This window comes from Myotis nattereri, assembly GCF_964212035.1.
Source record: "Myotis nattereri genome assembly, chromosome: 14".
Lineage (NCBI taxonomy): Eukaryota > Metazoa > Chordata > Mammalia > Chiroptera > Vespertilionidae > Myotis > Myotis nattereri.
Genome location: NC_138089.1, coordinates 32,129,950 through 32,187,139, shown reverse-complemented (window position 1 = coordinate 32,187,139; position 57,190 = coordinate 32,129,950). Strand labels below are relative to the sequence as shown.

The 57,190-nt window shown below is 50.8% G+C and overlaps 2 protein-coding genes across 4 annotated transcripts in view; one reads left to right on the top strand and one right to left on the bottom strand.

Annotated features, from left to right (window-relative positions):
* Positions 1-2,965, bottom strand: part of NME9 (NME/NM23 family member 9) — a 19,438-nt gene extending 16,473 nt beyond the window's left edge. The window contains exons 1-2 of the mRNA XM_081105912.1: positions 2,874-2,965; positions 2,525-2,561 (exon numbers count right to left, since the gene is read on the bottom strand). Coding sequence (XP_080962038.1) covers positions 2,525-2,557 — 33 coding nt within the window. The 5' untranslated portion in view covers positions 2,558-2,561; positions 2,874-2,965. The remainder of the gene's footprint in view (positions 1-2,524; positions 2,562-2,873) is intronic.
* A 13,272-nt stretch (positions 2,966-16,237) lies between these two features.
* MRAS (muscle RAS oncogene homolog) lies at positions 16,238-55,390 on the top strand. 3 transcript variants are annotated; one of them, XM_081106157.1, is made up of 6 exons: positions 16,238-16,589; positions 41,035-41,245; positions 49,711-49,864; positions 51,126-51,225; positions 53,578-53,657; positions 54,876-55,390. In XM_081106157.1, the coding sequence occupies exons 2-6, from the start codon at positions 41,053-41,055 to the stop codon at positions 54,973-54,975; spliced, it is 627 nt and encodes a 208-aa protein (XP_080962283.1). In that variant the 5' UTR covers positions 16,238-16,589; positions 41,035-41,052; the 3' UTR covers positions 54,976-55,390. The 3 variants fall into 3 exon arrangements, with proteins under 3 accessions (XP_080962283.1, XP_080962282.1, XP_080962284.1); XM_081106156.1 differs by lacking the exon at positions 16,238-16,589 and adding an exon at positions 16,841-16,989; XM_081106158.1 differs by lacking the exon at positions 16,238-16,589 and adding an exon at positions 17,625-18,435.
* The last annotated feature ends 1,800 nt before the right edge of the window (positions 55,391-57,190 follow it).

Sequence of the window (57,190 nt, the reverse complement as noted above, 5' to 3'; positions counted from 1 at the left end):
ATGCAGACTCCAGTAGGGAACCAATGGGGAGTGTGTGGCACCCTTTGGCTCCACTGTCTCTGGATGTCCTGTTATTTCTGTTTCTATTTAGAAGGAACCCTAAATAGTCTTAGCCAGAGAGGGAACAGGGTTCCTGGGTTGGCAGATCTAGACACATGAAAAGATAATCATATGAGACAAAAATCTTAGAGCCATCACAAACAGCATTCAGACTAGCCTGGAAGTGTCTAAAGAAGTTTTATGGTGGTTTTTTGTTTTTGTTTTTGTTTTTTAAAAATATATTTTTATTGATTTCTGAGAAGAAGGGAGAGGGAGAGAGAGATAAAAACATCAACGATGAGAGAGAATCATTGATCAGCTGCCTCCTGCACACCCACACTGAGGATCGAGCCTACAATCTGGGCATGTGCCCGCAACCAGAATCAAACCTGGGACACTTGAGTCCATAGGCCGAAACTCTATCCACTGAGCCAAACTGGCTAGAACTATGTAAAGAAATTTTGTCACAACCATTCTCTCTTCAGGTTATGGATTTTCCCTCTCGTTTACATAAAGGATATAGAGGCACAGAGAAACTGAGAAAATCATTTTTGCAGCATAAGTGCTAGGGCCAGGGGCTTAGAATTTATTTACAGACAGAACATGCGCAGCTGGCAAGATTCATGACTCTAGACCAGCCATGGGCAAACTACGGCCCGCGGGCCGGATCCGGCCCGTTTGAAATGAATAAAACCAAAAAAAAAAAAAAAAAAGAAAAGAAAAGACCGTACCCTTTTATGTAATAATGTTTACTTTGAATTTATATTAGTTCATACAAACACTCCATGCATGCTTTTGTTCCGGCCTGCCGGTCCAGTTTAAGAACCCATTGTGGCCCTCGAGTCAAAAAGTTTGCCCACCCCTGCTCTAGACTGCTAGAACATAAAGGCTGGAAGGCCATAAGGGATAACTCCCCTAATACCCCTCTTCTACAGATAGGCAGTTATGTGGTTTGTCCAAAATCTCAGAGTTATGTGGTTTGTCCAAAATCTCTTGAGTCTAAGACTCAAGAACTATATAAACTTTTCAGGCTTCTGGCCCTCGCCGGTTTGGCTCAATGGATAGAGCGAAGGCCTGCGGACTGAAGGATCCTGGGTTTGAATCCCCGTCAAGGGTACGTATCTTGTTTGTAGGCTCAATCCCCAGCCCTGATTCCCAGCCCTGGTTGGGGCACCTGCAGGAGGCCACCAGTCAATGTGTCTCTCTCACATCGGTGTTTCTCTCATTCTACCTCTCCCCCTTCCACTCTTTTCAAAAATTCAGTGGAAAAAATATCCTCCGGGATTAACAAAACAAACCAAAGCCTTTTCAGGCTTCCAGTCTAAAGCTCCTCCCTCCCCCACCCCCCATGCACTACCCTTAGACTGACAATGCTTTCTCCCTTAAAAAAAAAAAAAATCACTAAGCTTTCGAAATTCACATGTGAAGTGTGGGTGCCACAGAGAACAATGAAAGTGAAGTTATGTGTCTCAAGATCCTGCCTTTCTACTCTCCAAGGGGTGCCTGTGGCCTGAACATTTATCCTGATGGGCGGAGCTGACTCAGACATTTTAAAGTTTGCCTTAAATTGTACCCATATTACAGATCATCCAGATGGTCTCCTATGACAAAGCACTCCCCTGGACTCCACAGCCCATGCCTGCATGTTTACCACAGCCTAGAATCCCCCGCGACTTATTGTCCAGGGCCAGGAAGAAACAGCAGGCTCGGCTTATGGATTCACTTATCTTAGGCGCAAATGAAGTGAAGCACTTTCTAAGACAAATGCACGCACACAGCACGTAAAATATCAAAACGTACTTGTTGAGTAAGCAACTGATTGAATAGATCAGTCGTGGGACAACTGGGTCTCCAGAGAGCACACAGTTACAAACTCAAAAGCATCTATATCATAGCCTCGCAGCAGGTTGCAATTCTATTTCAACAATAAATAGGTCACATCAAATTATATTGATCAGCCGAAACCGGTTTGGCTCAGTGGATAGAGCGTCGGCCTGCGGACTGAAGGGTTCCGGGTTCGACTCCGGTCAAGGGCATGTACATGGGTTGCGGGCATATCCCCAGTAGGAGATGTGCAGGAGGCAGCTGATCGATGTTTCTCTCTCATCGATGTTTCTAACTCTCTATCTCTCTCCCTTCCTCTCTGTAAAAAATAATATATATATATTTTTTAAAAATTATATTGATCAATATTTCTTGGTTGTTTAGTTTCATTTTAAAAACTATAAAAGTGTTATCGAGTGTCAAGGCGGTATAGCACTGTAAGCAAGCATAAGAGCTTAAACCCAATGTTATACTTGTTTGTATTTAAAAGTGCACAAAAAATTGCCATCACTACGAGACCGAGATCTATACCCAGGTTTGGGAACTGCCTGTCAAATACCGCTGGCAAAGAGGATCACTTGTGTACTGCTCTTCCCGGCCACAGCACCCTCATCCTCCAACCCCAACCAAGTGCTGGAAGTCAGGGCCCCTTGAGGCTTACCTGCAGGGCGATTTCCTTCTTCTTGCTGCCCATGGCTCTGCAAAGACAGAAGCCCTGTTACGCTCTCTTCCCGGCACAGCCGCAGCGCACGCAGATCAGCGAGCCTACCTTAGACCGTCCCGCCCCCACCCCGCACCCGTCTAAGGTGAACATAAACAGCAGCAAATAAGCGCACTGATGCAAATGAACACCCCACAGTGGAAGCGGATCCTGCAGCCCGCGGGGGTCATGGCTTGCAGGGCTGGGGTGCAGGCATTTACTGCGAAGCCCACAGAGGAGCACCAGGCGATGGCATCTGAGCAGCTAAAGAATTCAGGTGAAAACGTCCACAGAATCCTGTTTTTCCTACTGGTAAGTGTATTCCTGGGGAACTGAACCACCGCGAATGATCTTCAACAGGTACACAGCCTTCAACGTGCAGCAAGAGTTTACAAGCCAGTCGTCAGTGACTCAGCCACGGTCGTCATGGCAACACAGACCAACACCAAGTTAGCCAGGCAATAAACATGCCGCATGTAAGCCACGCCCACTCCGGACCCAGCAGAAGGGCCGGTGGGCTCCCTGCCGTCAGAATTGGACGAAAGAAACACTCTCATTGGCTGAGGTGTTTGTCAGTTTCTGGGGGGTTTGGACCCACCCAGCAGAGACCCTGCGCCTCGGTATTATATTACACAGTTGCGTCCGGAATCCCTGCATCTCTCCTGCCCCGCCAGGGCTGGTCTGCAACTTTTTTCCTTTTTCTTTTACCGTTGCTTAATGCATGCCAGACATTAAGGGTGACTTCAGTTTTTATGGGGTTCCCTTTAAGACAGAGAATACAAAATTACAAATTCAAAATTAGGTATAAAAGTAAACTGAAACAAATAGAAAGCAGTTACAAACATGGTGCAAAATAGTCTATACAAATTAAATGACAGAGATTGTCAGTGGATAAAAACTATTCCTAACTGTGTGCTGTGAGAAATCCACTTTAAATATAGAGACGCAGATCGGTTGAAAGTAAAGAGGTGGAGAAAGCTATGCCATGATAGCACTAATCAAAAGAATGCTGGAATAGCTAAATGACTGCAGGCAAGGCAGAAAATGTATCAGGGATAAAGAGAAGGCATTACATTATATTAAAGGGGTCAGTTCTCCAAGAAGACATGACAATACTTAACAGAGCATCAAAATACATGGAATAAAACCTGATAGAACAGCAAGGAGAGGTAGATAAACCCGCTATTATAGTTGAAGACTTCACACCACTATTTTAGTGATGAATAGATCCAGCAGGCAGATAATGAGCAAGGATATAGTTGAATTGAATAACAGCATCAATACATTTGATCGAATTCACATTTAAGCGATACTTCATTCAACAACAGCCTAGTACAGATTCTTCTCAAGTCACATGGAACATTCACCAAGTCAGACCACAATGTAGGCCATAAAACATACCTTCCCAGATTTAAAAGAATAAAAATAATACAGAGTGTGTTCTCAGACTGCAATAGAATTAAACTAGAAATCAACAATAGCTGATGAAAGAAACTGAAAATACTTAAAGAATCAATATTGTTAAGATGTCAATTCCTCCCATTGTGATTATAGATTAAACATAATTTCAGTCAAAATCTCAGCAAGCTCTTTTGTGGAAATCAACAAATGGCTTCTAGAGTTTATATGAAAAGGTAAGAGATGCAGAATAGCCAACACGATACTGAGGAAGGATAACAAAATTGGAAAACTCACTCTACTGGACTTCAAGACTTGCTTTAAAGCTACAATAAGCAAAGCAGCATGATGTTAGTGAAAGAATCGATACATGGATCAATGGAACAGAATAGAGAGTCCAGAAACAGGCCTATACCAATGTAGTTAACTCATCTTTGACAAAGGGACAAAGAAAAGTCAACCCAGAAAGGAAAGTCTTTTTAAAAATGGTGCTGGAGCCCAGCTGGTGCGGCTCATGTGACTTCAACCCATGAACCAAGAGATCACAGTTCAATTCCAGGTCAGGGCACATGCCCAGGTTGTGAGCTCAACCCCCAGTAGGGGGCATGCAGGAGGCAGCCGATCTATGATTCTCATCATTGATGTTTCTATCTCTCCTTCTCCCTTCCTATCTCTGAAATCAATACAAAACATATTTTTAAATGATGCTGGAATAATTAGACATCCTTTTGCAAAAGAAAAATGAATCTGGATCTTTTGGGCAAAGCTATCCAATCTTTTCACAAAAATTAACTAAAAATGGATCATAGACATAAGTGTAAAATGCCAAAATATAAAAGTTCTAGGGAAAAACATAGGAGAAAATCTAGGTGGTCCTTGGATTTGGCAATGCCTTTTTAGAGACAACACCAAAAGCATGATCCATGAAAGAAAAAACAACTGTAAGTTGGACTTTATTAAAATAGAAAAACTCATGATCTGCAAAAGACTTAAGAGAATGAAAAGACAAGCCACAGCCTGGGAGCAAATATTTGTAAAGCACATATCTGATAAAGGACTTCTATCCAAAATATACAAAACTCGACAGTAAGAAAACAAACAACCCAATTTAAAAATGGTCAAAAGATCAGAACACATACTTCACCAAAGAAGATATACAGACATAAAGCAAACAAATGAAAAAGATGCTCAACCTCATTTGTCATTAGGGAATTACATAATGGGATACTGCTACACACCTGTTAGAATGTCTGCTATCTCAAACTGACAATGTTAAATGCTGTTGAAGCACAGAGCAGCCCTGGCCAGGTAGCTCAGTTGGTTAGAGCATTGTCCTGACATGCCAAGGTTGTGGGTTCCATCCCTGGTCAGGGTACATACAAGAGTCAACCAATAAGTGCATCAATGGGTGGAGCAACAAATCAAAGTATGTCTCTCTCTCTCTCTCTCTCTCTCTCTCTCTCAAGTCAATAAATAAAATTTTTAAAAAGATACAGAGCAGCAGACATTATTTATTGTTGGTGGGAATGTAAAACGATACAGCCGCTTTGGAAGACAGTTGGGCAGTTTCTTACAAAGCAAAACATAGTCTTACCATATGTTCCGGCAGTCATGGCCCTACATCTTAACCCAGCTGATCTGAAAACTTATGGGTACACAAAAATCTCCGTGTAAATGTTTAGAGAAGCTCTATTCGTAATCGCCAAAAATTGGAAGTAATCAAGATGTCCTTCAATGAGTAATCCAACGGTGGCACATCCATACAAAGATCTCTGGGACTCAGCATTGCAAACTGGGTCTGCTAGCTGCAAGTGGTGTTTGTTGCCACAAGGTGGTGGTTACTCAAGCTTTGAATGGTTTATAAAATTCAAACCAGAAACTAAATTCCTGCAAGCACACTGAAGGCTGGAAACTTTTTATTCTTTTTGAAAGGGTTAGATTTCTTGCCACATGATCTCTACTATAAAATGTAGCCACATCTTTGCCGGACTAAACCACAGAAACAAATTTAGGGGAGCCACGTGTCCCCAATTCACACCTGTTGTCCTGTGTACTTATTAATAGTGATCCTTTTGCCGAAACCGGTTTGGCTCAGTGGATGGAGCGTCGGCCTGCGGACTGAAGGGTCCCAGGTTCAATTCCGGTCAAGGGCATGTTCCTGGGTTGCGGGCACATCCCCAGTAGGAGATGTGCAGGAGGCGGCTGATGGATGTTTCTCTCTCATCGATGTTTCTAACTATCTCTCTCCCTTCCTCTCTGTAAAAAATCAATAAAATATATTTTAAAAAATAGTAATTCTTTTTACTTTCAAAAGTGTAGAGTTTAGACAATACAGAACCTCTTCAAATTTCCCCAAATGGATCACCTTAGGTCACCCCAGCTTTTTATATCTCGATTTAATGAAATTTCCACCTTTTACATATTTTATGATATGGGTCAGTGATTAGATAGCTTTGCCCTAGCTGGTTTGGCTCAGTGGATAGAGCATAGTCCTGCGGACTGAAAGGTCCTGGGTTCAATTCCACTTAAGTCCACATGCCTGGTTGCAGGCTCAGTCCCCAGTGTGGAGTGTGCAGGAGGCAGCCAATCAACGTTGGTATTTCTCTCTCTCTCCCTCTCCCTTCCTCTTTGAAATCAATAAAAAAATATATATTTAAGAAAACACACACACACACACACACACACACAGCCAGACCGGGTTGGCTCAGTGGATGGAGCGTCGGCCTGCGGACTGAGGGGTCCCAGGTTCAATTCCGATCAGGGGCATGTGCCTTGGTTGTGGGCACATCCCCAGTGGGGGATGTGCAGGAGGCTGCTGGTCAATGTTTCTCTCTCATCGATGTTTCTGACTCTCTATCCCTCTCCCTTCCTCTCTGTAAAAAATCAATAAAATATATTTAAAAAAAAAAAAAACACACACACACACACACACACAAAACAAAGACATCGCTTTAATTAGACCTGCCCTAAGAGAAGTCCTTTTTTTGGTTAGTTTTGCTTTGTTTAATGCAGAAAGTTCTAACGTTAAGGGTTACTACACCATTTCAGGGAAAGATGGGAAAAACAAAACCTTTTTCCTCCTCCTGCAAGTCACATTCATTGCCACAAGGGGGCGATTTGCTCAAGGGAAACCCTTCTGAGACCCAGGAAGCTTTTCTTTTTGCTCTGCGCAGTCTTTATTTTAGTTTTGTGCTTTGTTTTTAGGAAGAATGCGCCAGGAATGCTTTCGTCTCCCCCTCCTAATGTCCTTTTGTTATTGTCTCTTACATATACCCACTCGCTCACCTCATGGTGGAGGAGGGAGCCCCATGTGTGGGAGCCGCCCTCCTGTCTCCCTGGCTCCCCAGCTGCCTCTTCATGCTCCACCCAGAGCCCTGGAGCGCGGGTTCCCACTCTGAGCACTGGAACCTGTGCCCTGGGAGTGGGGGAGTTGGGGGGAACCACTGAGGTTTCTTGCGAGAAGCTGGATGTCTTGGCGCCACGTGCCATCATCGTGCATCTGGGATGGGCTCTAGGCATCCAGGCATTATCTACGTGGGGGATGGACCAAGTGTCTCTCACTGCCGAGTCCTGGTGGGTTCTGGGTGCCTCAACTAGTTGGGACCCCAGAATCTTAACCTGGTTTTGCCAGGCAGGCTTGGGTGGGATGGTTCTAGAAGGATGAGCTGGGCCAGCCCCTCACTGCAGATTCTATTAACCAATGTCACCCCAATACATTTAATTTTTAAAATGTTAATACCCTGGCTACTACCATTGCTGTGAGTAATAACCTATTCTTCATCTCCGACCCAGGAGTTTCACACCCTCTGCCAGCATCCATCAAACTGTGGGAAGATAACTTGTTAGCTTGCAAGTGGGATGACATCTCAGACCTTCACAGCTCCTGATACCTCTAGAGAGGCGATGAGCTTTGTCCCTTGATTGTTTAGGCTCCTCTGGGAGATTGGAGAGCAGGACCTATTTCCCTTCTAAATTCCCATTTAGAACACAACTCCTGCCCTAACCAGTTTGGCTCAGTGGATAGAGCATCAGCCTGCGGACTCAAGCGTCCCAGGTTCAATCCCGGTCAAGGGCATGTATCTTGTTTGCGGGCACATCCCCAGTGGGGAATGTGCAGGAGGCAGCTAATCGATGTTTCTCTCTCATCGATGTTTCTAACTCTCTATCCCTCTCCCTTCCTCTCTGTAAAAAATCAATAAAATATATTAAAAAAAAAAAGAACACAACTCCTTGCCCATCTATTTGGTCCAACAAAAGAAGCTTTTGAGACAGACCTGGATCCCAGTCAACCCACGAAGACCTCATCACCAAAGACTCCCCGCCACCAGTGTGTCCCCGAAGCTTCTCGAATGACCGCCCCCGAAGACTGAAGGCGTAATGCTAAATGGCTTTCTGAATTCCCGAACATTGCTAATATTTATCTCGAAGATGTATGTGCTTTTTGGGATACTACATGCCATATCCATATTTGCTTTAATGTAAACATAATATTTTAAAAGTTAAGCCATCGGGGATTTAAAAACTGTTTCCTATCTTGTTTGTCAATAGGATGACGGCATTGGATTTCAGAATATTGAGCTACATTGAAATGAGCAAGCTCTGCATTTTAGCCTCAAACCCAGGCAATTTTTCTTTCTCTGATTTTGTTACTACCATATTCCAAATGCCAAGACTCGGGCAAACATGTAGCTGCGAATGGCAATCACTCTCCCACTGTTCTGCAGGCTGGGGCTGGGTGTTATCGAGGAGATGTGCTCCGGGTGTTGGCTGCAGAGTGTCACTGCGGGAGTCCCCGTGGAGAGGCCGGGTCACGCTGCTCACCGGCAGGCAATGGCTGTGGGCAACGCTCTGCTTCTTATCAGCTCCAGAAAACATTCATTGAAGCCTTTTTTTTTTCAATGAAGAAAGATGTCCAGTCCTTAAAAATTATTTTTAACCCTATTTTCTGCAATGTAATATGATGTGCCTACATGAGTTTTTTTTTGTTTTTGGAATTCACCAAGTTCCTTGAATTTATTTCTTTGACCAGTTTTGGAAACATTTTTCTGCCATTTTCTCTTAGAATATCATTTCTGTCCCAGTCTCTCTCTCTCCTCTCCTTCTGGGACTGCAGTGATAGGATATGAATGCCAAACATTTGAATATATCCGCATGTCTTTTATACCATTATCTCTTTTTCTATTGATCATTTTTCTGTGCTTTAGTTTCGATATATTCTCAATCTGCTTTCCAGTACATTGACCCTGTGCTCAGCTGTGTTTAATCTGCTATTACACTTATCCAATGAGTCCCTGGTTTCAGTTGTTATACTTTTTATGTTCTAGAATGCTCATTTTATTTTATTTGTAGATTCGACTTATTTGGTGACATTTTCTCTTCTTTCATCTATTTTATCTTTTATTTTATTCAACATATTAATGTAGATGGGATAATCTGAATTTTTAAGTATATCACATGCAGTGTAACACAGATAAGTCTGCTCATCATTAAAGCGTAGCTTGATGAATTTTCACATTTGCATATATCCATGTAACCACCACCTAGGTCAAGATACATAACGTTTCCAAGCACTTCTTTCCCACTTGGTTTTCACCCCCAGTCCCCCGGCCGACACACACACACACACACACACACACACACACACAAGAGATAGTCACTATCCTGACTTCTATCATCATCAGTTAATTTTCCTTTTTTTTGTTGTTTTGTTAATCCACACCCAAGAATATTTGTTTGTTTTTTTAGAGAGAGAGAGAAACATCAATGTGACAGAGACACCTTGACAGGTTGGCTCCTGCACGCACCCTGATCAGGGAGATGAAGATCAAGCCGGCAACCGAAGTATGGGGCCTTGATCGGGAATCGAACCTGAGACCCTCAGTCTGTGGCCGACACTCTAACCACCGAGCCAAACCAGCCAGGGCTAATTTTACTTTTTACTGGACTTCATAAATGTCTTTTTCACCTGGTTCCTTTCACTTTATATGATGTCCATGAGATTCATTTGTGTTATTTATGTATCAGTACTTCATTGTTATTTATTGCAGTATATATTTCATTATATAATTAACCCAAAATTTATTTAGTCATACTTCAGTTAATAAACATTTAGGTTGTCTCCAGTTTTTGGCTATTGTGACTAAAGCTGCTATAAATATTCTTATAAATGTTTATTGGTGAACGTATTTACTAATTTCTCTTAGATATATACCTAGAAGTAGAAATGTTGAATCAGAGGTAGGTGTATATTTAGCTTTAGTAGATTCTACTAAATAGTTTTTCAAAGCCAGTTATCAATGTATTGCCTCTCAGCTCCAAATCCAACCTTAAGTGCCTGCTCTGTGTTAATGGAGCTGGACCCTGCAAGTATGTCCCCTCTGTCATCTGGCGTAATGTTAAGCTTCGTCTTAGAGGCACTACAGCCTCTGCAGGAGAAAGGCTTCTCTTCCTGGCTCTGGTGTGCTCACTTGGCAGGTTCCTGCAGCGCCTGGCTCCTGCGCCTGCAGCCACACAGAGACACACAGCTCATCTTTGTGGGCAGCTTCCTCCAATACCCCAGAGGTCGGTTTTCCAGTGCATCACTCCTGTGGGAAGTTTTCCAGCCACTTCCACAGTGTGGCTCCTTTCCATGGAGGCTTCCCTCAGCACCCAAGAGGAATGCCTTCCAGTGAATTCCATCTGCATGGAATGTCAGCGGACTTCCTCATCCAGTGAGCCATGGTTGCCCCGGCTCCAACAAGGTCTGGATCTTAGCTTGGTGGAAGAAGGTGAGGGTCAGGACCTCATACAGGTTTATTCCTTCCTTGGGTGCTCTGCCGTAGGCCTTGAGGATGCTCTCTATATCGGCTTTAACTATATTCTTTAAAAATTATCTTTTCCCCTTAATAGGTAGCCCCCTCTTACACTTATTAATTCTGTACATTACAAATTCCTTGTCCAAATCACTGTGGATACACCAGCCTACACCTCTACCAGCAATGTATGAGAGCTCCAGTTCCTCTACCATCAGTTGTTTAAAGTCTTGCCTACTAACTCCGACATCTGAATGATCTGTATATCTGCTCCTATTGTCTATTTTTTCTCTTGCTTGTCCATTTTATTTTCATATCTTTTCATCTGCCTAGTTATTTTTTATTATATGCAGACATTGCATATAAGAGGTATGGAGACTTCAGATGATGTAATTTGCCAGCCAAAGTGTTCCTTCTTTCTTCTCTTAAGACAGGAGTGAGGGATGATCATCTCAATTCGGCGAAGAACTGAGCTGGGTTGAGGCTGAATTTTAATTTTTGCGAGACAATCTATCCCTGGTTTACCCCCACCACTCCCATGTGCATTTTAATCGAGAACCTTCAGGTAACTCTGTATCTTCATCCATGAAAGACGGTGGAAATTCAGAGCTGCCCTTCAGAGGTTCCCAGTCTAGCTTTCCTGGCTCTGTTGCCATGGAGATGAAAAATCTGGCAAATATCATGAGGGAGGAGCTGGCCTTGTATTTGAGGCGACCCTTTCTTCTTGGGGAGCCTTTGTGTTTTAAGCATGATGGGACTATGGAAGATTTCATTCTGCTTACTAGAAGCACTCTCAGGTCCAGAACTCAGCAAATGCCAGGTGGAGAAAACTGGTTGTATTTTTAAGGGCACCTGTGTTCTAATTTGTCATTCTAGTACCATATGGCCACTAAAAGCTTTGCTGGTTTCTCTTTCTTCCATTAGAGGTCTTCCTTCTGGGCAAAGCTTGATCATTGGCCAGAACCCCAAACTGGCAAATGTCCTGGGGGAGGGGAGAGAAACAGCTGGAGAACCTCGTCCCATTTCATTGCAGTTGGAGCTCTGGCCTGCCAGAACCTACTACATCCTGCCTGGAAGAGAAACTTTCCTCGGCTTTTGAAAATAAAAAATCTTTTCTTTTTTAAACTTTCATCTCTCGCATGTATTTCAAAGTCTTAGAGTTGACTTTTCTTTCTTAACAAATTTTGGCTGCAATGTCACTACCTTGAAGTTCTGTGTTGTCAAAATACAAATCCATGTTTTTCAGACTGTAGGTCACAACCTATGAAATCAATTTAGTAGGTCTTGCTAGCAATTTTTAGTGAAAAATAATAGAAAAGATCCGAGTGCATCACACATAGTCAAGATAGGTATCATTTTATAAAATTTTTATTTCACTTGTGTGTGAATGCGTGTGTTCTGGTTTGCGATGTAAGCCTATTTTTTCCTATGAGTTGTAGTCGAAAATGTTTAAACGTCACTGGATTTTAGTTTAAACAGAGGGAGAGCCATGGAGGAGAAAAACAAATGATCAGAAACAAATATATTAGTTGAGTATGGACAACTTTTTGGAGAAGTTTGGCCATGAGTGAGAAGTAGATTGATTGAAAACTGCTCTTCTGGCTCCAGAAAGCAAGAGGGAGCTCATGTGAGAGGCGAACCATAAGCATCAGGACAATAAGCATCAGAGAAGGAAAGCTAGGCGTAGCTTCGAATGCGCCAAGTGAGGGGGAGGTCAGGTGGGGGTCACAGAGAGAGCTAAAGATGAGAAATGACTGAACCTGTATCAGTAAAGGCCATGGAAACCCTGAGAGCCCAGCTGGCTCAGTGGTTGAGTGTCAACCTATGAACCAGGAGGTCACGGTTCGATTCCCAGTCAGGGCATATGCCCGGGTTGTGGGCTCAACCCCCAGTATGGGGTGTGCAGGAGGCAGCCAATCAATGATTCTTTCTCATCATTGATGTTTCCATCTCTCTCTTTCCCCCTCTCCTTTCCTCTCTGAAATCATTAAAAATAAAAAATAAAAAGAAAACCTTGAGAAGAGACAAAGTAGTTCTTGGTGCCATATCATGGGCAGCCCAGGGAAGAAAGGCCTTGAACTTGGCCCAGAAGAAAGGTCAGCAGATGGTATGAACACATACTAGTATGTGGGTGGGGTGAGGCCCTTCTGCTAACCCATAGTTGGTGCTTCAGGGTCAGAAAAGATCTAATGTCAGCCACAGGCCGGAGAGACTGGGATGGAATGAGTGCTGGTGTCCTCTTCACCTTTCCCTGCTTTCTCAACACCACACACACACCACTGACCTGCCCACCAGGACATAGTAGACTGTCGCTCGGTTTACGGGCTGGGATTGGGCTTGGGCTTACGTCTACAACCAGGGTGGGACCCAGCCGGTATGGCTCCGTGGTTGAGCAGCGACCTATGAACCAGGAAGTCACAGTTCGATTCCTGGTCAGGGTACATGCCCAGTTGTGGGCTTGATCCCCGGTAGGGGATGTGCAACAGGCAGCAGATCAATGATTCTCTCTCACCATTGATGTTTCAATCTCTCTCTCTCCCTCTCCCTTCTTCTCTAAAATCAATAAAAATATATGAAAACAGGGTGGCTAAGACCTGCATGAGTTGCTGGGAGGTGTGCAGGCCCATCACTCTGACCATGTCTGGAACACCATGAATGCCCAGGAGCCCAGAGCTGCCTTTACCCCCAGGACCACACTGGGGCAGGGAGTTCTGGAGGAAGATTGTGCCACAATGACCTGGCTGGCTCCTGGCCCTGAAGCCCCCCCTTCCCCCGCCCCATCCCTCCAGGTTTCCCACGGAACCCCCAAGCACCAGCTTGGGTCTGCTCTCAGGCATGGCACTCAGCAAGCCTCCTGACAGGGAGGCAAACCCAGGACACATCACAGTGGATGAGGCACATTCACTCATGTCATTGAGCAGGAAAGTTCTACTCTGGGTCAGGCCAGCGGCTCTGATGTTTGCCCGATTCCAGGTGCCGGCTCTAGGCCTGTGGCCGGCCTTGGACCTCAGGACCTGGAACTTGGGCCTGAGTCCTGCCTGGGTTTCTGGCCAGGAGTCTGGCCTTCTACCAGGCCCCAAACACACCTGCTCTGCCATGCAGATCTGCAGGAATTTTTGGAAAGACTTCAGCTCACGCATGCCTCAGCATATAAGGTTTTCTGTCTCTCAGCAGTCTAGCTGATGGTTATTTGTCTTTCCGTCCCTGGTTCAATCATCCTCTCTCACAGAAAGCCTGCCCTGGCACTCACCACCTCCCTGCATTGGCTTAGGCACTCGTCTTCTGGGAGCCTGTGGCCCCCCTGGTGCCTCTCTCTTCCACACCCTTGTGCCTCAGTGGCACTCTGAGTTTGCTCGGAGGTAGGTCCTGACACACAGTAGGTGCTACACAGCACCTGATACACAATAGGTGCTCTGGTAGTGTTTACTGGGTGAGTGAACTCTCAAACCAGGCCTCGCTTTTCTGCTCAGTGACCCTGTTCTCTGAAGCTTCTATTTGCCAGCAACAGAGCCATGTTGTGTTTTAGGGTCTAAAGAGCAGAGGAGGCAGCCCAGATGGGACAGGTGCCCTGTTGTAAGACCCCAGCCACAGCCTGCAGGGTTTAACTCACCCTCAGAGTCTCAGATACCGGTGCGTGATTACTACTGGTAGCTGTTTAAATTCCATTTCCGAAGAGACAGTTTATTGAAGATTTGGATATGAATGTGGTATAAAGGCAAATCTTTTAAACACTCTTGTGCAGACGTCTCAGCTCAAGCTGGGGGCACCAGTCTGGCCACTGTGCCAGTCAGGGCCCAGGAGGGACTGACAGACAACCAAAACCCACAGACCCTCGACCCCCGCCCCCCACCCCCCAGGCCTGTGGTAAACGGAAGGGGAAGAAAGGGCAGGCTCTGGGGCAAGACCCAGCCAGCCAAGATGAACATCTGTCCCTCGAGCCCCCTTCGCGACCAGTTCTGCTACTCCGTACCAAGGTAACAACTCTTGATGGCACCCAGTCCACTCCCCCTGCCACAGGGTCTAGGGGCCCATGGGGCCTTCAGAGCAACAGGTGGAAGTGGGGACGCGGGGGGCACAGTGGCTGTCATCCGAATGGCTGCATGGCTCCTGGAATGCCACTGAAAACCGGCATCAAATTGGGAGCCCCAGTGTGGCACGGAGGACTCAGGGAGGTGAGATCCCTTCAGGCCTGGGGTGGAGGGCAAAGCTCTCAAAATGATAAGGGGTTGGGTTCCCTGGGTGTGTAATGTTGGTTCTAAGGCATCATCAAGGTCCACCGACAAAAAGAGCGTCCTCAGAAATGACACTGATAATCCAAACTACACTGAGATTCCATTTCGCCCCCCTCCCCTAGCATGGCTATAATAAAAATGACAGACAGTAGCAAGTGTTGATGAGGATGTGGAGAGGCTGAAACTCTCGCACATTGTTGGTGGGAATGTCCAACAGTGCAGCCACTCTGGAAAACAGTTGGGGGAGTCCTCAACATGTTAAACGTAGTTAGCACATGACCCGCAATTCTCCTAAGTGTATATCCAAAGTGAAAACATGTTCATACAAAGACTTGTACAGGAATGTTTATAGCAGCTTTATTCATAACTAGAGGCCCGGTGCACAAATTCGTGCACCAGTGGGGCCCCTCGGCCTGGCCTGCGGGATTGGGCCAAAACCAGCTCTCCAACATCCCCCGAGGGGTCCCAGATTGCAAGAGGGCGCAGGCCAGGCTGAGTGACCCCACCGGTGCACGGGTTGGGGCTGGGGAGGGACACCGAGGTTGGCCAGCCAGGGAGAGATGGCAGGAGGGCTCCAGGGCGTGTCTGGCCCATCTCGCTCAGTCCAGGATCAGCCAGATCCCAACAGCAAGCTAAACTACTGGTTGGAGTGTCTGCCCCCTGGTGGTCAGTGCACGTCATAGCGAGCAGTTGAGCATCCTTAGCATATCATTAGCATATTACACTTTGATTTGTTGAATGGCTGACTGGACACTTAGCATATTAGGCTTTTATTATATAGGAATACCCCCAAAGCACACGCAAGCTAACTGTCCATCAGCTGATGAGTGGGTAAACAAAAGGTGGTGTACACATGGGATGGAATACTGTTCCGTCATGAAATGGAATGACGTGCTCCTACATGCTGCAACGTAGATAAACCTTGAAAGCATTGTGCAACGTGTAAGAAGCTGGTCACAAAAGACCACATGTTGTATGATTCAACATACGAAATGTCCTGAACTGGCAAATTGAAAACTTAGGTTAGTGATTTCCAGGGAGTGTGGGAGGTGGGGGTGGGGGGTGAGGCGTCAGGGGGGCCGGAAAGGAGGAGTGACTGCAAATGGGCACAGTTCCTTGGGGGGGGGGGGGTATGAAAATGTTCTGGAAATTGATCATGGTGAGGGTTGCGCAACTTTTGGGAATGCACTACAAACCACTAAATCGAATAAAGGGTGGAATTTTATGGTATGCGAATTGTACCTTTATTTTTAAAAGAGGGAAAATGACGCCCGTGGAGGAGTTAGCGGAACCGAAACAATGAAACGGAGCGTGAGTGTCGCCTGTCCCAGCCGCGTCCCAGGGAACGAACTTTGAGCCCAGGCATGGTGCAGCCGGAGGGAAAGGCGGCCCTGGAGGCAGGATCCAGAAGACACACGCCCTGGGGTTCTCGGGGAGCCGGCGAGGGTGGCGATCCCGGTCGCCCAGGACCCGGGCGGCTCAGAAGTTGGCCGAGCGGAGCGGAGATTTAAAGGTCGGAGCGCAGAGGCCCTTAAAGGGGCCGGACGAATTCCCATTCTGCGTCCGCCTTAAAGCCTGCTCCGCGGCACCGCGCGTCGGACCCGGGTAAGTGCGCGGGGCCGCGGGGGAGGCGGCAGCGCCGGCCTGTGCTGTGGTCAGGCTCGCGCGCCCTGCCGGGGCCGGGGGAGTCCGCACAGGAGGTTGGCACTTCGCGGGCCGCGCGGGCGGGCGCCGGGGCGCAGGCGGGCACGGCGGGGTCGCCGCTGGGGGCCCGGCTCCCCCCGCGCCCGCCGCGCTCTATTTTTAGCAGCGCTGTTGCAATATAAGGAATGCGCCGCGCGGCAGGCGCTCGGGGCGCACTCGGGCGGCGCGGTCGCTTTAAGGAGGCGCCGGGGCGGGGACGGGCCAGAGCCGCCGGCGGGCCGGCGGGCCAGCAGCCGTCAGTCCGGCTGGAGCATGAGGGAGGCGACCTGAGGCCGGAGCCCCGCCAGGGCTGGAGCGTGCGGTGAGTGGTCGGGGCAGGCGGGGCCCCGAGCGGAGGAGAGGGGAAGGGGCCCGGCCGCGCGGCCCCCGGTCCGGGCGGGCGCTTTGTTCCGGGGCTGGAGGTGTGGCCGCCCCCGGCCGGGCCGCGCGCTCCTAGCTGCGTGCGCTCCGGGGCTGACGCCGAGTGGCTTTGGGCCGCCACCCCAGGCTCCCGAATAACGGTGTGCGGTCGTGAAATCGGCCACGAGTGAGACTCCAGTGGGGAGGGCCTGCCCGCCGCCCCCAAAGCCTCTGTTGTGCTAACCGCACTTGGGTTCCTTGTTTGCCCCGGCGAGACCCCGCGGGGTGGTGGGTAGCGGGGCTGGGGTGGGGTGGGGTGGGGCTGGGGAGGGGTGGGGGGGCGCTTTCTCCCCTTCTAAAATGGCGTTGACGGGCGCTGGGATCCGCGGGAAGAGTTGTCAGATCCAGCTGAATAACAAACAGCACCTTCTTCATCAACAAGCCTTCCCTGCGCGCGGGGCTCTGCTCACGGGCCGGGCTGGGCTCATTCATTGACCAGACCTGGCCGGGGCGCCCACCGTGTGTGTGTGTGTGTGTGTGTGTGTGTGTGTGTGTGTGTGTATGGGGGGGGGGGGCACAGTGCCAGCTGCTGCTCGCGGGGAAGGGCTGGGAGCAATGAGCCACAGCTCAGCGTGGTCGGTCCTGGGCCCCCGGGAAGCTTAGGGTTTCTGGGAGCAGATAGTGTGGAAGGTCCGCGAGGGCCTCCTAGAGGAGTTGGTGCCTGGCAGGAGCCAGGGCACGGGACGCCCAGTTAGCCTGTGGCCGGACCCGAGGTCTGTGCTGGCGGCGTCTGGAGAGGTGGACAAGAGCCACTGTCATCATGGCCCTGATCACAGAGCTCAGGGCTGGAATGGTTCCTGCCGCTCCAGGACCCAGCTCTGCCCCTGGACCTGACGGAGAGGGTGACGGACAAGGCTCAGACTTGTGGCCGCATAAGCGTGAGTGACCTTCCTGGCAGCGGGAGTAATGAGGAGATCTGCCTGGGAAAACCCTGAGGCGCTGCTGACAGAGCAGCCATCAGGGCACACGGCAGCCCAGACAGGGACGTGCCTGCTCATCATCTGAGGAGACTCCTTCCGAAAGGTTTTATTATCACCCCCATACGCGGGGGGTGAACTGGGGCCGAAAGGCCCATCACATGCCCGCCATCCTGTCTGGGATCCGGCTTCAGAGCCGGCAGCGGGGAGGGTCCGGCTGCCCTGGGCTGGAAGGCTCCAGGCGCAGCCTGGGTTACACTTTTGCTCTGTGGCCATCCCCTGGTGAGCTGGCGTGTGGGGTGGTGAGCTGTTCGTGTTTAATAACCGACACGTGTCAGGGGCTTCGCTGTGAACAATGCACTTTCACGGAGACAGTTCTTAGACTTGCTCCTGCTCTTCTGAAGGAAGAAACTCGAGCTGGCTCACATTTTGTAAGTCTCCTAATTTCCTGTAAATTGCATGTCCCTGCTGACGGGGGTGGAATATGTTTCAGGCCACAGCGTTCACCCATGGCCTGTCCTCGCGGCCCAGCGGCCAGTCAGCCGGAGTCTCCGTCTGTGCTTGACGGTGTCGTTTGTCCTTTCCCTGCCAGGGCAGGAGGTGTGGGGCTTTGATGCTCTGGGGTTTTCAAAGCGGCAGGGTCTGCCAGCCTCTTTCTGGGGAGTGGGGAGGGGGGGGCCGGGGCCCCTGCGGAGCTCTGTGAGGCAATCCACAGCCTCCCGGAGTTGCCAGCTTTGCTCCGGCATAAGGCAGTTTGTATTTTTCCACGACTCCTGTTTTCATCTACATAAGACATTTTTGTGACGGGCATAACTTTTATTTTATTATTGGCTCTAGCCGCAGATGTTTCATGCCTTCCGCGATCTGATCTGCCTATAAAGTGACAAGTGTGTGATCCCTGGGGTTGCTTCCCGGGCGCCAGTGATCCTGGAACCAGGGGGACCTGCTGGGCTCCGATGGACTGAACCAGCTCCGGGGCGGCTGGCTCTGACATCAGTCAGAATCACATGTTGGCCAGCCTGCTAGATCGAGTGCGCTCTCAGGGAAGTGCGACCTCCATTTTATATCCCACATCTGGTGTAATCATTGTTCTACCCAGGAAATGCCCCCAGATGGAGGGTGCCTCCCTGCAAGTGATTGAAAACATACCTGCTCAGGGGCGCACGGGAACCAAGTGGGCGCACCTTCCCGTGCAAAGCTGGAATGTCCTCAGGTGTCCGCAGGGTGTGCACAGAGTTCCGGGCCCAGGGCAGGCACAGTTACCTTTGTCTGGGGAGGAGAAAGAGGAAGGCGCTGGGGGAGTACCCTGTGCTCTGAGGCATCTGGCAGGTGCCCATTCTCTAGACTCAACCTTCCTAATGCCGCGACCCTTTAATACAGTTCTTCATGTTGTGGTGACCCCCCAACCATAAAATTATTCTCGTTGCTACTTCATAACTGTAATGTTGCTACTGTTACGAATCGCGATGTAAATATCTGATACGCAGGATGTATTTAGGCGACCCCTGTGAAAGGGTCGTTCAACCCCCAAAGAGGTCGCGACCCACAGGTTGAGAACTGCTGCTCTAGGGGCTGCGCTTTGAGAGGAATTCTGTTAGTGGGCGCTGAGGCCTTGCCAACCCTCGTCGTCTTGGGTGATGTCACTGGGCCCTCTGGTACTGGGTCAGAGGGGATGCTTTGGGCTGCAAATAATAAACCCCAAGTACTGGTGGATTAAGCAGACTTTAGATCTCCCAAAGATGCTCTCAGCTCACGTGAGGTCTATCGACAGGGATTGGGATGGTTGTTAGTGCCACTTCCAGCAAGTTCTTGCATGGAACAGGCAGCCAAGTAGGCTGAGGGTCTGAGGTACAGAGCAGTGGATTTTACTTTCTTGGGCCACAGCCTCTTGAACATGCCAGGGAGAAAGAAGCCCAGAGAAAAGTTGCTCAGATGTACAAAGTTGGGCATACAGTTCAGAGGCTTCATGGATCTTCTGAAAACGAGGGCTGGGTCCCAGCTAGAGCCCCCGGTCTAAGCCATGTTACTTCGGTGCTGTTTACTTAGGACTTACCGTGTCCCTCTGCCTTCCGGCCAGGCCAGCGTGCCTTCGTGTTAGAGGCAGTGACCAGAATGGAAACAGAGTGGACGGTTGTCAGTTCTCAGTCTGAGTTGAAGTCTATGCAGTCCGCCAGCGGGTCTGTCTTGCGGAACTGACCATAGAGCCAGCAGTGCTGCCGCCGCCTCATGCGTCAGACAGCCATGGTTGCACTCCTTGGTACCTGCCACGCATTCCCTGTGTCCGTCTCCAGTCTTCTGGGTAGCATTCCTGCTGCCTGTGATGTGGTTGTCCTGCCTGTTCTCAGAGACTCCTCCCCCTGGCCCTCCTTGGCCTGGCCCCCACCACTGAGCCCCTAGGCCAGGGGTGGGCAAACTTTTTGACTTGAGGGCCGCAATGGGCTCTTAAACTGGACCGGAGGGCCGGAACAAAAGCATGGATGGAGTGTTTGTGTGAACTAATATAAATTCAAAGTAAACATCATTACATAAAAGGGTACGGTCTTTTTTTTTTTTTTTTTTTTTTAGTTTTATTCATTTCAAACTGCCGGATCAGTCCTGCAGGCCGTAGTTTGCCCACGGCTGCCCTAGGCCCTTTTAACCTGTTAGCATGACCCGAGGCAGCCTTCTGCAGCCATCTCTCTTGCAGGGGTCCTAACGTAGCCATGTCCTTTAGTACTCATTGTCCTTCAGTATTCTTGGTGGCTTACTCAGTGAGGCCTGCGGATGGCCAGTGGCCAAATGACAGTGTGGGTCATTACCGGTTGTTGACGTGACATCCTGGGTCTCATCAAAAGAGCCTGGCATGTGTCTATCTAAATTGACACCTAATGTTTTGCTAATGAGGTTTTGGGGAGCACTGGGGAAGATTTTGGGGAGCACCAGGAAAGGATTTGGCTGTGCAGCATGCAGGAGGGTGGGGTGGGGAGTTGGGAGCTCTGAGCTGGTTCCGTGCCTCTGTGACTATGTATAGGGCCTCGGGTGGGTCCCGTGCTGCAGGGGCCAGGCACCATCTGTGACTTCTCGGCTGAGCCCTCAGGGTTGTCATGGGGATTAGATGAAGTACACAGATGAGAACGTGCTTGGGAAACCAGAAAGGGTTATAAAAATGAAGAGCATTATCAGCATTCAAGCAACCTTCAGATAACAGGCTGATAGCCCCGGCGGGGCCCCCTGGAGCCTGTGTGGACTGGATTCAGACCCAGAGAGCATATTTCTCCGTGGTGAGCGCCATGATCTTAGGTGGGTCACATACAGCTTTTATTTAGAGACTTGTTTACACTTACAAAAAATGCAGGCATCACCTCAAGCCGTTTTTTTTTAAATGGATATTTAGCTCCGACTAAGGCTAAAGGAAGATTTTTAAGTGACCCCTTGAGTTCAGGCTGGGAAACTTTCGGCAGTGCAGCCTGTGGGCTTCAGCTGGACCCTTCTAGAGGCAGGGAGCTTGTTGCCCAAGTCAGGCCCCTCCATCTGGGGGTCTGTCACCCTTGCAAAGTCTTCTCCTTCCTCACGCGAGCGGTCCCACTGGATCTGTCCCACACAAACCTGTGACAATCATGCTTTCCTCCAGCACCAGCAGCTCCACTTTCGTCAACTGCTCCTCAAACAGCAGGGTTTAAAGACAGCCTCTCTGTATGTCCGCCCGCTCCTCCCTCCCTCCTTCCCTCCCCACCCTTCCTCCTTCCCATCTTTCCTGCAACAAAGAAGACTCATGGGCCAGGCTCTCTCTATTCGCCATTTTATTTTATAATTTTGCCATTAGCCTTTTACAGATGAAGAAACAGGCCCAGGGAGGTTAAGCAGGCCACCCACAGCCCCAGCCGGAGAGAAGCAGGCCGGAAGGACTCTGCTTGGTCCCACAGCAGGTGCTCCTGTCACCCTGCACTGCTCCCAGCACTGGGGAGCCCAAAGCGGCACGTCCCTTCTCTCCTGCTGCTCACGGGACATGTCCTTGGGGCCTGGCCTCATGTAATCAGCGAAGCGTGGAGCAGAGGTCTCCGGGGAGAAAGGAGGGAGCACCGGACGTAGGCGGCAGCAGAGGCACAGAGGTGCCGGAGCGGCTGCTGGCAGAGGCGGAGGGAGGACCCTGATGACAGTGGGTTTCCCTGACACTCACTCATCTTTTTTTTTAATTCTCACCTGAGGATATGTTTTCATTGATTTTAGAGAGGGGGGTGGGGGGGAGAGAGAGAGAGAAAGAGAGAGAGAGAGAAAGAAACATTGATGTGAGAGAGAAGCATCGATCTGCTGCCTCCTCCACACACCCCAACCAGATCGTATCGCACACTCCGGGTATGTGCCCTGACAGAGAATCAAACCCTCAACCATTTGGTGTACGGGACGACACTCCAACCTACTGAGCCACCCGGCCAGAGCTGTCACTAATCTTACAGTCAATCACAAGCCTCTAAATCATTTGTGCACTTGGTATATTTTTGAATTAAAAAGAAATTAAAAGCCAAAACCATAAGGGATGGTATAATAAATACCATCAACCTACTGCCCATGTGGCCCTTTTCATGATGGTGCAGGACCTAAAACACACCCCTCGTCTTCGGTGTGGGGGTCCTCTGCCTGCGGCGGCTTTCGGAGCCTGCCTCCGGGGTTCCCACACACCGGCTCTTTCAGCTCAGATCCTCAGCTGGTTCAATGAAAACACCTCCTGGTTTGTCCATGGAGGTTGTTGCTGGATCCTTTTGCTGCCTCTGACCACGCTGGGGAGGAGCCACAGGGGAGTAGGATGAGTGTGCATTTTTGGATTTAACCCTTTTCAAAAAAGTGGATTCACCCTCAGAGAACATCTGCCTTCACCCTGTGGGCTCAGGCCAGACTGCAGAGCATAATGTAGCGGCAGCTGTGCAAACGGAGCTGTCATTTACACGGTGGGTGTATATATTTGGAGAAGAGAGAGAATAAACATGATTTTCATTTTATAATTAGATGACAACAATTCGATGAGCAGCTCACGAGATCTGTAATAAAATACATTTTCTATTCTAAAGTATTGGAATAGAAACATTAAAGGAAGGAAGGCTGCAGTCCAACCTAGAACCTTTCTAATCCCTAACTTCAGCTTTCCATGTTTCCCTTTCCTCAGCCTTCCCAGAAAGAGGGTGCCTGGCCCCTGGTCCGGGGGGAGGGCGAGGGCGAGGCGGCTCCCCAGCTGCAGAGGGTGCGAGCGCTCCATGACAGCAGGAGACGTTTCTCACCCAACTGCTCACACCTTCTGCTTTCCACCCCCGGCTGCCTCCATGCTGAGGCTGATGCCATCCCGCTTGCGTGGGGCTGGAGCTTGGGTTAGAGCAGCTAGCAGAGCAGTGCTTTTAAAAGCTGGGCAGGGATGATGTGAATGCTTCTGGAAAAGCCGTCCACACGCCCCATCTGCAGGGAGTCATGCACCATCAGGAGCAAAGATCTGAACTGATTTCATAGTAAAACATTGGGGACCTGAGGTGGCCCCCGAGTTCTCTTTATTAAGTGGTAAGACGGAGTGGAAATGTGTTCTGTCCCTGCCTGTGCCCTCCTCCCTCCCTCGGATGGAGATGCTGCAAAGCCAGCCAGGGCTGGGGGCCGCAGACCTTGAGAGAACCTGCTTTGTTGGGGTTTGTCTCCCACAGAAGTGATCAGGGACTGTACCAGTGAAGGCAGTTAGACATATTAGAAAACCAATTCCATTTGACTACACACAAATATGCATGCATGTTATGTGTACACACCTACTCTTTTTTCCAAATATTGATGGTTTTGGTTATTTCTTAAACTCCTCCCATTATTTCTAACCATCTCTCTCCTTTGGCTCCAGCCTTAACATCTCTCACTTAGATTACTGCAATAGCATTGGAATGGCTTCTCTATCTCTAATTTAAAAATAACTTTAAATTTACTGATTTTAGAGAGAGAGGAAGGTAGCTAGAGAGAGAGAGAGGAGAGAGAGATCAGTTTGTTGTTCCCCTTATCCATGCATTCATTGGCTGATTCCTGTATGTGCCCTGACTGGGGATCGGACCTATCACCTTGTCACATCGGGACAATGCTCCAACCAAACGAGCTACCTGGCCAGGGCTCTCTATCTCTAATTTTACCTGCCCCCCCCCCGCCCCCCACATCTATCCTAAAGATAACCAAAATGAAGTATCTCAAAATCAGATTTGAGCATTTTATTCCCTTGCTGATAGACCCTTTAGTAAGTAGGAAGGGGCTAGTCCTACCACATAGTAAAATACACTACAAAACTGGAGGAATGCACGTTGTGTTGCTCTGCATAGGAATCAACAGGCCAATGAACCAGAAGAGTGTCTCCCGAAGTCTGTCAAACCTTTTCATTTGCAATGAGGCTGCAAGCCCACTTTTTTTTTTTTCCACCCAGTTCCCACCCCACCCCATGCCCTTACCCCCACCCCCACTGTCCTCGTCCTTAGGTGCACGATTTTTGGCCAGTCTCTTCCCTCCCCCCCCACCCCTCCCCCCCCCCCCCGAGAATAGTCAGTCCACTCCCTTTCTATGCCCCTGATTCTATTCTATTCACCAGTTTATTCTGTTCAACAGTTTTTTGATTCACTTGATTTTTAGATTCACTTGTTGATAGATGTGTATTTGTTGTCCCTTTGTTGTTCATAATTTTTATCTTTACCTTTTTATTCTTCTTCCCCTTCTTAAAGAATACCCTTCAGCATTTCATATAATCCTGCTTTGGTGGTGATGGACTCCTTTAGCTTTTCCTTATCTGTGAAGCTCTTGATCTGACCTTCAATTCTGAATGATAGCTTTGCTGGGTAGAGTATGCAGGCCCACTTTTTAAAGGAAAGTTCTGTTTTTGAAAGAACCTGTTCTACCTACTGTGTGTTAGGCTGCCCCTCGTGTCCCAGGTACCCAGACGAAAAGTGAAAGTGTCCGTAGGCAGTGGAGCTGCGTGGAGGGTGCTGAAGGTGTGGTGGGGTTGGGAGGCCTCGGCCCCTCGCCTCCCCAAAGTATTCTATGATCATTTCCAAAGCAAAGTTAATTTTCATTCAGTGTAAGGATTTTCGTTTCATCGTTTAGATTTTCAACATAGCTTCTTGAAAATCTCCCTTTTTAGATAACCCACAGATTCAGCCCTTTTCATTCTCACTCCACTGGAAGCGAGGTCCCAAGGAAGAGATGGAGGCAAACCCGTCTTTCCTGGCGAGGACCATTCTCTCACAAGCAGGCTCAGCAGCCCAAAATAGCCTCTGTCATGCTCTTCTTTCAATGGCTGCTTTATTGGAGCCGGAGATGATGGGAAAGGGTGGAGCCACTGTCCCGAAGCCTTGGGGCATCTATGGGGGGAAAAAATATGACTTGTATGAGATGTGTCTTCCCAGCCATCCCTCCACACCCACATTCCTCAGGTCGAGAGACTTGGGCAGCACAGCTGGGACGGCCTCGTGCCCCTCACACCCAGGCCCTTTTCCTGCAAAGGAAGCCAGGCCCCAGGTGTCCTGGTGGCACTCCCGGGAGCCAAGGGCAGCTGGCATCAGAGCCTTCGCACCCACCCCCCTCCCTGACCCCCAGACCCACCCTCCCGAAGCGGACAGCGGCCCGAGTCCACTTCTCTGCGACTGGGTGGGTGTTTCCTGCATGTTTGAGATTTCACGGAGGAAATCAAAATAAAGAAACAAAGCCTTTGTTTTACTTCTGGACTCAAACTGGGGCCGGCTGGAGGCATGGAAAGGGGGAGCAGGAGCAAGTCACTTGGCACTTGAACAAAATAACCGTTCTAACAAAGCGTGTAACGGGCTTTTTCTGTTTGGGGCTGGTGTGAGTAGGGGAGCTGGGCGGAGGGCTGGGTGGGCCTCTGTGTGGCAGGAGTGGGCCCCCGGCAGGGGTCTGGGCCCACCAGCAGGGCTGCAGAACTGGCAGCCAGAGGGGCCGCAGGGAACCCTCAGTCCGTCCTTCCTTCCTCAGCAGACCCACAGGGAAGTGGGCCGGGACATGGGCGTGAGCTGCCCTCCCTGTGGTCTCTGTGACCTTGGGCTAGTCCCCCATGCTGTGAGCCTCCTTTGCCAGGATTGTAACAGGGGCCAGATGTCCCAGCCACCTGTCCCTCTTTTTGCTCTAGCCCAGTTATATGGGGTCAGGCCTCAACCCACACATGTGGAACTGGGGCGGTGGTTCCCCCAATATTTCTTCATTCTTCCCGAAGGATTTCTCCTTGTAGAAGTGCTCTGAGTATATTATTTAAAAAAAAAAAATTAGTCAAGCATTGACGAAATCTGCAGTATTTCTAGGGGTTTCGGGTGGGGCCTGTGCCCGCTGGCTGCCTGGCCTCGGCAGGGTCAGCTGCCACGCTTTGCATGCTTACAGTAGTCACTGGCTTCCTCATTTCCTGAGCCTCACCAGGCAATGAGGCTGCTGTCTGTAACAGCTCCCACCACGTGTAGGAGGGGGTCACCCGCTGCTCAGAACAGGGCAGAAGTTAAGCTCCTCAGACAGCCGCCTTGCCTGCTCACGCCCTTGGAGAGTTGCTTGCTGGCTGGCTGTCTCCTCAAGCTCAGCTGACTGCCGTTTTCCAGGGGCCAATTTTCCTGGACAGTATCCCCAGAACTTCTGAAAACTCCAATTTTCCATTACTTTTGACTGCAGAGCAATAATGACAGCTATTTAGACTAGGCCGTAGGCCTGTCCTTTTATATCTGAAAAGAGCCATTATAGGACTTGGCTAAAGCCCTGGCTGATTTGGTTCAGTGGATAGAGCGTCGGTGAAGGGTCCCGGGTTCAATGCGTGCCCAGGTTGCTGGCTCAATCCCCAGTAGGGGGCATGCAGGAGGCAGCCGATCAATGTTTCTCTCTCATCATTGAAGTTTCTATCTCTCTCTCCCTCTCCCTTCCTCTCTGAAATATATATATATATATATATATATATATATATATATATATATATATATATATATTTAAGGACTTGCCTAAACAGAAATTCTGCACCCCAGTCCCACACCTTTACCCGCAGTAGGAACCAGCAAGAACGCTGGGGATCAGCTTTTCCCTTTATCTGCACTCCTGAGACAAGCCAGCACGGACTGCGGGTCTCGATTATTCCTCTTGTCATCAGAAGTAAAACTTCCTGTTGAGCCCTAGGGTGGCCTAGCTGAGTGGCTGAGTCTCCCGGGGGAGTGGCTGTACCAGGTGATTCTAAGGGAGTGCCTGTCTTTCCCTCCCCTCCCCCCCACCCCCTTCTCCTGAGCACTTCGGGACAATCAGAAAACACCGCTCCATGCGGGTCGAGCACCCCTCTGGCCAGTTTGGTGGAGGGGGGACTTTGACAAGAGTTCCTACAACACAATGAGAATAATAATAGCAAACACCTCATTTGCCAGGTGCTGTTCTAAGTACTTGCTCATAGTAGCTCATTCTGTCCTTAAAACAGCCCTGCGAGGTGGGTACTGTTCTTCGCCGGTGAGGAAGCTGAGGCACAAAGGGTTGAGCCATGTGCCAAGGTTGCATGCCTAGCAGAAGGTTGAATGCTTTGACTCATGACCTATAAAGTGCTGTATGTAAGCCCTGGCCAAGTGGCTCGGTGGTTGAAGGTTTCAGGTTCCATTCACGGTCAGGGCACATACTAGGTTGGGGGTTTGATCCCCGGGGGCGCGGGGGGGGGGGTGCAGGTCTGCCCACTCTGTTTGCCCCTCTCTGCCATCCGGGGCTAGTCGTCCAGCCTGGCCAGGCTGGTAAGAGAGCAGGGAAAATGCGGCGGCTGTGGAGAGCTTGGGGAGAGAGAGGTGAAAAGTGGCCTTCTCTGGAGTGGGCTTACATCAGAGTTTAAATCAGTCGTTCCACCCCACCTTCAGCCCTGTCCAACCCTCCAGAGCCAGGCAGTCCCCCCCCCCCACCCCCCCAGGCCGGCTTTACAGCCTCTGCAGAGGAAAATCCCACGCCACCCCAGGCTGCTCATTGCCATGCCCTCCTCGTGTTCAGGAAGTTTCCCTGATTTGGCTCCTGCTGGGCTCTCAAAGTCTGATGACTCTTAACAGGGAGATGGATTGGCTGGCCCCACCTCGGGAAAGAGCCGGGGCCCGGTTTCTTCTAGTTGTGGGTCAAACATAAAAATGGTCACGTTTTTCATTTATGGTGTTTAACAGTTTGAATATAAACGAAGGAAGCACATCAAAGCAACAGCCACTTGTGAAGGTGCCTGCCGGCCCTCCCCCTCCCCTGGCTCTGACGCACTCAGTGGCTGTGCCCGCCCCTAACGGCGCTGGACTGGAAAGTCTCCCTCGGGCTGAGGAGTCCAGCAGCTGCCCAGTGTTGTTTCCACATCCTCGAACCTCACACCACTTCGGGGCCAAAGCCGGGCCGGGCCCAGGCAGTGCGAAGGGTGGCCTGCCTTGGAGTGGCCAGGGCCCTGGGTGTGTGCCTGCTTGGGGCACGCTCCGGGCAGACCTGGTAGCAGGGGCCCTGCGGGCTGGGGCACCCAGGGCAGTGATCTGTTTGGCTTAGATAATGTGTAAAGCTTTTTCATTGGTAGCCAACATTAAAAAATCAGTCTCACATACAAAGTCAGATTTCTGGCCCTGGCCGGTTTGCCTCTGTGGATAGAGCATCGTCAGCCTTCAGAATGAAGGGTCCCGGGTTCGATTCCGGTCCAGGGCATGTACCTTCATTGCAGGCTCCTCCCTGGCCCAGGCCCTGGTCGGGGCATGTGCAGGAGGTAACCAATTGATGTTTGGGAAGGAGCTCCTCCCTGCCACCTGCTCCTCCTGCTGGGTTGGTGGCCACGTGTGTCTAGTGGGTCTCCTGGCATGGCATCTCCCTGAGGAGGGCTTCACCCCACTCCTCTGGGCTCTGCATGGCCGCCGGGCATTGCACCCACACCACCTCTGCCCTACCCTCCACCCAAGCCAGACTCCCTCGCGGCTCCCACTGTCAGCCCTGACTTTGGAAATGCAGACAGCTGACGCCTGGAGCGTCTCTGTGCCAGGGCTCCAGATGAATCCTGAGATAAAGAAGACGAGGTCCAGCCCTCCGCCCCCTCCCCCCCGCCCCCCGCCCCCTCCCCCCCGCCCCCCGCCCCACCTAGGGGGGGAAATATGGCAGTAGAACACCTCCTGCTCCTAGAACTGAGGGGAGGAGAGGAGAGAGGCTGGCTCCTGGGAGAGGCAGAGCTCCGTGGTCCCTGCAGATGGAGATGTGTGGCCTGTACAAGCACAGACCTGTGACCTCAGGGCTCCTCATCACTGACAGCTGAGCAATGCCTTCTTGGTGAGGAGGCTGTGGGGAGTCAACAGGACAATGGCTGCAGAGCACTCTGGCTGCCACCTGCTACCTGGGGGCGCTCCGCAGTCAGGAGCGAGGTGGCCTGGTGGGAGGAGGCCTGGGCGGTGGAGGAGGGCTCAGGAAGGAGGGATCACTCGGGAGTGTGGGTTTGAGACGGGCTTCCTGGGGGAGACGGGTAGGCTGCTTCTTCCCCAGGGCATGCTTTCACAGGCGGGGAGCCAGTGCTGGCAGAGACTCATGGGCAGACCTCACGGTGCCCTGCCAGGGGCTGGAGCCCTGACAAATCAGGTACCACCTGTCCTCAAGGATGCCATACTGGGAATCAGCAGGAGCAGAGGCTGCACGAGGGGGCAGGGGTGCCCGCACGCCTTGTCAGCGGGGAGAGCTCCAGGCACCCGTGGGTAGTGTTCTGGGAGGAGCAGTGTGCTTGGGTTGGTCAGGGGGCCGTGAAGCTGGTATGGTGGAGGGCAGTGCCTGCAGGGGCCCGGGCAGAGGGCAGAGCCAAGCACTGAGGTGGACATGCCACATATGGCAAAGTAGCCAGGCCTTGGCCTCAGATTTGAGTAAAGGGAGGTTTGAGCTGCTGGGCGAGGAAGAGGAAGAGAATGCCAGGCAAAAAGATGGGAAAGGGGGTCTGGAGGCCAGGGGAGCGGTGAGCAGTGGGGTGGGGGTGGGGGGGCGTGCTAGCCTAGTCCAGCATATGAAGGGTTGATAGCAGCCCGAAGAGGTGCTGTGAGGACACAGGGGCTCACAGGAGTCTTCCTTTGAGGGGCAGCTGAATCCGAATGGGGACCGGGTAAGGCAGTGGCCTGCCAGGCTTTGGGGAATCCCAGAGTGTTAAGGAGAACCCCCCCAAAGGAGGGCAGGTGTGAATGACCTTCCCAATGGGCATGCAGATTTCTCCTAAAACTGAGAAGTTCTTAATTAGGGGTGAGACTGTCCCGGCCCTAGGAAAATATTAATAGGCCCCCAGGTCTGAGAATCCAGCAGCTCTAAACATAAAGTCACTTCGTCCTTTCTGTCCCTAGCTGCCACTCAAGCTGGGAGCCAGCCTCTAACAGGAGGGAGGTGGGGGGGGAGGTGGTGAGCCTTGCCCCTCAGCCCTGGATTGAGTTCCCTCCCCACTTGTTGTCAGTGGTTGGGCGTGGGAACACAGTGGGGGCTGAGTGGGACTCTGAGGCCATAAGGGCCAAGTGGCCAGGTGGTAGCACCCCCACGACCCAGGGGTGCCAGTGGGGCACGCTGCTCTGACGGGTTGTGTGGACTCTGCAACTCTGTGACCCTCGTTGGCCCCTCGGATCTGAGAGCCTCTCAGACCTACCAGGTGCCTCAGGCCAGCTGGGTGGTGAGTGGAGGCGAGTTTTAGTGTTTAGTTGCCCTGTCTCAGACTCTCTCCCTGCTGGCAAAATAGGGGCATTAAATGCCACCGCACACAGGTTCCTGCCTTCAGGCCTTTGTGGCTCTGCCACTCCGTCCGTCCGTCCGTGTGACCTTCCTGCACTGGGCCAGGCGCACTGAGTGCTCTGGGAGCGTCCTCTGCCGTCGGCATGTGTATCGGGAGAAGGGCGGCAGCGCTGGTGGCTTGTTCGGCTCACTCTCCGGGGCTCTTTCCGGTGTCGGGTGTCTTGTTAGCTTTTCTTTCTTTCCACAGAGGCATCCAGAGAGGGGCTGGGCTTTGCAATGGAGAGCACTCCTGGACTTAAAGACCAGAGAGAGACCCGTATTTAATGCCGAGTTCCCGTATTTTGGTATCTTCCGCAGTCTATTCCGTGACCAAGCATCTCCTGAATGCTGTGTCTTTGAGGAGCCTACATCTCACCCATCACTCCGCCAGCATTTGGGGGCTGTCTGTCCTGCGGCATTGCTGTGGGCGCGGTGGCAGGCTGGGCCAGGATGCTTCCCTTAAGGCAGCGCCCAGCCTGCAGGTGGTGTGAGAGCACACGGGGGAGGGGGTGGTGAGGGGCTGAAGTGAGCTGCATCTGTGGACCCTGCCAGTTTGCAGGCGTGAACTCAGGAAGGACCCTGGGACGGGGGAGGGCTTCCCCAGGAAGAGGGCTTGGGACACGCTGGGAAGGATGCTGGTGTGGGTGACAGCGTTCTGTTTGTTGAGCCTCACTGTGGGCCAGATGCTGAGCCAGGCAAATCCATGTGTCGCCTTTTGCAACCACCACGAGGCACATGCTGCCACTGTCCCCCCTTTTACAGAAGAGACAGCTGAGGTTCAGAGGTAAAGAGCTGGCTAAGGTTGCAGGCTGTCTGGGTCCAGAGCCCACGCTCCTGGGTGAGGGGCTCCCGGTGAGCGGCCAGCCCCAAGCCTGTGTGCAGGACCACAAGGCGACAGGCTGGGGCTGGGGCAGGGACCAGCACGGTGGAGAGGGTCCCAGACACAGGGGCTGGAAAATGAGGGTGTCAGAGCCACCTGGTGCTCCCACAATGTGGGCAGCTGCCCGATACCCCCAGCTTCCTCCCTGGTCCTCAGCGCAGGAGGCCACCTGGCAGTACCACAGCTGTGTCCTGTGTGTGGACTTTTTCCCAGTAGGGATGAGGGGCGTGTCTGTTTTCAGTGACTGGTATGGGCGCTGACCTCCTCAGCTGCTCCTCCCACAGGGACAGCCATCTGGCCTGGGAGGCCTCCCTGACTGTGACCCTGCCTCCCTGGCCCATGCGGACCTCTTCCCCACACTCCTGGACCTGCTGCCACCCACCCCCTGCCAGCCTCAGAGGACGCCTAGTAGTCCGATGGGCTGCCCAGGGCTCTGGAGGCACACTCCATGCTTCAGATCCTGGCATTGCCTGGTCGACCTTAGAAAAGTTATTCTGCTCTGCTGTGCCTCAGTTTCTTCAACTGTAAAATGGGGACAGTTAGAGTCAGTCACACCTCATAGGGTTGTTGTGAGAATTAAATGAGTGAATTTGGTAAAATCTTCCAGCAGCATCAGGCACACCACTTCCATGAAGTGTTTGTACTGTTTTTAACACGATCATTGTTATCACTCTTATGCCAGGTGGCTTCTGCGCACCTGCTCTGGGGCTCAGTGCTGGGTCCTCACTGGCTAGTCTCCAGGCCCTGCCCAGGAGGCACTCTCACACTAGCGATCAGACCCTGAGTGCTAACAGTTGTCATATAAGGAAGTTCGAGGTGCTTGGAGGTTGTGAGTCAGCCCAAGGGCATGGTGTCCCGCATCTGGATGACTTGGAGCCCTGCCCTTTGCCTGGATCTCTGGATTCCTGTCTTCTTTCTGCCAGCAGGTCCAGGTGTGGTCCTGGCAGAGGAGCTTGGATTTGATGGGATAGAAAAGCAGGGCTGATATGTTAACAGAAGACTTAGGTCATACAATCTGTCAATCAGCAGAAGAGCTGGTTATCTCCAGAATGGTGCAGTGACAGTGCTGGGCTTGGGTCAGCAAAGGTGTGAGACAGAAGGCCCAGAGCTAAGTCTTGAGGAGGGGAGAGTGGAGCCTTACAGGTTATCTCCAGAGATGATCAGGCAGGCTACCCTGAAAGGTCCTGAGCTCTTCCCAGGGAACAGGATGGCCACTAACTAGGTGGGATGTTTTGAAGGGGACCAGATGAGTAGTGGGTTAGACCTGGGATGGCAAACAAGTTTCCTCTCTGGACCAGTCATCCAGTTCTGGCTGCCAAGGGTGCTGCATGCAAAGGATTCTAAGACTGAACAGGAAAGAGAACCGTGATTGATTAGTGATGTCTGCCATGGCTCTGGGACTGGGAGGGGCAGCACCCATGTCACATACTCACCATCTAGATCTAATGATGTTAAGGTCCTTTACAGCATAAAATAACACGAAAATGTTGGGTGGGTGGTTACGTATTACTAATGAAGTGAGCTGAATGCACTGGCAGCTTCCTGTGAGGGTTGAGTGGTGCAGTGACAGGACTGGGCTTGGGTTAGCCAGGGTGTGAGGCAAAGGGCTGGAGCGAAGTCTTGGGGAAGGGAGAGTGAAGCCCTCAGGGATACCCAGGGGCCTGGACCCTGGCCGGGCCACACACCAGGGAGGCACAGCCTGCCAATCAGCAGCCCATTTCTGGGAATTGTGCAGAGGGGAAGGGCAGCTCTTGGAATTCAGAGCCATTTCCTCCACGTGGGTTGGGTCACTCCCCGCACTGTGTCCTCATCCCGCTGAGTGGGCACACCCAGATATCAGACAGAGGAGATTAGCTTCCCAGGGCTGATTCAGCTCAATGTGAATAGAAGTCCCTTACTCTCCCAAGAGCTCTGTTAATAGTGACTATGCCCCCCTCGTCCAGCCCTATTTCCCTAGACAACTCGTAGTTCAACTGATGGGGTTTGGGAGAATCTTTAAAATAATTAGTATAGAAATAGAGAAGCAAAAGCAGTAAGAACTATGCCTTCAATAAAGTTGGCCTCACCCTTGGGAGAGACTGTGCTGGCCACTGCCCCGGCTCTGAGAGTCCCTGGTCCTAGAGTCAGGGCCAGGGAGGCAGCCACAAGGATGAACTCTGCGGGTTAGTGAATCACGGTGACAGGCACAGAGAAGTCCTGTGATGTTACACAACTAATTGCCCAAAGAACTCAAGGCCGTGGGTGTGATGGTTCCCAGCCTGACCGGTGGTGTCCAGCCAGGCCACCGCGGGCATCCACGCCGTGTGACTGCTCTGTAGCCTCCCCTGGCACCACTTGTTCTGGCCAGGACGGCAGGAGGCTGCTTAGGAGATGGCGATGGCTGGGGAGATGAGGTGCATGGAGAGGCCAGGAAGCCATGACCCCTTAACTGTGTCTGCAGCTGAAGCCATGTCTTTCACGTGCCCACTTAGAAAAACGGGCAGTGTTTTGGGGTGTCCTTTTGGGAAATAAGCTCTGTAGAAGCCCTAGAAACTGGAAACCTGGGAAGGAGGGGGCAGATTGGGGGATCTAACCACAGAGTTCTGCCATGGTGGTGGGAGGGGAGGCTGCTGGGAGCGCACTGCTGTTCCAGGCATTATACCTGACACAGTGTGGGTCCCCTGGCAGCCCCCGTGCTCTTAGGGCCGTGGATGGGGCAGGTAAGTGGTTCAGATCACTGCCGTCCACCAGATTGGAGAGAGACCAGGACCCAGGACTTTGCATATCAGGGCAAATATGCCCTTGCTGGAGGCCCTCCAGTTTTTTTGTGTGTTTTTGTTTTAAGACAGGGACTGTACACGTTCTTGAGCATTCTGTTCTCCTGTTTTACAAATGGGGAAACGGAGGCTCCTGGAAATGAAGAAACTGGCTTTAGGTCACACAAGGCATCTATATCAGAGACCGAGGGGCGCTCTGCCCAGGACTGCTCCCAGGAGGTCATCCCCTCCCCCAAGCACACTTGAAATTGCTGGTTGAAAAAGTTCTCCTGGGGTCACCAGTCTCCCAGCCCCACCTCCTCGGGGTGTGCGCCTGCCCGTCAGAAGAGCAGGCTCACCCCCTGCTTCTTGGCCCAAGGGAGGACGGGGTGTGTAGAAGGCTGCTTCGGGGCAGCATGGGGTCATTGAACAGACCCTGGGCCTCCCCGTGTTGGACCCTGTCTGGCCCTGTGAGCGGCAAGGGAATAAGAAGACGTGGCCCTTGTCCTCATGGAGCTTCCACGCTGCCCGGGGAGGCGAATCTGCCGTTCAGGGAACAACGTCAAGTGATGCCAGCTGGTGCTGACTCTGGGGAGAGGAGGGAGCAAAGGACAAACAGCTGTTTCCATGTGCACATTATCGGGAGCGTCGAGGCAGAGGCATTGCCTTTTAGAAAGAAGTTTCCAGGAGAGCGAGGTTCGGGTTGCCCGTGGGCTGGGCGCGGCTCTCCAGCGGTGGTTACCATGGGAGCCAGCGCTCATCTGCCAAGTGGCTGCTGTTCCAAAAGTTGGTTTCTGAGTGGAGGGGGCTGCCTGGAACCTCAGAGCCATTTCCCGTGGAAACAATGTTCTAAATGATGGGTGACGTTCCCACACACGCCTTTTAATCTGACTGCCTGGCGCTGCGATGGCAGCAGAGCTTTCTAGTGGGGGAGGGGCAGGAGGCTGGGAATGGGGAGCCTCAGAGCAGAGGAACCATGGGAAAGTCTCTCTCTCTCCCTCCCTCCCTCCCTCTCTTTTGCACACACACACACCTCCACACACACTGAACTAGGCTAGAGAACAAAGATTTGAGCTCCTTCTCTGAGCTGGGTTCATTTCATGCATTTTAATTTTATGCTTAAGGCAATTCTGCAAAATATGATTCTCTAACCAACCCCATCTCACAGATAAGAAACTGAGGCTGGGAAGGGGAACATGCCCAAGGTCCTTCAACTGGTCAGTAGGAGAGAATCCAGCACAGAAAATCGTGTGGGGAAACTTTAAGGAGAACCTCACGTCCACCTTCAACGCCCTCCCACCTCAAACCCTGAATTTATATGTCCATATATATATATTTTTTTACCAGGTGAGGGAAGTTTTCTGTCATTTTTTCAAATAAGTTTTTAATTTCTTGCTCGCTCTCTCTCTCTCCTCCTCCCAGCACTCCCATGATGTGGATGTTGGTATACTTGAAGTTGTCCCAGAGGTTCCTTACACTATCTTCATTTTTTTTGGATTTTTTTTTCATTTTGCTGTTCTGATTGGGTCTTTTTTTTTTTTTTTTTTTGCTTCCTTCTATTACACATCGCTGATTTGATTCTTGACTTAATCTGCTGTACTGTTGATTTTCTGTTGCTGGCTCAGTGGGTTTGGGGGTCTCAGAAAAGGAACAATGGCATCGGCCAGCATTTCTGTCTGACAGAAAGCTGCCAGCACCCCCCCCCCACGCCCCCGCCAGCGCTCTCACCCTGATGCCAGACAATTCAGTTCCTCCCCACATGTCCCTGGTTCCTTTCACGCTGCTGCCGCAGCCCTGGAGCTCAGAGGGAGAGAGTCTGAGGAAGTTTGTGTGTGGGCCCTTTAAGGGGAATGCCTGGAACTCCAGCAGCCTCCGTGTCCCTTGGCCACAATCCCTACTGGTTTTTACAGCCAGAAGCTGTGGGGACTGCTCTTCCCAGCACTGGGACCCTGGGCTGGGGGCGCTGGTGTGGCTCTGGGACCCTTTGCTTCTCCAGGGGGGACCTCTGGAGCCAAGGTAGGCCTCCTGATTTTTACCTGCCCCACGTGGGTGTGGGACCAGCCCATTCCGCGTCCCAGCTCCTCCCACCAGTCTCTGGGTAGCGTCTTCTTTAATTCCCTAGTAGTAGGGCTTCCATCCAGCGAGATATCAAGCAGTTCTGACGGTTGTTCTGTAGTTTAGTTGCAATTCTGATGTGGTTGTGGGAAGATTCAAGGAGCACATTTACCCACACTGCCATCTTGACTCGAAGTCAAGAACCAACATTCTAGAGTGATCTCCAAGGTGCCTTCCAGTTGAATAGGCTGTGCATATAAGCAGTTTGCTCCTTAATCGCCAACCAATTTTTCATCCTGTGGTGACTTTTAAAAAATATTTCTCGCCCTGGCCACTGTGGCTCAGTTGGTAGGAGTGTCGGCCCATACCCCAAAAGATCATGGTTCCATTCCCAGGCAGGACACGTACCTAGGTTGCAGGTTCAATCCCTGACCCTGATTGGGGCCCGTGGAGTAGGCAACGGGTAGATGCTTCTCTCTCACATCAATGTTTCCCTCCCCCTCTCCCTCCCTCCCCCTCTCTGTAAAAATCAATGAACATGTCCTCCGGTAAGGATTTTTTTAAAAAATCTTTCTCTGCACCACGTGAGACCGGCCTGTTTTGTGGAGAGTAGTGCATGCCCTTTGGCGTTTTGCCTCCCCTCCCCATTTACAAAGACATCATTTAGTCAGGGGTTATCTGGGGGAGATTGAAGACTGGAAAAACACGTCCATTAGGAGAAGATCCAGCCAAGAGCCTTTATGAACTGGGGAGTTTTTTGGACCCATTCTCCCACCCTGGCAACCCCTTCTTTTCTTCCTGGGCTCACAACTGCTCCCAGAAAGGTCTTATCAGTGTGATTGGTTCGACTTGGTAGAGGAAGGAAGATAATCCCAACCCCTGGCTGGGAGACTTGCCCCTTAGCCTTCTGCATGGTGAGGCCAGTGCTGTGGACAGTAGGTTGTCCGACGGTTGTTCAGAAATGCCAGGGCTGAGCTTCCAGTTCCTTCAGGGAGCATCTGCTCCATGCTGGTGCTATGCCAGGCTTTGTGCTACAGACAGGGACCAGAGGCAGCCCCTGCCCTTTTGTGCGTAATACAAGCGTAGAAGATTTTAGGTGTGTGGTGACCTCTGTACCAGAACTCCAGGTCTCAAACCCAGGGTAGAGGTGATGCCTCTCAGGGGAGTGCGATTCCCAGGCTCAGGCCTGACCTGTGAAGAGATCTTTGCTCTTTCTGGGGCCACAGGGGTGTGCAGAGGATGCCCTGGGAGAACACAGAGCTGGTCGGGGGAGAGAGGAGAGTGTGAGAGGCTGCAGGTACCGACCACTGGAGGGTCGGTGATGGCAGCCAGTGACAGCCTTGAGTGTCTAGTAAAGGAGCCCGGGCTTGACCCATCAGCTGTGGGCAGCACTAAAGGGTCTTTACCACAAGGGTCCCAGTCTAATTTTGGTGCTAACTGTGCATTCCAGCCCTGTTCCTTTGCGTCTGAGTTGGGATGGAACCCTGAGTTGGCCTCCTGTGGTCTCTCGGGAACTCAACCCCCAAGTGCTGGGCACCGTGAAAGAAGGGCCCCCCTCTGGCAGCGTCCTGCCTGCAGCCTTGCAGGACAAGCAGAGGGTGATTATTAGCAAGTCCCTGGTGAGTCTGTTGTGGGTGGTCTGAGCGCTGACTCACAGGTTCAGTTCATGTTCTCTATCATGTTTACCAGCATATTTTTTTAATCTTGTTTTACTTTGAGAAGGAAATCAAGAGAAACAGTTTTCCTTCCCCATACCTTCCCACCCACTTAGTATTTCTTGTTCATGTTGCTGCCAGCAGAGAGTGGAAGGGAGCTTTAAAAACAGCCTCTTTCACAGACAAACACACGCACCCGGGCCCAGCGTCACCACTCACCCCCGGCCAGGAGGGGCAGTGAGGAGCTGGCTCTCTCCCACCTCTCCCCATCTCCGTCTCCCTCCAAGGCCTCTGTGGCCCCTTGGACCGCCATCTCTGTCATGTGGGAGATAGTTCATTGAAGTCTCAACTTACCCCCATCTTTGTAGGGAGACCACAAGATGCGGGGGCTTAGCTGGCCCTGGCCCCTCCATCCCCCACTCGAAGGAGAGGCAATCACATGTTTTCAAGTGGCTTAAACATTTGATTTTGTTGGAAACATTTTAATATGCTTAAGCTTTTCTAATATACAACTATCATACATGCTTCTTAAAGAAAAGAAGATTGAGAAAGTTCCCTGAAATCTGCATTAGACACAGCCACCTGCCAATCCTCTCTGCCTGGATCTAGGCATGTAGGTTCACAGATGGGTAGCTTTATGGAAGTGCAGTCATAGGTACTTGCTGTTTTGCAGCCTGTTGTTTTTTTTTATACATAATATAAACTTTTTCTAGTTAAGTGAATATCATCCTTTTTAAAAAAAATATGTTTTTATTGACTTCAGAGAGAGAGGAGGAGGAAGGGAGAGGAAGAGAGAAGCATTGTTGGGAGAGAACATCACTTGGCTGCCTCCTGCACACCTCCCCCGCTGGGGATTGAGCCTGCAACCCTGGCTTGTGCCCTGACCAGGCACTGGCCCAGTGACCTCTCAGTACTTGGGGTGACGCTCAACCAACTTAGCCACATCGGCCAGGGCTGAATACCATCTTCTTTTAATGGCCGCATAGTGTTCCATTGTGTGGGTAACTTTTTCTTTAGCCGACCCCTCCCAACATTTAAGTTCTTTTCATTTCTTTCCTGACTCTTAACAGATTGTACACTTGTCTGCATATCTCCTTAGAATTAGTTTTCACATGTTGGTACAGCTACAAGAGAGGGCATGTCCATCTGAGATGCTGCTATATTGATGCAAGTGCAGTCTCAGACCAGCGTGGACAGATTTGCACTTTCACCCTTACTTCCCCACACTGCAGGGAAATCCTAAATGTCAACATCAAGCTTCAGTAACTGCAGGAGATTATGCAATGACTCTCGCCTGTAGCCCCATGCAAATCAGTGTGGCCACATAACCCACATTTGTATCTAACACCCTTTCTGTTGAGATCTAGACTTGAGGACTCTTCTGGAGTTGAAAATAACTGTAAAAGCCAGTCCTTTCATCCAATACGTAAGAAACCATCGCTCAAGAGAGGTAGTGGCCTTCCCAGACAGCAGCAATGCACACAGGACACCCAGTTTGGGGCCCTTCCCCTTCCCCCAGGCAACTACCTCCTCACACTCTGCTGTGAGTCCTTAAATTTCCCAGTCACACATACACTGCACCTTCCCCAACTTGCTTGGTACACTGAGGTAGACTCAAGCCTTCTCCCCCCTCAGCTCAGGGCCCGCTGTCATGCTGCCCAGGAATGCCCACCAGGAGGTGGTATTGCATCTCCCTGGCTGGGCCCGCAGTTAGCAGCTTAGGTCCCTGGCAGCAACCCTCAAATTGTTCTTTAGGTGACTCTCCCTCACTCCCAATGGTGCGTAACGTTTGGGCTGTCAACCTCCTGCTACTGGAGACTGTGGGCTTCCATTGTTATAACAGGTCCTGGCATCCCTCCTATTTGAGTGCTCCTTCCATGCTCCCTGCCTGCCTCTCCTTGTCACTTTGTGACACCATTTCCAGAGGCCACTCTACTTCTCTGCTGTTGCCTCTTCACAATCAGGCCTCATCTGTTCAGGCCCAATTAATCTTTTGCATCCTAGCCCCATATTTCCAGCTCCCTCCTAGGCACCTTAATTCAAGGTTTCTCGGTGTTGGCACTTCTGATGCTTTAGGATGGACAATTCTTTGTCATGGTGGGGCGGGGGGGGGGGGCGCGGGGGGGGGGGAGTTGGTGGCGCTGTCCTGTGCATTGTAAGATGTTCAGCAGCATTCCTGGCCTCTGCTGACTAGATGCCAGTAGCACCCACTTGGTTTTGACAACCAAAAATATCTCCAGACATTGCAACATCCCGGGATGGAGGGGAGAATTGCCCCTGGTGGAGAACCGTTGCCTTAGCTGGACTCAACATCATCCAAACAAAACTGAGCCCTGCTCCTCCCCTTCCTTTCCCCCAACTGGAGCGGGTTGACCAGATGCCGTGAGATTCTAGCACGACTCTGTGCATAATAACAGTTAAGCCGGCGGAGGGGAAGGAGGCAGGATCACAGAATTGGGAGAGTTGGAAGAGGCCCCTGAGACCCTGACTGAGCTCAGGTGTGCTACGCTATTGGGGCCTTCTTTCCTTTACGCAAAGATGGTCTCCAATCCTTCCCAACTCTTCATCCAGTGGGTCAGAGTTGATGGGAAAGGTGAACCTCCATGCTGTCCCTGCTCAGACCACAACCTCACGTTTACCTGCACAGGTAGGCACAGGGCAGAGTTTAGTGGTGGGAAAGCTTCTTTGACATGGCTTTTGGCTGTCCTTATTAGAGACCATGTGGCATCTAGTAGTACGGTGTTCCCGAGGCCAGTCCTGGCACAGGGTTGGGGTTCAGTAAATGATTGAATCAATCATTCTAACAGTGACTGTCTCTGGGTGGTGGGATCAGGGGTGACATTTTGATATTCATGTGCTTTTTTTCATTTTCAAAACTTTCTAAAATCGGGAGTGTTTATTACTCCATAAAAAGGCAAGAAAACCCGTGACCATTTCCCCTTAAGTCAGAGAGGAGAAGGTCCCTGCCTCACTCCTCATGTCTTGCTTCCCCAGGTCTGACCCACAGGAAACATGGCAACCAGCGCCGTCCCCAGTGACAACCTCCCCACCTACAAGCTGGTGGTGGTGGGGGATGGGGGCGTGGGCAAGAGTGCCCTCACCATCCAGTTCTTCCAGAAGATCTTTGTGCCTGACTACGACCCCACCATCGAAGACTCCTACCTGAAACACACAGAGATCGACAATCAGTGGGCCATCTTGGATGGTGAGACCTGGCTGGCAGCCCTGCAGGGGACTGGGGGTTAGAGGCAAAGGGTCAGGGAAAGTTGACAGGCTACAGTGGGGCACGATGGTTTTCTTCTGGTTGGCATTAGGGAACAGTTGGTATTATGAGGCAGTTGGTCCAAGGCCATGTATGGTTTCCAGGGTGAATTCTGAACAGCTTTGTGGAAACCAAAATGTGTATTCAACAAAGAGGCAGGGCGAGACTCATGCCAACTCAGTGATGTCATGTTGGTTATTTCTTTGCTGATCAGAAGCTCTGATTAACAGTTACAGATGTCTCTAGCTAATAAAAAAGTGGAAAATCAATTTCTCAGTTAAACACAGTTTAGTGGGTAAATGTCCTTTGGAGGGGAAAAACTTGCATCTGACATTGTGTTGCTAGTTGAGCCTAAATTGGTCTAGATTAGCAGTTCCCAAAGTGTGGTAGCCAGGCCTGCAGCAGCAGCGTCACCAGGAAACTTGTCAAAACTGAAATCCCCCAAGTCCTACTGATTCAGGAATTCTGAGCATGAGGCCCAGCAGTCTGTGCCTTAACAAGCGCTCCAGGTAATGCTCAATTCAGAGAGCCACTGTTCTAGATTCCCCCGATTGTGACTTCATTCTCCGAGTCTCTCCCTTAAACAAAGGGACTGTCATTGTAGGAGGGGAGCTTTGAAAACCACTGGGATCTAAGTCCTCTGCCAGATGTGCGATCTGCAAATACATTCTCCCAGCCTGTGGCTTGTTTTTCATTCTCTTAACAGTGTCTGTCAAAGACCAGATTGTTAAAATGTCCCGAAGTTCCATTTATTAGTTTGTTCTTTTATGGACCGTGCTTTTGATGTTCTAAGAAGTCGTCATCTAACCCAAGGTCACAAAAGTTTTTCCCATTATTTTCTTCTAGAAGGTTCACGGTTTTAGGTTTATCATCTCCCCTGAGTTAACATTTGTGTATGGTACGAAGCATGGAGCAAAGCTCGTTTTTTGTATATGAGTAGGCAATGGCTCCAGCACTGTTTGTTGAAAGACTGTCCTTTCCGGACTGAATTGTCTCTTGTGCCTGTGGTGAGAATTGTTTATCTGTTTTATGTCTTTAATCTGTATGTCTGTTTTAAAACCAGTACCACACTGTCTTGAACACTGTAGCTTGAACATAATGCGTCTTGATGTCAGGTACTGTTAAATCTCCAACTTCGTTCTTTTTCAAAATTGTTTTGGCTAGTCTAGGACCTTTGCATTTCCATATGAATTTTAGAGTCAGTTAAATTCTAAAACTCTAGATTTTGATTGGGATTGTATTGAATATATAGATCAAGTTGGGAGAATTAACATCATAACAATGTTGAATTCCCAGCCCATGAGCACAGAATCCTCTCCATTTATTTAAGTCTTTAAGTCTCTCGTTAGTTGTTTTGTAGTTTTGAGTGCCTGGGTCTTTTACATATTTTGTCAGATTTATACAACATCTGTGTTATAAATGATATTTGGGTTTTTTTAATTTTAGTTTTCAATAATTTGTTGCTAGTATATAGAAATACTATAGAACTTTGTATATTAATCTGGTAACCTGCAACCTTGTTAAATTCACTTATTCTAGGTTTTTTGTTGTTGTTGTTGTTTTGTATTCCATTGGATTTTCTGCATAGATGATCATGTCTATGAGTAGAGATAGTTTTACTTCTTTCCAATCTGGCTGGCTTTTATTTCTTTTTTCTTGCCTATTTCACTGACTAAAGACATGCTTGTCTTGCTCTTGATCTTAAAGAGAAAGCGTTCGCTCTCTGCATTAAGTTTGACGTTAGCTGTAGGTTTTTAATAGATGCCCTTTATCAGGTTGAGGAAGTTCTTTCCTATTCCTGGTTTGCTGAGAGTTTTTATCGGGAGTGGATGTTGGATTTCATCAAATGTTTTTTTCTGTGTCTACTGAGACAATCATGATTTTTCTTTTTTAGTTTGTTAACATGACAAATTAACATTGGTTTTTCTAACATTGAACCGACATTGCATCCCTGGGATAAACTTTACTTGGTCATGATGAATTGTCTTTTTATATATTCTTGGCTTTGATTTGCTAAATTTTGGTTAGAATTTTTGCATCTATGTTCTTGAGAGATCTTGGTCTGTAGGTTTCTTGTAATGTTGAATAATGTTGAATTTATCGAGTGAATGGGGAAGCATGCCCTCTTCAATTTTCTGGAAGAGTCTGAATAAAATTGATATTATTTAATGTTTAGTAGAATTCACCTAAGAAGACATCTGGGCCTGAGGTTTTCTTTTTATGAAGATTTTAAACTACAAATTCAATTTTTTAATAGGGCTATTTAGGTAATCTTTTTTTTTTTTTCAGTGAGCTTTGGTAGTTTGTGTCTCAAAATTTTTTAGTTCATCAAAGTTATCGAACTTATTGGCATAAGGTTGTTCATAATATTCTTTTATTGTCCTTTTAGTATCTGTAGAATCTCTAGTGTTGTTATCTCTCTCATTCCTGATATTGGTAGTTTGCATCTTTTCTTTTTTTTTTCCTGATCATGCTGGCTAGAGATATGTCAATATCATTGATTTTCTCAAAGAACCATTTTTTTAGTCCATTGATTTTTCCCATTTGGCTTCACTGATTTCCACTCTCATCTGTATTATTTCTTTTTGTCTGCCTACTTTGGATTTCATTTGCTCTCTTTTTCTAATTTCTTAAAATAGGAGCTGATGTCATAGATTTGAACATTTGTTTTTTCCGTAGGTATTCATTTGGTGCTATAAATCTCCCCTAACTACGCGTTTAGCTGCATCCCACAAAATTTAATAAGTTATGCTTTTCTTTTCATTCAGTTCAATACTTTCTAATTTCCCCTTTGATTTCTTCATTGACCCATTGGCTACTTAGAAATATATTATTTAGTTCTCAAGTATTTAGGAATTTTCCAGAGATCTTTCTGTCATTGGTTTCTGTTTTAATTTCATTGTGTCAGAGAATAAACAGTATATCAGTTGAATTCTTTAAAACATATTGAGGTTTGTTTATGGCCCAGGATATGGTCTGTCTTGGTAAATGTTCCATGTGCACATGAAAAGAACACATCTTCTGCTGTTATTGGATGAAGTATTCTATCAGTGTCAATTAGATCAAGTTGGTTGATGGTGTTGTCAAAGTTTTCTATATCCTTATTGGTTTTCTGTCAATTTGTGCTGTCAATTATTGAAAGAGGGATGTTGAATTTCAGAGGGCAATTGTGAATTTGCCTATTTTTCCTATTAGTTTCTGCTGCATGTATTTGGACACTCTATTATTAAGTGCATAGGTGTTTGAGACTGACACATCCTCCGATGAACTGACCCTTTTATTATTGTAAAATGACTTTCTTTTAACTCTGGGTCCTCCTCCCTGCACTGTGGCCTGGAAATTCTCTCAAGGCAGTAAGCTGGCATTCATAGGTGCCCTCCCTCTCTTCTATCTCTTCTCTCAAGGTCACCACCCTTTGTTGCCTGATGTCCAGTGTCTTGAAAACCATTGTTTTATATATTTTTGTCTGTGTTTTTTTCTCTTTTTTTCTTTTGGTTGTTTGAGGTGAGAAGGTAAATCTTGTCCCTATTACTCCATCTTGGCCAGAACCAACACACAACTTTGTGTGTACTAAAAATCACTGAATTTTACATTGAAATTTTAAGTGAAAAACATTTTTTTAAATTAAATCTTTATTGTTCAGATTATTACAGTTGTTCCTCTTTTTTCCCCCCATAGCTCCCCTCCACCTGGTTCCCACCCCACCCACTGCCCTTACCCCCCACCCCTACTGTCCTCATCCATAGGTGTATGATTTTTGTTTAGTCTCTTCCCGCACCCCCCACACCCCTCCCCCCCACCCCCAGAATAGTCAGTCCACTCCCTTTCTATGCCCCTGATTCTATTATATTTTAAAGGATGAATATTATGCTATTGAATCGTATCTGAATTTTACAAAACATCATCCCTCATCAGCCTGTCTGCAGCCCTGGAACACTGGACAATTCCATCAGGTGCCTGATGGTACCACACATGTTCCCACCTCAGCGACTTCGCATTTGGTGTTCTCTCTGCTCAGAACACTCTTGCTGCAGAAATGCATTGTTACTTTACTTAGGTCTCTGCTCAAATGTCACTTCGGTACCCACCCTGCCCCTGTCATTTCTGTCCCTTGCCCGACTCTTTTTTCTTATGCTACCTTTTACAATTGAGCATATATTTAATACATTTATTTATTTGTTTCAGTTTTTATCATTCCCCAGTAAAATGTAAAATTATGGAAGCAGGGAATTTATTTTATCTACTGTTATATCCTCAGCATTTAGAATACTGCTTGGCTCCTAGTAAATCCTCAGGAAATGTGGAGTGAATGAATGAATGAATGCATGCATGAATTCTAAACAATATATGTACAGTCACAGGCTTGATGTGCTAGCTGTATTATTTCTAACACACAGTAAAATAAATATATCTAACTGAAAATAATCTCTATTAAAATCAAAAACATTTAGGAACTTTCTACAATTATCTCATACATCACCCATTCGAGTATATACTTTGGGACATACTGAATTAAAGGCATATAAACAGGTTTCTGTACCACAGGACTCAAAGGAGACCACGCCATGGGGGTGCTAAGCCTGGGATGCCTTCCAAGTGCTCTGAGCTCTGGGGTTTCTCTTCTTCCAAACTCAGAAAGAGCAAAAGCGAAAGCATGAGGAGGAGGCAGAGGCGGAGGCGATGGAGAAGGGACTTGCGCAGGGTCAGACCTAGCTAGAGGCAGAGCTGGGCCTAGGGGCTCTTGACTCTGCCATGCACCCCCCGCTCTACCCCCCCCCATCTTGTTGTGCTGCCTCCTCAGCTGGCCCAAGTCTCGGGCCTGCAGGGTAGGATGTTGATCAAACTCTCTGCCCACTGACAATAAGGGCAGGTATTTCTGGGCCTTTGCACTCATATGGCCGCCAGGCCCACCTCTGCCCAGCCGGCCTCTGGAACCTTGAATCTTTCTTCCACCGACAGAAAACAGCAGTGGGCCCAGAGTCTCAGACACCCATCCACCTTGGGTCCAGCTCTGCGGCCGCTCTGTCCGCATATCCACAGGGGGGCTCGGTCTTTGCAAAGAGCAAAAGCCCTGGCTCTTCTGCACCCTCGGAAGCTGGGATGCTTCCACCCTGGCTCCTGCCCAAACCTCAGACACAAGTGCTGGTGTCTTCTCGGAGGGGCCTGGAGCTGGCTTTTCCCCCCAGACACTCGAATCCACATTCTTTCTGGGGAGAGAAAGGGGAGGAGGACAGTGGAGAGCCAAAGGAACACTCCTTGGGAGCTTTTTCTGAGCGAGGGGTTTACGTGTGGCTGCTGTGCTCGGCAGCCCTCAGGCCCACTCAGAATAGACACTTCTCCGTGGCTCCAGCTGAGAGGGGTGCAGGCAGGGCTGGCCGGTCCTTCCACCCAGCCTCCCCTTTCTTGCTGCCAGTGATGTGGGACGACTGCTCCTCTTTGCTGCTGTCCTCAGATGATGAGCCCAGCCCCGCAGGGCCCTGCCTCACCCCTGATCCTGGTTCCGTCAGCCATCACTGCTTGATTGCTTCCAGGAACGTGGCGCTCACTGATCTCCAAGGTGCCTGGGCAGTGCTTGCTGGTAAAGAGCCCCTCCTTACATTGCGGCCAGATCTGCCTCCCAAGCCCTCTTTCCCTGCTGCTCCTTCTGCCCTCACAGCAACGTTAGCAGTTACCGCTGACCACTCTTTTCCTGAAGGCCAGACCCAGTGCAGAGGGCTCACAGATATTACTTACTTCATCCTTGTAACAGTCCTGCTAAGCTGGAGTGAACACTCTGCACGTGAGCACAGCTGCTCTCCAGCCAACCTGCTCCGGCACTACTGTCCCAGCTGATGAAATGGGGAAATACTTCCGAGCCATGGAACGTTGCTGCTGCCGCCTCTGCTACCCTGTGCGTCCCCCCTCCCCCACCTAGTGCCCGTCCAGCAGCCCTCTGATTGGGTGCCTCTGCCCAGGTCCTTCCTCCACCTCCTCAGAGGCCTCCCTGCCTCCGTGGCTGTCCCTCTTTGGCTACCAATCTCTGACTATATCTCTCCCTTCTCTGAACCTTCAGTAGCTCCCCAGTGCCCAGAGAGTTCAAGTACATTCGTTTAGGACCCGAGGACCTCAGCCTGTGGTCTCCCTGTCTCCTCTTTCTACCTCCTGTTCCCCCCCCAAACCTTTTACCCTGCCCCCCAGCCTCCTCACTGCTCTCCCTTTTCCAGCCCCCAGGCCCTTGCTCAGGCTGTTTCTCTGCCTGGAAGACTGTTCCCCAGCCCCATCCTTTCATGTCAAAGTCTGTTCATCCTTCAAGGGCAGGATTAAGTGTCCCTCACTTTTATTCTTCCTTCAAGGACAGGATTAAATGTCTCCTCTTGCTGAAACCTTTCATAATCCTTCTAAGCTGAAGAGACCGACCCACTCCCCCGCCCCCCCCCCCCCCCCCGCCCCAGATCGCCCATAGCATGTCTCACTTTCTGTTTCATATTCTGATTTTCCTTCAGTCTGACTGGACTGTTAAGGAGTTTGATAGCCAGATGCATGTTAGCCTTTAATCACCCGAAGGACCGCGCAGAACGGTGGGCACAGAGTAGGTACTTAGCAAACAATTGACGAATGGATGGCTGATACACCTTAGGGTGCCACAGGCAGGCTGCTTCTCTCCCCGACAGTGGGCGGGCCTGGCAGTCACCACACCCATGTGCTGTCCCCGTCCAGTGTGTCAGGATTATGCTGGGCTCTTACACTGAGTGAGGAAGGTCCTCTATTTCCCGTGCTCCGGAACGATTGGTAGGTTACAAGAATAGCTTTGTGCCATTCGTGGGGTAAGATTTTATCTCATCAACTTCATCACTGATTATTGGCCTACTCAGGTTTAATATATTTTCTAGAACCAATTTTGCTCATTTATACTTTCTTAAATCATCCATTTCATTGAGAATTGAAAATTGATTGCTATAAAACTGCATATAGTTTTCTTTCATAATTAAATATATATCTCTACTCATAGTCATAGGCCTTTTCTCATTCCAAATGCTTATTTGTCTTCTCATTTTTTTCTCTGATAAGAATTGGTAAAGGTTTTTGGTATTTTTTTTTTAATTGGTCATTTCAAAGAATCAGCTTTTAATTTATTGATATCAATACTTTTTCCTTTCTCCCATTCTCTAAATTTCTACGTTTAGTTTGTTTTATTTATTTTCCTTCTCTAGCCTCTTGATTTGAATGCTTACTTAATTTTCAGTCTGGTTTTCAAAAGTGCATTGCAAGCTGCCTTTTTCTCTGCGTGTCACTTCGCCTCACGCCAGAGGTTTTATTACTGTTTATTGTTGTTCAGGTCTAAATAGTTTGTAACTTCTGATTTGCTTTTCCCTCTAACTGGAGAGTTAGAGAGCGGCATAGCTTTTTAAACTTTCAAGTGGCTAGATTCTTTTATACCCATGTTCCTGTTGACTTATGATCTTATTGTATTGTAGGCAAAAGATGGCTCACATGATTTCTGATTTCTGGAATTGGTTGAAATTTTTATTTATAGTCTAACATATGGCTAATTTTGGTGATGATTTCATGTGTATTTGAAATACTTATTTCTTGTTTGAGTGTAAAGTGTGTTCTCTCTGTCTCTCGTCCATTTCTAAGGGAAGCTCATTCAATTCTCCCACAATGATTATGGAATTTGTCAATTTCTGCATTTAAAAATCCAGATATGGCAACATTAAATGTCCGTGACTTCTGTTCCTCCTTCAAGGACAGGATTAAATGTCTCCTCTTAGATTTGTGACTTGGGCAGTGAGAGGGGATGGTTGGGGGGAACCCTTTACTGAGATGGTTCTCCCAGCTCCCCCCACCAGCACCCCTCTAACATCCTCATCCTAGGAGGCAAATGGCCCTGGCTCTCGAGGGACCACTCCTTCCCCTGGGCCCTCCTGGTATCTGTCTACACGGCTGAGGAGCCTCCTAACCCAGGTGGCCCGTCGGGCTCTCCCTGGGCACATCCACAAACAAGCTAGATGCCCCCCCCAACCCCGGGGACTGCCAGCAGGTGCACTGTTTCCACTTACAGAGGAGGAAAGGAGCTGAGTCAGATGACTCCCCAAGAACCCCTGTGGGAGGGCGCAGAGGGGAGCCATGTCTGGGCCAGAGGGACTTGGAAGCCCAGCTGATCACAGGCCTTTCTGTAGACCAAGAACCAAGGCCCGGGGAGCACCATGGGTTGGGATCTGTGGGGCCATAAGCAAGTCAATTACAGCCTCACACTGAGGTGTCTGAGGCCCTGCCGGGACCCCCACAGCCCAGCCCAGGGGCCTGTGTGGCTCTCGTGGGGACAGTTTGGATCGAGCCACTGAGGGGGCAGCAGCAGCGTGGGGTCTGCAGGCTGCGGGGGCCCCCGCGGGACTGGTGACAACCCTGACTGGCCCATCCCGCCCCAGTTCTGGACACGGCCGGGCAGGAGGAGTTCAGTGCCATGCGGGAGCAGTACATGCGCACGGGGGACGGCTTCCTCATCGTCTTCTCGGTCACGGACAAGGCCAGCTTCGAGCACGTGGACCGCTTCCACCAGCTCATCCTGCGCGTCAAGGACAGGTGGGCACGGCGGGCGGGCTCCCCGCTCCTGGCTCCCAGCAGCCTCTGTCTTCCTGTCTGTCTGTCTGTCTGTCTGTCTGAATCCCTCTCTGATTTTCAGGTGAAAGCTGAGGCACGAGGGGCAGAGCTAAATTCAGACCTTGTTCCCTCCGACTCCTCCCCTGGTTCTTTCTATGGGGTCAAACTGTTCCAATTTAATAGATGTTTTATTACAAAGAAAAGTGAATTTTTTCTCCGGATTACATTGTAATTGGTTAAATTGCATTTGAATGCGAGCCCCCCAATTAAAGGCTTTTTTTTTTCCTTAGCTTATATGGAGTAGTTAAATAAGTTGTAGTCTGTTTTAAGCCTGATTGTTTTTTTCCAGTTAATTGCATCTTAAAGAGGCAATGGAAAGAAAGTAAAAGGGCAAACTTTGAGCAAATCTCAGTAAATTCCCAAAATTCAGTTAACACCTATTCCAAAGGCAAAATATTAATAACTTTACAAGGTAAAGGAATACACAGTTCTCTCTCTCTCTCTCTCTCTCTCACACACACACACACACACACACACACACACACACACATTCACACACAAACCTCTAAGAGAGAAATGTGGGTTAAAACCCTGACCATAGCAATCTCAAAAGAGAAAACATAAATGACTCGGATGTGGGTAAATACTCAACCTTCTAGCTGTTAAAGAGGTGCAAGGAAATATGATTAAGTTCCATTTCCACCCGTCCGATTATGATTTTCTTAGTAGAAATAGCCGGCGCTGACAGCTGCTGTGAGCGGGCATTTACTCACTGTGGACCGCGTTGGGCCACATGTGTCAGTGGGAGTCTCTAAGGCAGACATGCCCTTGACCCCGCCTCCTCCTGGGAGCCATCCCGATTCTGCAGCCGCCATTCATTGAGTGCCAACTGCACGGCACAGCGTGGCCCTGGCGCTCCTCACGGGTCACTGCCCACGGCCACGGCAGCCGGCACGGTGGGTGCATCTGGGGGGCCGGAGGTGGAAGGAAGCAGGTCTGGGAACCCCGCCCCTGGCCCAGGGGGCCCTCCATGTCCTCACTTAGTGCTGAGCCAGGGGGTTCCCTGGAGGGCCCCTCGCTCACCTTGGAACAGGCCTAAGCCTCCAAACCAGGGCAGGCAGCACCCCCGGGCCCCTGTCCCTTCCCGGAGGTCTGTGGGCTGTGTGAGGCCTGAGGTGTGGCTACGCTGACTTCAGGGGGTGGGGACGGCGAGACCTCAAAGCTGCTCTTCCTTGTTTCCCAGGGAGTCGTTCCCGATGATCCTCGTGGCCAACAAGGTCGACTTGATGCATTTGAGGAAAATCACCAGGGAGCAAGGAAAAGAAATGGCGACCAAACACAACGTAAGTTGCGTGTGCGTGTGCGTGTGCGTGTGCGTGTGCGTGTGCGTGTGTGTGCGTGTGCGCGTGCGCGCGTGCGTGCGCGTGCGCGTGCGTGCGTGTGCATGTGCGTGTGTGCGCGTGTGCGTGCGTGTGTGTGCGTGTGCGTGTGTGCGTGCGTGTGTGCGTGTGCGTGCGTGTGCGCGTGTGTGCATGTGTGTGTGCATGTGTGCGTGTGCGTGCGTGCGCGTGCGTGCGCGTGCGTGTGCGTGCGTGTGCGTGCGTGTGCGTGTGTGTGCGTGTGCGTGTGTGTGCGTGCGCGTGTGCGTGTGTGCGTGTGTGTGCGTGTGTGTGTGTGCGTGCGTGTGCGTGTGCGCGCGTGCGTGTGTGCGTGTGCGTGTGCATGTGCGTGTGTGCGCGTGTGTGTGTGCTGGGGGTGCCAGGGGATGTGTAAACGTCACTCCTGCCGTCCTGGTCTGTGTGGATGGAAGGTGAGCCTCGCTGGTAGTGGGCTGGGTTCCACGGGGAAGCTTGGCGGGCACATGCGAGGGTGGGATATTTTGTGAAACAGAACAAGGGCCAGAGAGAAAGCACCCTCGTGTCAGTCATTAGAGGCCCCCATGTGGGGCGCAGGTGCCTTCGCAGTGGGCTGCAAGCTGCGGGCACAAGCACCTCCCGGGCCTGACTCAGCAGAGCATTGCTGGGCGGTGCCGAGGGCAGGCTCTGCCCCTGTCTCGGGCCGGTTGCCTGATGACGCTCAGACTCCTCGGGTCAGCTGCCAGGCGCTGTGCTGGGGCAGCCTCACAGCCACACACTGAGGTGGATTCGATGATCTCCCGCTCTCAGGGACTCACCCTGAGGTCCGCCCAGGCCACAGTGTCAGCAGACATGCTATGCGTGTTTAGTCCGCGGTGACACCCCATTTGCCGGCTGGGTGGTGCTGGGTGGGACCACTGGACTCTTCCCACCTCTCCCTGCATCGGCACAGCCCCTGCCCTGGCCTCATTGGCCAGGCACGTAGAAGTCTGCCCTGACTGCCTGGAGGTCTGCAAGGCTGCCCGGGCCCTCTGCCCCGGGGGCCCAGCTCTGTGAGCAGAGGAAGGGGACTCACTGCGAGGTCATTCTGCTTGTCTCTGCCTTCTGCATTCATGCTCATATTCATTCAGCACCCCTAGGCCGGGAAACACAAGTCCTTTCCTTCTGGTGACAGCAGACAAACAGACACAGCAGGTTCGAGTGGGTCAGAAGGTGGCATGTGCTGGGGAAAAAGTAAATCGGGGAAGAGGGTTGGGACTGTGGGGTGCAGTGGGTGCTTTTCCAAATAGGTGGCAGGGAAGGCCTTGCTGGGAGGGTGCATGTCAGCCAGGACTTACAGGAGGCGAGGGACTGAGCCCTGCGGGTGTCAGGAAAGAGGTTCCAGCAGAGGAGTCATCGGCGCAGAGGCTCTGAGGCGGGAGTTTGAGGAACAGGAGGGACAGCAGGAGGCCTGTGTGGCTGGAGCAGGAGCAGGAGCGGGAGGGGTGAGTAGCAGCGTGAGGTCAGAGAGATGGTGGAAGGCCTATGGGCTTGCACTCAGAGCGAGAGGGGAAGCCTTGGCAGGTTGTGAGTGAGGAGCGAGGTGGTCTGACTCATGGCGAGCAGCTTCGCTCAGGTGGCCGTGTTGGGAGTGTCTGTGGGGGCCGGGGTGGGACTGCGGCAATAGCCCGGGGCAGGCCGACGTGGGCCAGTGGGGCGCACGAAGGTGGCGAGCATGGATGCGTTCTGCATGTATTTCTAAGAGAGACAACAGAGTTGGTTCACAGATTGGATGTGAGGAGGGAGCGAAGGAGAGGAATTGGGGTGGCTGCACGGTGTGGGGCGGAGTCACTTTCAGAAAACTGAGTGCCCGTCACTGGGCCGGGGAGGCTCCAGGAGCAAGTGTGTGGGGAGACCAGGAGCGTGGCTTTAGATCTCTTTAGTTTGAGGGTGTGCAGTCCTGGCCGTGGGGCAGCCTGGCCTTAGGCTTGCCCGCCCGCGTCCTCTCTGGGCCCTGGGAAGAGGAGCCGAAGTGCCCCGGGTAGAGAAATAGACTCGGGAAGGAAACGAGTAGAATCAGAGCGTATTCTAGTTTGATAAGTGAAAGTCTTTAGTCTTCCGGTATAGAAAACGGTCACGTGAATTCTATTTTTAAGGAGCTATTAAATATCTCTGTGGCTGGAGAGCAAGAGGGAATGGGAAAAACTGTCAGTGGAACTTGCAGAGGGAGAAGCCACCACGGGACTTGGGGGTGTCGGGCCAGGGTTCTGCGGGGCTTTGAAAGCATCGGCTCCCAGGGCCCCTGAGCATTGGCATGTGGCCTCCGTGCCCCTTTCACCGAGAGGGAGCGTTGCCTTCCAGATCCCTTACATAGAAACCAGTGCCAAGGACCCGCCTCTCAACGTGGACAAAGCCTTCCATGACCTGGTCAGAGTGATCAGGTGAGCACGGGGCCCGCCCTACAAACAGGGCCCCCGGGCAAGGTGGGCGCCAGAGGGCCGGCTCTGAGGGGAGGCTGGGCACTTCTGGGCCTGTTTTTAGATTTCTTCACCCGCCCCTCTTCCCACCTCCCGTTGCTCACCCCACTGTCTCTGAGTGAAGCATCACTAGCTGACGGGAGGTGCCTGCTGCCTGAGCTCCGGCTCCTCTTGGGGTTCCCCTGAGTCCTGCAGTGTGGCCTTCCTGAGGCAGCTCCCTCCATCCTGCCCTCCGTGTCCCCCCGGCACAGCAGCTGCCCTTTGACATTTCACCCGAACTCCCAGCATTCTGACTCCCAGGCTCAAATCTCAGGGAGTGTTGAGCGTGTGTCCCTTTGCAGACCCCACACGCAGTCCGTCTACAGGATTGTCAGAAACCCCAGTCAGTAGCCTCTCATACATTCCTCCGCAGTCACCTGGTGCTGAGGAGCCTGACACAGCCTCCCGGCTGGTCTCCCTGTCATCCACCTTTCCCATTTCCAATGTCTTCAAGTTAGGTGTGAAACCACATACCGGGCTCTAACGGTGTCCTTCCTGGCCGCCACCCTCAGCCCCCAGCACAGCAAACAGGCGCACATGCACACACACACGCGCACACACACACACACACATGCGTGTGCACACAGAGAGAGACACACAGACACACACACACAGAGAAACACACACAGACACACACACGCACGCGCACTCCAGCTGTGACGTTGCAGGCTGCATCTCTGCACTCTCAAAATTATTTTTCTCGTGGGCATTTTGCCTCCAGTTAGGATATGCTATCACCAGGAGGTGGCGAAGTCTTGGTTACAGACCTGTAGTTACCAGGAGAGGTTTTAGACATAGGAACTATGAACAGAAAACATGTATAAAGCTTGTGCTCGGCTGACCTGTCATTTTATTTAAAATAGGAAACATGGAAATAGAGGGGAACATTATATAACACATAACGTAGAGTATGATTTAAATCGATGTGGCCACAGCATGGTGGAGCAGTTCTCAGCAGTAGCGATGAGACACTGTCCAGGCCCTGCCCTCCGTCAGCACCTAGGACAGCGGCATCTCTGCCACTCCCACCCCCACCCTTATCCCCAGCCTCCCTGCCTCAGACCCAGGGCCCTGGGAGGGAAGGCACAGGGAGAAGCAAAGCCCACACTGACGTTGACTTTCTGCCTTTCATTGTCTCAAAAGGCAACAGATTCCAGAAAAGAGCCAGAAGAAGAAGAAGAAAGCCAAATGGCGGGGAGACCGGGCCACGGGTACCCACAAACTTCAGTGTGTGATATTGTGATGGGCTTGGGGCCCTGGGCACAGTCACCGTGAACTGGCCAGCCCTCAGGACCCCTCCACTGCCTCACCTCACCAGGAACTGTTTCTAACCATGACCCTTGACCCGAGGACTGGGCGCAGGAAGGGAGACAGGGAGGGTGGGCGGGGAGGAAAGGGGGTGCGGCTTCCTCGAAAGGGCACAGGCTTCGTGTCTCACAAGACCCAGCATTCGAGCCCCGCGTGTGATTCAGCCGGCTCCTCCGTCTCCTGGCGGCTGTGTTGTTTCTCTGGACTGCGTAGTGTCGGTTCGAGGTGGACGTTTACCCTCCACGTACAGCGTACGAAACAAGCCATGACCCAGCTCCCCGCTTGTCTCCAGTCCTCGGTGTCTGAGCTTGGGCGTCTTTTGTCATGTTTTTAAATTATTTTGGTGATCACTGTTGTCTCGAGGGGGTCTGTGCCCACTGTCTGGGGGAGTTTCACCTTCAGCAGATCCCCTGACAGCATGTCCGGAACACCGTGGTTGTTTTTCGCCGAGTTTTCCCGGCAGTGCCAAACGCACCTCACTGTGGGGGACAGTGACTGGGAGACCGCGGTGACTGGGGCCCGAAGCGGGAGGCCTCAGGGGCAGCAGTCCCTGCTCGTGGCCTGAAAATGGCAGCCATGGGAGCCATGAGAGCCGTGCCCCGCAGGAGGGTTTCATGGCCGATATCAGGAAACAATCTCATTTTGCTGAGGGGAGAGGCTGGTGCGAGCTTGCCAGTTCTTTTTTTTTTTAATATATATATTTTATTGATTTTTTACAGAGAGGAAGGGAGAGGGATAGAGAGTTAGAAACATCAATGAGAGAGAAACATCCATCAGCTGCCTCCTGCACGCCCCCGACTGGGGATGTGCCTGCAACCAAGGTACATGCCCTTGACCGGAATCGAACCTGGGACCCTTCAGTCCGCAGGCTGCCGCTCTATCCACTGAGCCAAACCGGTCAGGGCAAGCTTGCCAGTTCTAAAAGGGGTTTCGTGATCCTGGAGATGTAGAGACTCAAGGGCACAGATCTGCCCAGGTGTTCGTGTCTTTCCCCGTCGGCGTGGGCTCAGCCTGTCCCCACCGGCCTGTGCTGCCCACAGCTCTCATCACAGACACACTGACGGCCTGCATGCTTCTCCACGCCACCGTGCGCTCCTCGGGGCACCATCCGGGGTTCTGGTTTGTGCTGAACCTTACGCAGACGTGACCCAATACTGTTGTTACCTAAGCAGCACCAACACCCGAAACCGTGTTCCCTCCGAGTCAACTGACGACCACCCCTGGAGCCCCGTGAACCCTTCGCAGCGTCAGCATCAGGCCGCCTTCCTGGCTCATACGGACAAGGCTTGTGTTAACCTCTCAGATCTTAACGGTAACGTGTGATCAGAAGAGGAAGGAAGGTTGAGGTGAAGACATCGCTCCCATACCCCTGTTTCTACGAGGGGGCAGTCCCCCAACTCCCTGGTGACGTCCCCCTCCCCCTCAGTGCTGCTGGTGAGAGCCCAAGACTGGATTTGGGGGCCGGGGTGGGGGGGCAGGGGCAGCAGGCACGGCAGTGACCCCTGAGAGGAGGTCAGGGATGAAGTGGCGCACCTTGTGACCTTATTTCCCGAATGTGACCAATCGGGTCACGGCAAACTGGCGCACCCCTAGCAGGTGGCCTGGCCACCGTTTGGAGAAAGACCAGGGAGAGCGAGCGCCCGGCTGGACACCGGGACGCCGGATGCTTCTCCAGCTCTGAGCGAGCGCCGAGGGGCCAGCCCGAGGGACCGGCTGCAGAAGGAAACAGCCGAGAGTTTGTTAGTTGGAAATCAAACTTCTTTATGTGTCTAAATGGCCCTTTTTTTTTCTGACCCTAAAAGAAAGGATAATAAAGAACATTCCAGATCAGGCATCTCACGGCTCCCCAAGAACCTATCCTGTTAATGAATGGACATCTTAAACACTAACAGGACCAGGCTCTTTCCAACCCGTGTGCTCCCCTGAGCCCCGGCCCGTGTGCCCTGTGGTGGTGGCCGCAGGCCGGTGAGAGCGAGGCAAGGCCGGTGGCAGGAAGTCGGCGGAGATGTTTGTATCGAGGCAGCGGTGGCCTGGGACCAGGGGCCCTGTACATGGGGCAGTGTCCACCGTTGGAAAACATCTCCCGGACACGGACCACCACCGGTGCACCTGCCCACGGGGGAGCCTGCGAAGCCCTGAGCACTATGTGG

Coding starts and splice junctions, on each gene's coding strand:
- MRAS (XM_081106157.1), top strand. CDS start 41,053: ATGGCAACCAGCGCCGTCCCCAGTGACAACCTCCCCACCTACAAGCTG. Junction 41,246..49,710: donor TCAGTGGGCCATCTTGGATG/GTGAGACCTGGC, acceptor ATCCCGCCCCAG/TTCTGGACACGGCCGGGCAG. Junction 53,658..54,875: donor GACCTGGTCAGAGTGATCAG/GTGAGCACGGGG, acceptor TTGTCTCAAAAG/GCAACAGATTCCAGAAAAGA.